Raw genomic sequence first — 72,089 nt, 5'->3', positions numbered from 1 at the left:
CAACGGAACGAACAAAAACCGCACGTTATAATCCATTTTGTCGATGAAGCCTTCTATTACAGCACCACATTTCTTTCCACATGTCTGAAACAAAATACCAGATAACAGCTCCTTAATTAGTTACAGACATGCATGTTTGATGAAACCAAACTTGGTTCCATCAAAATTAACCATATAAACAACATCATTTTTTGTTTTCCACAACTATTTTTTATGCCAAAAATTTTACATTAAAGAATTTCAGAGTAAACTTACATAGGCAAATGTGCTTAGAAACACAGATCTCTGGTACTTTGGAGAGCCATCTTGTTTCAACTCATTTTTTTTGATGTTGTTTTGCAGCTTCAAAATGTAGAACTCTATGATGTCTCCTGCGACGTCACCCTTTCTCATCAAATTATCCATCATCTTCCCCGATATATATAATTGAAGATTTAAATGCTCCCACGCCGTTGACCTGTTAATTTTATTTTTTTAAAAGCTAATCAATGATGGATAAAAAAAGGAGAAACAATGCATAACTTGGAATAAAATTTTGATGAAACCAGTCTTGGTTTCATCAGTTATTTCCCACTTACCTTTCATTGTTATTTCTGAAAAAAGTGGTCACGGGGGGTTTCTCTTTCCAGTTGAGTGTCTTCAAGATCTTCAAGTTATCAACTGGTTTCAACTTCACCCCTTGTTCTTTTTGCACCTCCTTCTTCTCCTTGCACTTACGAGCTGTAACCTTTCTTCTTTTTTTTCACACTGGTGTTGTAATCCTGCATTCTGATAGGTGGAACCAAATTCCTTCTGTCTTCCCTCATTCTTGTAACCATGTTACTCATCCTTTGTGCAGCACTGAGTTCTCCCTGTCCTTTCTCTTGACTGTCACGCTGCGACAGTCCTAAATCAAATCCAGGTTGTTCATTTTCTAACTCAAGTAAATCCTTCGCCATCTTTACAGCTGAGTAGTAGTATACGCTTCCAACATTTGGCTTTGACGACGAACAAACTTTCTTATTGTATTCGGATTCCATTTTCCTGATAACATCTTCATCAATTACAAATTGAGTTTCGTTTTCTTCTTGTTCAATAATTTGCTTCGACGAAGAAGCTTTCTTCATTTCAGATTCCACTCGCTCTGCCACCTTGATATCCTCAACGGTATTTGGAGTCAACTCAGTATCCTCTCCTTCTTGTTCATCATTGGTGACTGGCATCGATGAAGAAGCTTTGCTCATTTCAGATTCAACCTGCTCTGCCACCTTGATGTCCTCGATAGTATTCGGAGTCAACTCAGTACCATCTCCTTCTTGTTCTTCCTCGGTGACTGACTTCGATGAAGTAGCTTTCTCCATTTCAGATTCAACCCGCTCGGCCACCTTGATATCCTCGATAGTATTTGGAGTCAACTCAGTACCATCTCCTTCTTGTTCATCATCGGTGACTGTCTTCGACGAAGAAGATATGACCTGCTCTTGTTCAGATTCTTGTTGATCTATCATGTTAACATCCCTTGTTATCACCTGCAATATTAAGATACCTAAGTCATTTTATTTTTCATCTTCCCGTGTCAAAACCTAATGTTGTAAAAATCTAAAACTTCTGAAAGAATAAAAAGAACTGGCCAATTCATCAAACAAACATTAACTTGAAATGATGAAACCAAATCTGGTTCCATCAAAAGAATGATGCAACCAAATCCGGTTTCATCAAAAAAATGATGAAATGTATAAGAAAAATTGTAATCATATGCGAGTAATTCAATTGTTACTAAGAAAAATCAAATCTATCTTTGTACCAGTTGTTGTTCCCTGTCCTCGGCATCATATTTTTCCAGCAGTGATTCTTCTTCTTCAGAAAGAACATATGTAGCATTGGTCCTAAGCTTTTCAATCAATGCTCGCGCAAATTGGTATTTGGCTTTGAAGGAGTTAGCTTCACTGCTAGCACCAACATTTTCTTCAACTAGCACTTCAACCTGCACTTCATTTTCTTCATCTTGCACTTTAACCGGCACTTCATTTTCTTCATCTGGCACAACAATTTCCACTTCATCTACGGGATCAGCCAAGCGCATTTCTGATTCGTCATACTGAAGCAAGAATGATCCCTTTCGGTGACCAATATTTTCCTGCAATACACAAGAAAAATTGGTTTCAGCTAAAAAATTTGATGAATCCAAAACTGGTTTCATCAAAAAAGTAAATCTGAACAAGAAAATATTTACCAAAATTCGTTTAAAATAAAACAGATGACATACCAAGCATAGCATTTTTAATGGTAACAAGTAATGGTAACAACTCATAGCAATAATCTAATAAAACCCTCGAAGATTTCGAATATTGTCTAACAAAAATATCAAATAAAACCCTCGAAGTTATCTAAGAAACAAAAATTCAGCTAGAATTTTGATGAAACCAAAATTGGTTCCATCAGAAAAGTAAATCTTCTAAGTAAATATTTACCTTAGACCAAAGTTCTATTTTTTCTTCAAGATTCTCGAAGTTAGACAATACTTGTTGGTAGATGTTGCTAAGGTTCCATCTAGCAAACCTCGGATACTTGTCTAGCCCATCCTTTCTTTTTGCGATCTTTGTCATCTCTGCCAACCAATACTGCAAAAAAAAAACAACCAATATTCAAATTAATCATCAAAAACAAGTCGCTTATTAATCAACAACCAATATTAAAAAAAAATACTTAACTTATGAAAAAAAGAACAAATCTTTACTTACCAGAGGGTATATTACGCAACCAACAACATTTTCTAGGTCTGTTCTGTTTGTCATTATCGAATCAAGTACATAGTCATGGAAGACTTCCGGCCAGCACACCTTGTTCATATCAAACACCATATACAAGTACTTTGCTGCGAGAGTCTTCCTACATTTGTTAGGGACAAATACTGAAACCAACAGAAACATTACGAAAAACTTGACAAATTCATCCGCTCTGGTTTCATCCTTTGCGGCTTCCAGCATACGCTTTTCAATATCGGTTTTTTTCGTCTTTTTATTTCCACCAAAATAATAGCCACAAAGACGTTAACCTTTTTAACCAGATCTTCATCAATGTCGTCTGCTTCTACATAATTCACCATTTGGAAACCAAAATTCACAGCAAAATGTTCAGGAATTGTCCGCAAAGTCATTTTCCTTGATCTTGCTAATTTGAAACAATACGGGAGCTTACCATCAAGTCTGTTTTCAATTGTACTTAAAAACATTATTACTGCTTTTGTCTTTTTGATGAGCTCATCTTTGTTCATTACGCCATCATAGAACGGCTCAAAGAAACGCCAGAAAGGACATGATTTAAGAGCTTTCAAATGCAGTTGCTTGTTTTTTGTCAACGCCTTAATTTTCACTGCTAGCTCGCACAAATGATGCAATGAGAACCTGTATGGTTTCGTATCTCTTTTTTTACCTATTGTGAAACCAAAATTAAACCATAAGAGAATAATAAATAATAACGATGAAACCATAAGACATACACTTGTAATGATGAAACCATAAGCATAATTGAAACTGGTATGAAACCATAAGATTACGTAACATAGCGCCAATCTCCACAGTTTGAATTCAAATCAACAACCAATAACAACTCTAGAAGTAAACTAATAACTAAAAATGATGAAACCAATTTTGGGTTTCATCAAGAAATAGAAAATGAAATCTGGTTTCATCGCAAATCTGTTACATCATTCTTGCAAACCTAAACCTAACAAATGAAAAGTGATGAAACCAAAAATGGTTTCATCAAAAAGACCATATTATTATGATGTAACAGATTAACAATTGGTGGAACCAATTTACCAATTGGTTGTAAAATGATGAAACCCAGAATGGTTTCAAAAAAAGCAGATTATACTTTGGTTTCATCAAATAAACAACAAATGAAATATAGTTTCATCAAATAGAAAAAAAAAATATATGGTTGCATCAAATATACAAACAATTGAAATCTGTTTTCATTTGGTTACATCAAACAAACTGAAACCTAAACCTAAGAAACGATGTAACCAAATGAAAATAGAACCTAACCTAAGAAATGAAACCTAAAAGCAAACAGAAAACCAACCCAGAAATCAAATGAAACCCAATAATCTTTTGAATTCAAACTCGAAATCAACTTGAAAGCAAAATTGATTTCTTACCTTTAGGAGATGGTTTCGCTATTTTCTTTAGCTTTTCATCTTTCTTTTTCTCCTGTTGATTTTGTTTCTTCGCCATTTGGGGTTGAAAAATTAGGTTAGATTTTGTAGCAGTGGTTGAAGTACGCAACCATGGAATAAAAGGAAAAGGTAAAATCGAGAAGATGATGACGAATACAGATTGATTTTGAACGATTTTGGCTTAGGGATGAGCAGATCCGAGATTTCTGGGTTGGTTTTTGAAGGAGTTACAGAGGAGCGGAGGTTTTAAGAAATTTTGTCCGTTACGCAGGTTGTAATAAATTAGTGGGTCGTTTTTTTTCTCAGTTTCTTTTGGGTTGAATTAGGGGAGGGTAGTTTAGACAGTTTATGATATTTGTGATTTTTGTATCACTTTTGTTTGGATGGGTTTTTTGTGGATGGTTATAACCCTTTTGGGGTTATAACCCTCGGCCTGTTTAATTTTTATCTAATTAAATTAAATTAAAATTAACTAAATAAGGGTTGTTTAGTCATCACAAAATTATTTGAGATAAGGGGTTTTTGATATTACTTATGAGTGACCCGTTTTTATCCTATTAGGTGACGCCCCTCTAATGGAATGTGACCCTCCAACAATAGTCTTCTTATTTTTAGTTTAACGTAAGTATATTCGTTACAAAAACAAGATCTACAGGCATATTGCTCTGCAACTTGCAACAAAAATGACATCCAGTTGAAGTGGCCATTATGATCTAAACGATTCCCCCATGATGTTATTCAGATGAGTCTCTCACCTGAGGTAAACGTGATAGATAATGGGCCTCAACTCTATGAAATGGAATCCAAAAACCCGGATTTGCTCGTATATGCTAGAAGAGGAAAATCAAGAATGATTTTTTTAGGGACCATGGTTTTTTTTGAGATGGCCATGATTTTATTAGGCCACCTTCCCTATAGTGATAAGGGGTGTCCTAAAATGTTGAAATGACTAACCTATCCTTAATCTAATTTAATTTAAAACCAGCCTAATAACCACCTATATATATAATCACCATCTCCTCCCACCACCACCGCCCACCACTGCCGATTACCACCACCACCACCTCCGATTATCACCACCACCAACCACCGATTACCACCACCACCTCCTCCCACCACCACCACCACCGCCTATTTAAGAAATGTAACAACATCAATGCAATCACAATTAAGTTCCGTTACATAATAATTTTATCGAGTATAAAAGACGCCAGCCGCAACCTGATTCTGCCATGGGACCACTCCGGAGGTATTTTCCAACAAACCCTTCGCTTTAATTTGATTTTGATTGCTTCAATCGAATAGAAATCATCAAAATAGGGTTTTAATAGGAGTTAAGAGCCATGTTCGGTTAGGTCGATTTTTCCAAAAAATCCTAGTTTACTAACCGAACTTCTTGAAAATGAAGAACACGAAGAACAATTCGGTTCTATTGGATTTAAAACTAAGTCACCAAACTCTCTGTTCAGTTGTTTCGCAAAAATTTAAAATTACAAAGTAACCGAACTCCACCCTTAGAATCGAAAAAAAAACAAACCCAGTCTAATCGAATGTGTCGTTGTGGCCACTATGTTGAGTTCCAAAATAACCGAAATTAGCCAATAGAGTTCAGTTTTTTCGCAAAAAAATTTAAAACTGCAAAGTAACCGAACTTAGCCAATAGACGCTGGAACTTCACATTTTTTTTGTTTTTTAAGTTCGGTAACTTCACAATTTTATCGCAGAAACCGAACTCAGAGTTCGGTTGGTTAGCTGTTAGGTTCAAGTCTGTGAAAGAACCGAACTTTGTAAACTTATATACTCTTATATTACGTAAAGTTCGGTTAGATCAAAAGTGCATGCAGTTTGCGAACCAACCGAACTTTGTACGCCAAAGTTCGGTTAGTTGAGAACCAACCGAACCTAACGCTGTAACTCCTAGAAATTATTAGAGAGTTCGGTAACCTACGTGTTTGGAACAAGTAACCGAACTACACTTTCAGATGAGTTTGGTTACTTGTTCATCTCACGGGGCAACCGAACTACAACTTTAGATGAGTTCGGTTACTTGTTCTTCATATAAAGTAACCGAACTACAACTTCAGATGAGTTCGGTTACTTGTTCTTCATATAAAGTAACCGAACTGTTCAAAATCCAGTTTAAATCCGGATCATTTTGAAGATTAACAAATATTCTAGGAGAGGATGGATGAAGAATCAGATGAGTTTTCATCATTTGAATACTCAAACTTAGTGAATTGGAAAAAAAATAAATTATTTTCCATGTTTTTGTCCTTCATCTTCTCTAACTCTACTCTCTCGACAATTCTACTCAACTAATGATAAACCCATCTTTTAATTTAATCACTAATTATTTTTAACTAAATCATTCATTAATCATAACCTAAAATTAATTAAGAGGGTAGATTAGATATTAAATAAATAACTAGATATGGGGTGACCTAGAATTACTTCTAATGACTTTACCCAAAATAAAATCATGGTCCCAAAAAAAAAAACCATGGTCCCCAAAAAAACCGTTCAAAATCAACTCCCCATCTTCAATGTTAGGGCATCAGAAATTAACAGACACCACCATGTCCCCGATTCTTGCTATTCTGATGCTATGAATTTGGAGAACGTCAACATTGCGGACTCCACTGCAATAGAGGATGATCTTTCATCAATTTTAAGGAAGGCGTTTCTGTCTTTGGGAGCAACTGCAAAAGGTAGAGCTGATGGAATTATCAAAAAGATTGTAAGTTCTCACTCAACCATTTTCAATTTCATTTGAGCATACAAATGATAGAGAAGAACCTGTTCTGGGGTCTGTAGAAATTAGGGAGACTGAGGCTTGTAAGTTGGAGTCGAGAAAGGAAAAGAAAACAGAAAAAGAGCAAATTCGTATAGTTTGGAATGGTGAACAAGCAGATACTTCATTGGGTTGAAGTAGAAGAAAGCCATCTCAATGTGGGGAGAATTGTTCTAATGGATTGTAAGATGGTCTCCTGGAACATAAGAGGATGCAAAGCGAAAGGGAGAGCTGAAGTTATGAGAAGGTTAGTTAGGCAAGAGAAAATTTCATTTTTTACTTCAGGAAACACAAACAAATGCCATCTCTTCAAGTAGCATTAGATACTCTTGGGGTTCTGATTCTTTTAATTGGATTCACTATCCGGCTGAAGGAAGGTCAGGTGGTTTACTAACGGTGTGGGATGATTCTAGTCATGAGCTTATAGATGATCTGCAAGGTCCTTGTTCCATAACATTAATTCTGAAAACTAGAGCAAATGGGATTATGTGGATGTTAACAAATGTCTATGGTCCAGCAGAAAACGGAAAGAAAGAGCCTTTATGGGAAGAACTATGGGATACTAGATGCATATGGAATCTTCCTTGATTATCGGTGGAGACTTCAACTGTGTTCGCTTTGTCTTTGAAAGAAAAAAGCCAACAAATAAAGTAAAAGATAAAAATTAATTCAACAGATTCATAAACAAGGGGAACCTGGTCGACCTCCCTCTTATCGGAGGTAAATTCACTTGGACTAGCAAGAGGCGGCATCAGATCACGCTCCCATCGTTCTGCAATGCGGCCCTCAGAAAATTTCAAGAGCACCATTTAGAGTGGAGAAGTACTGGATGGAAGATGAATCCTTTTTCGACTTAATTTCTTATTGGTGGAACATGTTTACCTTCTCAGGCTCTGCAAGCTTCATTTTTGCAAAGAAACTTCAGAGTTTGAAAAATTGGAGCAAGGATAAATTTTTTGGCGTGGAATCTCGTTTGTCAGAGTTTGAGAGAGCTATAGAGATTTTAGATTCAAAAGAAGAAACTCAACAACTCTCTCAACAGGAATTCAGTGAAAGAATTTCCCTAATTGGTAAGCACAATGATGTTTCTCACCTTGTTCACCAAAAAATGGAATCTAGAGCCAAGATTAACTGGATAGAGAAGGGAGAAAGAAACACTTCGTACTTCCATGTTGTTGCTAATGGCAGGAAGAGAGCTAATTGGATTCACAGAATTGAGGTGGACGGTCGAGAGTTTGTTGCTCCGGCAGATATTCAAGAAGAAGCAATTTCTTCTCTGAGTTGTACACAGAAGACCAACAATGGAGACCAAAAGTGGATCATTTGATGTTCCCATCCATTTCATCAGAGGAAAAGCGGGTGCTGGAAGCTCTTATTTTGCAGGATGAAGTTTTAAGCGTTATCAACAAGCTTCCAGTCAACAAATCTCCTATTTTGCAGGAAAAGCGGGTGCTGGAAGCTCCTATTTTGCATGACTAACGAGTTTTTTAAGGCTACATGGAGGATAATTAGAGAAGATATTATGAGAGTAGTGAAAGAATTTCAGAATGTGGGTAGAATAGATTGGAGAATGAACTGCACCTTCATATGTTTAATTCCGAAGAAAGTTGGGGCATCATCTTTCAAAGACTTCGGACCCATTAGCTTGATTGGTGGGGTGTACAAGATCATTACAAAAATCTTGGCCAGCCGACTAAAGGTTGTAATTCCGAAACTGATATCTAATTGTCAAGGAGCTTTTGTTAAAGACAAACAGATTCTAGACAGTGTTCTAATTGCAAATGAACTCATTGATTCAAGATTGAAACAGAGGAGGGCTGGGTTTATTTGTAAGATAGATATCGAAAAGGCTTAGGATAGAGTCAATTGGGGTTGCTCGGATTACATGCTGGGAAGATTTGGAATTGGAGGGATTTGGAGAAGATGGATCAAGGGTTGTCTGAATTCAACTCACTTCTCAGTTCTTGTTAATGGTATCTCAACGGAAAAATTCAAAAGCTCTCACGGGCTGTGACAGGGAGACCCCTTATCTCCATTCTTATTTTTGTTGGTAGCTGAGATCTTGGCAAAGATGCTGGAAAAAGCGAAAGACGAGGGACTAATCTCAGGTTTTCAAGTTAGTTCCAATGGTGAGAGTATTACTCACTTACAATTTGCAGACGACACGTTATTATTTGTGGATGCGAGTTTGGAAGAGGTTCAACAATTGAAAATCATACTTCTATGCTTCGAAGCAATCACAGGGATGAAGGTCAATCTTTCTAAAAGTAGCCTTATGGTCATTAGCAAATATTGACAAGGAGTTAGGAAACCAAGCTGCAGAGATATTGTCTTGTGCCTTTGGGGAGCTTCCTTTCTCTTATCTAGGCTTGCCCCGGTGTTAAAGCTCGTCAAACTAAAATTTGGGATCCGATTTTGGAGAAACTTGAAAAGAGATTAGCACCGTGGAAGAAGAAATACATCTCAAGAGGAGGAAGACTGGTGCTCATCAAAAGTACTTTGGCAAGTATTCCAATTTATTTTTTGTCCTTGTTCTCCATTCCTGTCTCAGTTGCTAACAAAACTGCAAAGACGTATAGAAATTTTTTGTGGGGTGACACAACCGAAAAGAAAGTTATAAGCTTGTCGAACAAAACAAAATGGGGGATTAGGGATCAGGAAAGTGAAGAAGACTAATAAGTCACTTTTGGGGAAATGGGTGTGGAGATATAGGAGTGAAAAAATCATTTATGGAGAAGGCTTGTACATGATAAATATGGGGGTAATTCGGAAGTCTGGCTCCCAAAAGATGCCAAAACGGTTCAAGGTACAGGATTGTGGAAAGGAATCATGGAATTGAAGTCTTTAATTCAAGACAACTCGCACGTCACAGTCAATAATGGTAAGAGCAAAAGTTTTGGGGATGAAAGTTGGTGCACACAGATTCCATTGAAAGACGAATATCCTCAGCTTTGGAAGCTTAGTAGAGCAAAAGAAGTGACAATCAATCAATCTGTTTCGTGGGCAAATTCTACTTCTGCTTGGAACTTAAACTTCAAGCGACGCCTAAATGACTCGGAAGTACAGCAAGTTACTCAAATGTTGGAGGATATTGGCAGCCAGAATTAACAGAGGAACAAGAAGACAGCAGATCTTGGCTTCCCTTGTCTTCAGGTACATTCTCCTCTAAATTGTGCTACGAGATTCAGTTGGCGGACCAAGTCGATGATGTAACTGACTTCACCAATCCAAAATTAATACGGAATGAAGTTGTGCCAACAAAGGTTTCTTTTTTCTTATGGTCTACTCTTTGGAATTCCACTCCAACTATGGATAATTTAGCAAGAAGAGGAGTTCTGGTGGCCTCGCAACAGTGTGTTCTTTGTAGTATGGAGGATGAAATGATTCACCATGTCCCCATTCATTGTAAGTTCTCTACTGCAGTGTGGGGATATTTTCTGAAATTCTGTGGTATTCAGTTTGCTATGATCAACGGAAGGATGCATCAAGTCGTGGAAGAAAAGATTATCGAATGACTTGCATAACTTTATATGGAATTACCTCCCTTACGCAGTGTGGTGGGCGTTGTGGATGAAGAACCTTCCACAACATGGACCAGCCAGAATCCGAGATTGACATATCTGTTAAAGCCTTATTGTATCAATGGGGGCTCCCATCGCAAGTGTTTTAAGGGTCTATTTTTTGATGATTTAGTGGCTAGTTGGGATGGAAAAGTGTACGAGATATACAATTTGTAACTGTAGTCTTCTGGTTCTTTTGTAGTCCTCCTCTTCAGGGCTTTAAACCCCGAGGATTGTATTCCTTTGTGAGATCTATTTTAATCTTAGATCTAAAGGATTGATCCCGGGAGGAATGAAAAAGGAACAAAAGCACAATTGATACAAGGAAATACCAATCCATGTAAAACAACTAGTGACATTCTGGATTGGTATCCCAAAAAATTTAGTATCCCCTTTTTACAAGTCATATAGAACTGGAGGACAATGATGTCAAATCCCAGAAGGGTTTAGTAGTCGTACATTCGCTAAACGAAACATTGCAGGCGGGCCAGTCCGGTACGTATAGCGAAGAACTCAAGTGGCACGACAAGACAGTAGTCTCTGACACAAAACCAAGACTGCTGCTACACTAGTATGGGTCAAACCATTACATTTGGCAACAGAACTGGGTTTGGCTGGCAATTGACCTGAAAGGGGTACTCATCCGCTAAACTTAAGGCCGTAAGAGCATCCACAGTGGGCGAGGAAGACTAAAAATTTGGGTTGATTTTCTAACGCAGCGGGACGGAGTAAAGATCAAAACCCAGCCCACGATCAAAACCCAGACCATATTTAGTCGCGACTAAATCCCAAATCCTAATATAGTCGGGCGTAAATTTAAAATCCGTTTGTTGTCAGGCGTAAACTTAAATTGCGTTTGTTAACGGGCGTAAACCAAATTTACGTATGTTGGTGGGGCGGAATTTAAATTTACGTTTGTTGCGGGCGTAACATAAATTTACGCCTGATGAGACGGACAGCAGAATTCCGCGCGTTGCCAGGCGGACACCAAAATTCCGCCTCTCTGGGGCGGACACCAAAATTCCGTACAATGAGCTGTTGTTACTTTATCATTATTACCAGAGAAACCCACTGGTGAAGCATCATCTTCACCATCATCACTTCTACCGTTGAGTCATCTGACTAGTTATGTACCTGCTGCAACATGGAGCCAAAACGGCAGTAGTCCAGCTAGTAGTGGAGGGTCGGGCGGATCAGGTGGTGGTTCTGCTGCACTATCAACATCAACGTCATCATCATCAACAGATCGGACGGTTGTGATTCCACAGCCAGTAAGACCAGTAGGATCATGTGTAACTGTGAAGTGTATAACTGAAACATTCGGTGATCAAGAGATAGGGTTAGGGTTTTTAGGAAGAACTGACGAAGAAAAAAAGATTAATCTAGAGAAAGACGCGTGTCCTGGATTCATATCTGACAGTTTGAATAGAGTGAGATGGACCAACGAAGCGTACAGAAAACTAGTGAATCAAGATGGGTTCGGTTATGGCGGAGAACAGAGACCGGAAATGGTGTGGTTGGTAACGAAAGATAACGAATCTTTACCGTCGAGATGTGAAGGGTTTGTTTGTAGGGTTAGATTACAGTATACGTGTAAGAAGGAGAGGCACTCGTTGATTGTACCTTGTGATGTTTGGAAAATGAACGACAGTGGTGGTGGTTTTGCATGGAGGTTAGATGTTAAAGCTGCTTTGAGCTTAGGTCGTTAATGATGCTTCACATCTGGTAATAATGATAAAGTAACACCAGCTGCTTCACCAGATGATGCTTCAGCAGATGTCGGTCCGTACAATTCATCACGCGGACACCAGATGTACGCCCGTCTGATCTCACACGTGCTGTGTGACCGTGTTTAACTCGGGCGGAATTTATTTTTACGTTTCTTCGAGCGGTCATTTGAAATCCGACTGATCAACGGGCGGAATTTAAGATTCCGCCCCATACGAAACGTAATTTATATTTACGCTCGATAACAGACGTGATTTATATTTACGCCCGTTTGAAACGTAATTTATAATTCCGCGCAGAAATGAAACGTAACTAATACTTCCGCCCGTCTTCATGCGTAAAATTGTTTTACGCGCGACCAAATTTGGTCTTCTCCCCATAACGTCACAATACAGATTAAACTCATATTTAGTCTTTTTTTTTGGTCTTTGATCTTTGAGTTTAGTCGTACCATTGCGGTCGCTATAAGGGTCTTGAAGTCTCCTTTTATCTTTACTGCCACTTGTTTACATCCGCCCAAAGTTGCAAAAACAAAGACACAAATACTAACAAGGGACTTGTTTTCCATCCAGACTCACATTACCATATAAACCAACAGATCTGGCCTCTTTTTAAGAAGGCCTTATAATCTCCAGCAGTGAAAGCGTGAACCGCATTAGAAGAGTGAAGCATACGATACACTTGCCAAAACAAAAGAGTGCCAAAGATTTTCCTTACAGTAAGATATTCCTTTTGTTTTCGTTACTAACAAAGTGAAAAGAAGTTTTGGTTCATCTTAAGAAAAAGAAAAAGCTACAGTAGTTCTTCATCCAAAGAGACATAGGGTTTCACGAATCTCTTCTCCAAACGCAAAACAAAGAGTTGCTGTTCTTCAAGTTGTTGATGTTGCTGTATTTGGAAGAAACGACATCAATTGGTGGAAGAAGAACAGGAGCTGTACAAAGAAGGGAGTTAAGCGAAAAAGGTACACAAATATCTTAATCCCCATTTGCTATTATTAACATCTATAAACAAAGTTGGATTTTGATTTGAAAATATTTTAAAACTCTATTTCCGCTGCGTTTTTGATCGATTCCTAACAAAAACATGGCGAATAAAAATGACAAAAGACATAAAACAGGGAACATGTAAATCTGGACTTCGCACACGGAATTACGCTAGCCACAAACTTGTCAACCTATAAAACTAACTGTTTGCTACTTTACTAGAACTCGGAGCATCTAAAAAAGCATAGCAGATCGAATATATTCATCATTAAGGGCTCCTGCAATCATTGCGTGTTTCCTCGCTTGAACTTGCTGTAGGCGTTCCTCCACCATATCCTGGACACAACAAATTTCCTCAGTTAAAAAGCTTAGCGATCTACTGTTGAAATGATACTCTAGTCATACAGTCCATCTTCAAGGCTTACAATGATGCAAACTAGTTAACTACATTTGTTTTGAAATGAAGGATAGTGTTAGAAGTTTGATGTGCTAAAGCCAATATATAAAGCAAGAAGTTTTACCGGGGCAATAAATCTTCTAGCACAAATGATTCGTTTTCTTCAATATGGTGAGTTCTCATAATTGCTTGCTTCTCAACAGCAGGATTCCACCATGGATCCTAGTTTTATAAAATATATATCAGAAAAAGCACATATAACTTGAACAAAATTTTGAAACAACACATAAAACTGTTTCGGTGTCCATAACATTAGAAACACATTAGACGCGGCTGTCAAAGATAAACTGACACCTCCAGCTTTCAGGGATATTAGTAGCACCTGGCAAAATACAAAACACCAAATTAGACAAGCTGTGCATAAGAATCCTTAAAATCCAAAACTATAGTAAAACAATCCGGTGTAGGTGCAAATAAAAATTGCTGGTTAAGTTGTTGTTATCAGATGGATAGGTTATGAGTTCTTACTTTGTTATCAGCCTACAAATTGGGCAGGACCCTCCTGCCGAGGTCCTTCAGCTGGAAAAGAGGCACTCTCTGCCCATAGTCGTAGTAGAAGTTCAAGAATAGATGCATAATTGTGGAGAACTTTTCCTTGTGCAACGAAGTGATCAAACTGGATCTATTTTAACATAGCATTGATACATATTCAATTGCAACAAGATTTAACGGTATGAAAGGATAAAAAGAATAAGACCAGACACTTGTAGATAACTAAGCAGTTATGTTATTCTGTATCTTCGGATGCAATATTACCTTGGACCTCTTGAAGAGCGCAGTATAGAATTCAATCAGCCGGATGAAGTACAAGTATGGGTCTGAGATTTCAGAACATTAAAGATCATAAGAGAGAACATCATTATTAAAGTGCAAGAACCAAGAGTCAAGACCCAGGGGAAAAAGAGACCCTTGTGATTCATATCTCAACAGAGGTTGACACAATTGTCCCAAAAGAAACACAAGGTTGCCATGATAAAGAATTAAGCTACACAAAAACCAGCAATAGCAGCAAAGTAGTACCCAATTCAGATCCAAAATTGCAATGACGGATGAAACCAATAACAGGTTTGAGATGCCTCTTCATTTCTCTTGTGTTTTGTGAGGTGTTGTAATTGAATAATTGTTGTCCCAAGTGTTTTCTTAGACTTAGACAACAACACTTAAAAGTTAAAACCACAACAAAGTCTGATTTTAACTTAGCATACAACCAAGCATAGGCCAAACATGCAATTAGAGCTTCACAATTTGCAGAAGAAATATGCTCCATCAACACCAACTCGGTTCTTTCCTAGGATTCTTATGTTATGTCCCATGTCCAATTTGATGCAAATATAGGAAAACCGTAAACACATACGAAAATGAAATTCTTAATACAAATAAAATCTGTAACAGTTGAAAATGAAATCAAGGTTTAAGGCTTTAAGCTCTTACATGCCAAATAGATTGAAAATCCTAAGCCCGAGGGTTCCAAATTCAAACTTCCTTCCTAAAGAGCTAAGAAGAGATGGTGCTCTAAGATTCCCCAAGGCTTCCATGAAAGAACTTAGAAGGAAGACAGAGAAGCTTAGGATCCAAATATAGACTTCTAACAACCACTAACTCCATGAAAATCATAACAACACCTATAGACATAATCAACAAACGACTCCCTGTAGATATAGACACCACCATGTCCCCAACCTCAAGCTCGACGAACTAAATATAGACTTCTAACAACCACCAACTCCATGAAAATCATAACAACACCTATAGACATAATCAATAAACGACTACCTGTAGATAGACACCACCATTGCCCCAACCTCACCTGAACAAAGTCGAATGTAGCCATGTACATCAATACATAGCCAACCAATAAAAATAAGTTGAGAAATACGTAAGAACTTCTTAATTTAATCCTCCTCTCTCCCAAATGCTCTTCGGCTAAACCACGGACACCAACCATCAAAGCCGGAACTGAAAGTAAACATGCTGAAAGACAAGTAATAGCACCCGCTGCTAATGAGAAGACCTTTACAGAAAGGCCTGTACCTCCATCACATTTATCAGAATCCCCTAACACTTTTCCCCCGAACAACTCAAAAACTATGAATCCAACAGCTAGGCCAACTGCATATCCTGTAGTTACCTGCAATCCATTGAACGCTTCGACCCATTCTTCTGATGTTCATTCAGAAGATATTTGGTTTGCCTGCTCATCTTGTGCATTACCCTGAGTAGTCTGTGTTGTTGGCTCAGGTGTGTGTAGATCATCTCTTGTTCGGTTGTTGTTGTCATCAGTGTCATTAGTTCTTCTTTCATTTCTAGTTTCTGAGCTGTTGTTGTCATTGGTGTTATGGGTGGTCCTTCCTTCGTTTTGTTGACCATCTTCTCTAGTAATTTTTGTTGTTGCCTCAGTTCTGTTTACATCACCTTCTCCTGTTTGGTTGAAGCCATAGGTGTTATTAGTGGTTCTTCCTTGTTCAATTTCCGAGTTGTCATCACTGAGATCAGTAAAGTGTCCATCTCTAAAATCTGTGTTTTCAAACCTGCAACAATACCGGGAAAGCTAAGTGAGTCAATTTTTAGGACCCTAAATATGTTTTGGTATTTTAGTTGAGATTCAGAAAGTTAATTTCTTAAGGATCAAACCAGTAAGCAAAAGATAACTCCTACAGAAGTGATTATATAAGGGAAATATATTCATGTTTACAATAAACTTTCAATCAAGGTTGTTCTCAATGCAATGGTGCTGGGCTAAACAAGTAAGGTCATATTCAATAGAGTCGAAAGCTAAACCCCTAAAATCTAACCCCCAGCATTGCACATTATACAAAAAGATTACTGCTGGCTTTAGATCCACCTCCTAAAAACAGATTATATAAGTTCTTCTAATCTTTACCCCATTAACAGGTTCTAGTCAAGCAACAACCAAATTAATAAAGGCCACAACCTCATACAGATCTTCCTAGACAAAGCAACAAATGGGAAAACAACCAAATGGGTTGTAGAAGGATATTGCCATTGAAGTAAAGAAGAAACAGATATAGGAGACTTATTGAGTTTTCAAATGGTCGACTAAGAGTTGTGACAAGTTGCACCCAATTTTATGGTCTTACAGAGACACACCCATTCTCTGGCAGAATGCGCATTCGAAGGCCTAAAGCTGTCTCGTAGAACAAGCAACAAGTAGGACACTCATGCTCTAGGTACTGTAAGTCTTTTTTGTTAAGCAAATGGTTCATCAAAGTTTAAAATATTGACAGATTGTGGCCTCTCAAGGATTCTGAACCACCACAACAGACATGATTTCCCATAGCAAACCTTAATAAAGAGTAAATTCATCATAATAAAAACACGCCAAATGGCTACAAATAGAAAGGATTCCAAAGACTAGTAGAGGAATTCATAAAAGCAAAAACCATTAGAGACAAGAAAACAATGTTGTAACTACTAACGAAACACAAATTGTTATGATTTCTCCTAAACCAAATGACTTACTTGCAAGAAAACAACCCTGACCAAAATCTAAGACCTCGGATTTCTGGTAATGGCATTTATAAGCTCAGACCATTCATACCTTGTTTGAGATGATTCTCCAGGTTCCATAGGTTTCTCCACCGTTTCAATTGTAGTCCGTCCTGTGTTTTCACCTTCAAAACCGGTAGCACCAGCATTGTCCCGATCTCCTTTGATTTCTTCTTCAAAAAACTCATTCATCATCGGCCTGATATAGGTATCTTGTATGTCTATTCGGACATCATCGGCAACTGGATCATGCCAGTACCTAGAACATGAAACATTAAATCACATACCAATTCTAAATTGAACAGAAAGAAAAAACAACTTTTGTAATTTGAAAGAAAGAAAATTAAATCACCTTGCATATGATTCAGCAGGTTCTCCATATTGCTTTTCCAGATTGGTGGTACTGCTGTTAATGCTCTTCATACCTTCTTCATCATTTTTCTTTTCCATACTACAGCTGTCCATCTTCTTCAAACCTTCTTCATCATTTTTCTTTTCCATACTGCTGCTGTCCATCTTCTTCAAACCTCCTTCTTGATTTTCCATACAACTGCTATCAAACTTCTTCAAAACTACTTCTTCATCATGTTGATTTTCCGTACTACTGCTGTCAATCTTCTTCAAAACTCCTTCTTCTTCATGTTGATTTTCTATACTACTGCTGCCAATCTTCTTCAAAACTCCTTCTTCATGTTGATTTTCCATATTGCTGCTGTCAATCTTCCCCAAAACTTCTTCACCATATTGCTTTTCCATACTTGTGCATCTGTGAACAAAGTCTCTGTTTAGCGCTGATAATACCTTCTCTAAGAGAGTAAGAGGTATTTGATAGAAGGAAAGTTGTTGCAAGAACCTTAAAGATGTAGAGGGGTATTGGGGAGGATGAGCCTGTGTCTGTTTTTTTGATATGTTTCAGACACTTGAGATTTTGAATCAGCTTCAACTTAATTTTGTGTTGATTTACTCTCTCTATCATCTCTTTTATGTTAGTTAGGTAGGGGCATTATGTGTGTTAACATTGATCTGTGCTCTGTTTAATAATGCTCTGCATTTTAGTGCTCTCTGTCTGTATTTAGCTAATTAAAGTATTTATGTCAGTTTCACTACTGGTTCATTGAGCTTCTTATCTTGGTATATATTTTGAAAATAATAAACATTGCTCCGATTGTTTGGTGAGGTGTTTTGGAGTAAGTTTAACCTTTGTAAGGCCTGGCCAAACCTTTGTAAACCAATCCAAAATCTAATTTGGAAATGTGTAATGGAACGCGTTGTGCGACGTAAAACAGGCTTATAAATTCCATAATCTACATTGCGACTTTGCGACCTGACCATATATCAAAATGGTATCTCAATATTTGCCTGGTTGTTGAATTGTACTTTGCAACCCAAATTTACATTATGGCCAAATTGCAATTGGTCCAACTTAAATCAACTGGAAGACCTGGATTTGGACTGTGCCTCTGACAGGAACAAATGTTTGGTTCTTATTCATTTAATGAGAGTTATATTTCTTATTAACTCCTCTCTTTTTTCCTAGTTGATTTTCGTTTCCTATATGTTACTCTCAAACCATTTTTGTTCTTCTGTCCCACAAGGCTATTTAAAGTTCCTATGAAACACCCAAACGTCTCCAGTTCCATTTTTTCTGAGATGAGATTTCACAACTCTTGCCAGAACTTTTCAGCAGAATTTCATGTTGTTTCTGGTTAAAAAATCCTCGCGTTTTTAGGGGCCACCAGAAAGGATTTAGGGGCCATCAATTTATACCCAGCCAAAGACTCTAGTTAAGGGGTATCCTATATGATATTGAAGTTACATAAATGCCCTTCTGGTAAAACTGTATAAAAACCAAATCAAAAAAAATTCTACTCATTTCAACTCTTCTTCTTCCAGTTTCATATTATCTTCCGATTGTGGAAGAAAAAAACTTTCCCTCGTTCTTGTGTTCAATCGAAACATCGCCGCGAATCGTAAAATCAAAACATAAACGATTCGTTTATAAAACAATGGATACCGGAAATGAAACCCACAGACCTAGAACCAAAAATGTTGCTCGGGATATCGATCCAAATATTGGAATTTTAGCAAGAAATAAAGAAATTGTTGCTGCAAATGAAGAAGAACGCGAAGAACGCGAAGAAGAAGTACCCGGCAATGTAGTCGGTGGTGGCGATTCCGATAGTCAAACACTTCGTCAACTTCAAATGGCCCCAATTAGGTAAGAATCTATCATTTTTGGGGTTTATTTCGCTTTAATTCGACGAATCGAGAAAAAAAAATTCTAGGGTTTTCGGTTATTTATCCAGATTCGGGCGATATTCATGCTTATTTACTTCCGAATGTAGTCGTGTTCTTCATTTCTCAAGAACATCGACAGTATTCGGGAGAAATATTTGTTGGTTATCTGTCGAATATTGTTGGTCATATCTTCCTGGATACAACCTGGTAATAATCGGTAGTTTAATGAATTTTTTGGCACCCCACAGGATATGTGATGCATAACCCCTCTAGGGTGATGCGACAACACGGGTATATACAACATCAACCTGTGGAGAAAATGGGGGATTACTACAAATTGGAGTTGGAGTTGTGCTCTTCTAGTGGTGATAATCTCACGATTGTTCACACAGGCCCACCTACTGTTCTTGATAACTGGGATTAGAGGAATGACTTCATTATCGACATTAGTAGACGAACCACCCGAGGTGATAAAAATTCTCCAGACTATATGAGTTGGTATAACAAGGTATCACATCCTTTGGTTATCCGTGAAATCAAATCCAACACTACTGCGGCGGGTTCAAGTTATAATTGTATCATCAAAGACAAACCAGCTAGTTATGATAGACTGGTGCGTGTTCTTATATTTTTGTTCATTTTATATTATTCCTATAAATCTTAGGTAATTACCGTTTGATGTTATGTCATTACGTATAAAAAACAGGTGAATAGGTTCAAGCGTGTTTCCAAAATAACTGCATGCCTGAAGAGCGGAGATCCCATGCCAGCTGAGAAGATCAAAGAGGCTAGAGATATAGTTGATAATATGGATAACGAAGATTATGCTGTCCAGTTTGGGGAGAAAGTCACGAAGAGGCATCCGCCCAAGGTGGCAGTATCAAAGACGGGTAAAAGAACTCGAGCTTCATCGAGCGCTGAAGGTGCTCCAACTGAAGGTGCTCAAACCCGTGGTCGTGCAGGACTGTCCGGTCGTAAAGTAAAGAAGAGCAGATAAATGACAATGATTTGTGTTGTACATTCGGAAGTTTGGGTAACTAAGTTAGACAAGTTCAAATGACAATGATTTGTGTTGTACATTCGGAAGTTTGGGAAATTCCGATTATTTCAAGTTCAAAATTTGAAAAGTATCAATTTTTCCCAAATTCTGATTTTTGGGTCATCGTACATTCGGGACTTTACAAAAAAAAATTATCCTCCGAATATTACAAGTTCAAAACAAACCATGCCATGGCTCTAGGTGGTTCCAAGGGACAATATAGACGGTTAGACAACCATATTCGGAAGTTTGGGTAACTAAGTTAACTTCCAATTATTTCAAGTTCAAAATTTGAAAAGTATCAGTTTTTCCCAAATTCTGATTTTTGGGCCATCGTATATTCGGGACTTTACAAAAAAAAGTTATCCTCCGAATATTACAAGTTCAAAACAAACCATGCCATGGCTCTAGGTGGTTCCAAGGGCCAATATAGACGGTTAGACAACCCATATTCGGAAGTTTGGGTAACTAAGTTAACTTCCGATTATTTAAAGTTCAAAATTTGAAAAGTATTAGTTTTTCCCAAATTCTGATTTTTGGGCCATCGTACATTCGGGACTTTACAAAAAAAAAATTATCCTCCGAATATTACAAGTTCAAAACAAACCATGCCATGGCTCTAGGTGGTTCCAAGGGCCAATATAGACGGTTAGACAACCCATATTCGGAAGTTTGGGTAACTAAGTTAACTTCCGATTATTTCAAGTTCAAAATTTGAAAAGTATCAGTTTTTCCCAAATTCTGATTTTTGGGCCATCGTACATTCGGGACTTTACAAAAAAAAATATCCTCTGAATATAAATAACCGGGAGATAACTTTAATCGATAAACATCCGATTTTCAAGTTTTCGGAAATTTTATTTTGAGGCCACTGTTATATTCGGCAGTCAAATAATGTTAAACTATTACCGATTGTAAAGGATAAGAATACTGAGTTTTGAAATTTTTTGAGGAATTCGTTTTTGGGGTCATTCGGAGGTAAATAACTCTATATAACTACCGAATGTAGATTTTTTTGGAAAACCAGTTTGGGGTTTTTTTCTTATATTCGGCAGTAAACTACTATCTTGGAACTACCGAATATATATATTTGGTACTCAGTGTGTTATATTCGTAAGTTTATTCGAGAAATTATCTACCGAATCTGGGTAGTTCATGGCATTCAATGCATGCAATAATCGGTTTTTCTTGTTTACAAAAACACACAAACGCATGCAAATCGAGTATTTGAGTTTCTTAACACAATACCTGTGTTTTACATGCATCGTTAGCTTCAATATCAGGCGATTCTCCATTTTCTTCCATGAAAGGGTCGTCTAGGTTTTCCTCTCCACAAAAGTTTGGATCATTCAACATATATCCCAAATCGTCTTCGCCATGATTCTCACCTTCTTCTTCATATCCATCCATTTTTGTAGTGATAAAATGGGTTTTCCCTTTTTTCCTTCACCTTCTTCTCTATAACTCTAACAACTCAAAAATGAAAAAGAAATGGAAAAAATGAAACAGAAATCATTCTAATACTGCACCGACTACAATCGGAAGTCTGGGTAATATTTTGGCTTCCGATTGCAATCGGAGGACAAAAATGTTATCATATCCTCCGAATATATTAGGGTAATTTCGCCATTACGAATTACGCGAGATAAGGGCTGGCTATATTTTCCCTTTGGGTGACCTTTTTTATTTTATTCTTGGCCCCTAAATCCTTTTGAGTGGCCCCTAAAAACGCGAGGTAAAAAATATAATAACAATTGCATTACATGTATTCATTTTTAATTAATTGAAGATGAAAATGATTAATGCAAATCAATTTGTCATACGTATTAATCACCTGGTTGCAGAATCATGAGAGGAAGAGGGCCAAAAGGCTTAAAGCCTTTGATGAGAATCTCCATACCTGATTAAGGCTAATATGTAAACACTAGTCTAAACAAAGGATACTAGGTGGTCAATTCTTTTTTATTTTGATAAGACTAGGCAGGTAGTCTGTACTCTGTAGTCAACTTGGTCCCCTACAAAAGCCGGTATTAATCACCAACTACGAGGTAAAGCCTGAAACTATAGGTGGCTCTTTACTACTGAGTACCGACTCTTATGCAAGGATCATGCTTGCTTCCAGTGCTATGCAAGAGAATCATGCCTGCATTGGACATAACTAGGCCATTTTTATGTTTTATTTTTCCAGAAAAGTATGTGTACGAGTCCTAATCAAATGTTGTAAAATGAACATTAAGAGTTTGATTTGCTAATGCTAATGATGGATTATGTATATATAGGCTGGTCAGAGATGATGGACAAGCTATGTTGCGCGGACACACCAAGAAAGATGACGTAACCGTGTCGGATACGCGAACGGACACGACATTTCCCGACACACGATGGACACGCCACATCATGTGTCACGTAAAAATTGATAGTTGACACTTTGCGGATACCAATTGGACACTTCTGGACACGTCATAAGTGATTTATTTTGGTTTGGAAAATTAAAATAAACTAAACGTGACGCTTATTTATTCTTGTTTCAGTCAAATCCAAGCATTGTTCATGAAAATTGTTACCATTATTACATTATTATTAGCATTATATAAATAATAATCAAATATTTAAAAATGAGATTAATTATTTTGTTGTGTAGAATGTAGTAATATTTGATTTTGGTGATGTAAGTAATGAATTAACGTGTCCCGAAACCCATATTTTTGAGATTTGACGTGTCCCCGTAACCGTTTCGTGTCGTAATTATGCCTCGTGTCCGTGCAACATAGTGGACAAGGATATGACAGACAGACAAAGGTCCTACTGCTATATAAACCATAAACAGATACTTTGATAACACCTCTTTTATAATCAAGGCCTTTGTAAGAGAATTTGGACGAACCCCCGAAGAGCAGAAAAGTCTAACTTCCACCGGAATTTGTCAACACAATTTAATTTCTTTTCTTTTGTAGGTTAATAATGAACATTTTTTCAAAGCAGAATAATATATTCAAGTATGTCTGGGTCCGTATGAATCTGACTAGTTTTGCCGGATTTTTCTTTCCTGTTCTTCCTCCAAGGTACATCTTTTGACAAATGATCAAAATCATGAGAGGCCGCTTAGAGCAACTGTAGTGGTGCGACCAAAACCAAAGACCAAAGACTAAAAAAAAAGATCAAATTTGGGTTTAGTCCGTCGTGTGGCGTAGAGGGAGAAGAATAAATTTGGTCGCGCGTTGATATAAAGTTCGCCTGGACATCGAGCGTTGGTAAAGTTTACGCCTGGAATCAGGCGTTGGTAAAGATAACGCCTGAAATGGGGCGTTTGTAAAGATTACGCCTGAAATCAGGCGTTAATAAAGATTACGCTCGGGGGAATTCAAACAAAAATTAAAAAAAAAAAAAAAAATGGGGCGGAGGTATAAAGCCCGCCCCATGTGATGTATCTCAAATTAGATCATTTTGGTCCAAAGTATATCAACGCCTGGTAGAGGATCAAAGAATATCAACGCCCAACTAAAGGGCGTTAACTTTATGTACGTCCTATCCAGGCGGACATTATACCAACGCTCCATCCAGGTGTAAGGTATACCAACGCCCTGCATCAGGCGTTAACTTTACGAACGCGCGGCTACTAGCGGACATTATACCTACGTCCGTTGGGTAGGCGGACATTATATAAACGCCCGACTATATTTGGATTTGGTCTTGGTCCCCGACCAAATTTGGTCTGGATTTTAATCTTTGATCAAATTTTGATCGATGGTCCGTTCCACTGCGCCTATCCACTGGACACTATATTTGGGTTTAGTCGTCCATTGTGGACGCTCTTAAAACTTGGTTTGTCCCAAATTTATCTTTGTCTATCTTGACTAGTTTGAGGCCTTGAACAACTTTAGTTCTATACCATGTTCTTCTCCCAATTTATACAAATGGTTATGAGGTGTCTAATTTGAACAAAAAGGCCAATTTAGCCTCAAATTAACCCAAATCGTAAGTTCAAGAGTGAACTAGTCATTAAAGAAAATGTCTTCTAGCAGTAGGATTCAAATAATTCTTCTATGTCCTAAATCTAGCCAGGTTTTTAATCCACATTACTAAAAGGGTGGTTTTGTTCCAGTGTAGTTTGATCTTTGACTAGACACGTGGCACATACTGGTGCACGTCATCATGGGTCACAAGTACTACATCATTAACGTGTTGGAATACAGGTACTTTTTTGCGCTTGATTTCTCGGACGTCAGGAGTTGACGAAGGAGTATTGAATTTACTGCCCTATCTGTCTATCTATGTGCTTGTTACTTGCCAAAAATGACTTTGTTAGCTGTTTGAAGTTTTGAAATGGTGTGAATTTACCATCTTAGGGTGAAAAGTTATAACCAAACGAACCTAACAGGGGAATAACAATCATGTGAAGCAAGGGTCTTTTGAGAATAAGAAATTGTATGTTATCCGTTGCAACCTGCGCACTACAGGGAGAGGGAGGAGGGCCAAAGCCACTGGTCGTGCAGGTTGTTGTGATGTTACAAGTACATGTCATGTCATGGGATATGACTAGATGATGCATAATTAAAAGCCCTTTGACGCAGCAGCAGACCAAGCTCAAATTCAAAACGGTCAAATGGGCAAAGCATGCTATTGGATAACAACTCTGTTTTGAACATGACATACGAGGGTCCCAATCAAGGTAGTTAATTTCGAATTCCGGTTTATCTCGGTCCCGAGCGAGACACTGGTACAACGTTGTCTCGGGGAGATTCCGTTTTCAAATTTCGGTGTAATTTCGGTTCCAACTTTTATAATAAGAAGTGTTTGTTGCCAGGTTCAATTAATTCCAATCCTAGTTTGAGTCAGACTAGAAGATTGAGGGAGTATTGACCCACTTAAAAGAAACATAGTATTAGTAAATCTGGTTGTTCACCTTCCTCATCATCAACACCAAATGATAATTTTAGGTCAATAAATTCAAACACAACAACAAGCAATAATACTAGTGAGTGAATTAATCTGTTTAATTTTTGTACTTGAGATTAATCCACTCAATTTAAAAAAAAAAATTATATATATATATATTCCGACCGAAATTCCGACCGAAAAACGCGTTTCCGGACGAAATCTTCGCAAAAATTTCGGCCGGCCGAAATTAACAAAATCTAGTCTTCTTAGACCGAAATCCGGAATTTCGCCGAAATTTCGGCCGAGATGGCCGAAATCGACTACATAGGTCCCAATGTTTTTTGTTTTATTTATCGGTCAAGAGGAGAATTAATTGAAAAATAAAAATTCATTGAAAATAAGGTATTCAAGGGGTACCTTAACCCAATAACAACAACCGAAACAAAATATGGAAACCAATATGGAGTCGATCACCAAAAAACGAAATTTTTTTACAAGAGACACATACTCATGCTACTCCATGTCCTCTCAAATAGGAAGATAGAAATTTGAACCCATAAATAAACTACCGTATTAATCGTTAAACCTACCGTGTTAGTGTTTGATTCATTGAAAACAAGGATCTCAATGCTAGGAGCCATAAAAAGCGTACTTTTCTGAACCTAAATTAAACTGTGTAGTGCGTGTACTTGCAAGTGACTGTAAAAATTTTAAGTAGAAAGTGGACCCAAGCCAAAATTACACATTGGAAACTTTGGTGGTTGTCCATTCCATGCTTCCCTGACCTCCGGTATAAAACCCTTCAACACCTTGATAATTTCAGTGAGCTACATAAGAAACTAAAAATAAAATACATCTGTTGTATTTTATAGCTAAACACTGAAATAATTATTGAGAATACCACCTCTTCAAATTTAATACCAACTGCATGCATATATACACTAGACGGCATAACTTTTTTTTTTTTGATAGAAAACCGGCATAACATGAAAATACAGACATAGTAAACTAACCGGAAGAAGGAGAGAAATCGGAATGTAAATGTTTTTCTCACATTTCTGTTACTGTTACATTTAAAGAGACCGGAAGGGGTTTATATAGATACTACCACCATCCGACACGTTCTTAGCTCAGGTGGCTTTGCATATAAAATTGTACGGAGTCTGGACCATGCATGAGGACACATAGGTTGTAGTGGGTCCCACATTAAGTGTGGTCATACACAGATGATCCTAAGTCCCGGAAAAAAAATTTGAACCCGTAGTGCGAGTTCAAAAAAGAATTCGCAGCATTACAACCCTTGGATGATGCACACATCAGACCCAAGACTTAACCACAGTTGTATATGTTGAATTTAAAAATATATGACGTATCTTTTACTTTTTTCTAATGCTAACATTAACACGACTGATAAGTACGTATCCCAACAGTTTCAACCAAATTTGGATTGTATCAAAATGGAAAATCTACCATGCCTCGTACCATCGATACCTAATTTCTACCATCCACAACTTCAGTCTAACGAGGTTTATACCTGAATGGAACTTATTCTCCAATTCCAACTCCGACTCCAACTAAATAAGTTTATGCTTTTATCTATGCGTGGTTAATGATTGTTTGGCATATATAGCTAGGAACCAACTATGATGGAGGTGAAGCAACCTATCGTGTAATCAGAATTCATCAGTTTGATACCAAATACTAATACTAGTAATCTATGTGATCACTTGATGAGCCACTCTTTTGTTGGTTGACATAAACCATAGTAGTTTTTCATCATTGTAGGTCTCACGATAGTCAAAAAAAACTTTTATGCAGTTTTGTCCCATCTCTGTTCTTGAGACTTATTACTACTTAATGATCAAAAACCTATCACTAGTTGTTGTGATGAGCACTAAGAGATTAAAGTGTTAAGCGTACTTACTTTTTTCTAATTTTTGATTGATATTTAATTGAGTTATCAGTGGTCACCCATTCATATGCATATGTGAGATGATTTTGTCTCTGTTTTTTCTTTCGATCGTGTTTTGATGATCGGTATGATTTCATCTCTGTTAATACAAAATACTCCAGTTAATAAAAATACGACGTATTTTTTAGAAACCCAAATACATAACTGTGGTTAAGTCATGATGTCATATCTGCATCATCCAACGGCTGTGATACTGCGACTTTCTTTTTGCACTCGCACCGCGGATTCAAAAAAATTTCCCCGAGTCCCTGACCATCATCGAATTTTCCTCTATCTTTGATCCTTTTTCCCAAATATATATGCAAGATGATACAAAAGCTGACGATGTGCCAGGTGAGCCGCGTTTGATGTGCGACGTAAAACAACACAAAAGTCTATAACTTGGACAACTAACATAGTCCAGATATAGGATAATTGATCCAAACCTTTGATCATTCTTATTTTCACCCCACTACCAATCCCAATGCTAGAATCATTCCCCTTTTCAGCGTTATGATTGTGACACATATTGTCCAAATTTTGGACTAGCCCCTGTTGGACTAGCTGTAGCAAGGTCGACAAACAACCCCGTAAATTCACAAAATCAGACTTTACAACTTGACCTACCTAGTAGTAGAAGATATCTCCCCCATAACGCTGGAGGAGCAGGATTTCAAGAGAGAGAAGGGCCAAAAAAACCTTTTTTTTCCATTGCACCATTATACTTGATCACATACTAGTTAGCACCATTATATTTAATCCAACACTAGTTAAGAAAAAATAATAAGCACCCAACCATTATATGATATTAATCCAACACTAGTTAAGAAAAGATAATAAACACGCAACCATTATATTTTAATGGAAAACGAATATTCCTAGAACCCAAAAATTGAATACAAATCCTAACTTTTGCTTTCAACGAATTCATAATCAAGAACTTCTAATATATTGAGGGGCAAATCTAATATATTGAGGAGCAAATTGGTGTTTGGGTCCTAATTTATAATGTAAATTATGAGACCAATTGTGAGATACTAACAATTGATATCAGCAGTAGCAAGGATTTAATACAATCATATCTCTAAATAATCGAAGTCTTCAGTTTATCGCTTATGAGCAAGTTTCTCATTCCACAGGAAGGAAGAACGATTTTTCAAGGATAACCAAAGTCAGTTTACCCCTAATTTAGGCTCAAAATTGTAACATTAGTGGGAAAATGGGGTAGCCAAGGGTAGGCAAGTGCCTACCCTTTCCTTGGATGCCTCTTCCCCTGGCCCATAACATGGCAAACAACGGGTTCTGAAGGCGTAAAACTTCCCTTCGCTCAATATTTGTGTGGTTATTGAATTGTAATTTGCAACCAAAACTTGCATGGCTAAAGATTTGCCCGACGACCCAAAAATTGCTCCGGCTATCAGTATTTTGTTTGATGGTTTAAAAATTATGAAGCAAATTTGATACAGAAATTTTGATGTGACCGAAAATGTATCTCATGTCTCGATGCCCATCAAGGATGGAAGAGTACCAGTATGCAGAGTAACATTAACAATTTTGCGTGGTATGTGGTGGAGCTTGCCAAATGAGCCATGTATCAACCTTAACTTTGATTTGATGCATCATTTTATCAAGAAACTATGCAGGACTGGGGATGGCTGAATTTGCCTGATGATGCTAGTACATATCGTGAAACTAAATGATGCACAACTAAAGCCTTAAATGTAGAACCAGGCCCTGCTTTGGAGCCTAGCAACCTGGGCTCCAGCCGAGGGTAGCAAAAAAAAAAGTAAAACTATCTTGAAGACCAAATTTTGTTTTTTAATTTTTGTTGTAATTGTGGGCTAACATTAAACATCACTAAGCCTAAGATAAGGAGAAAATATAGTGTAGTCTTACATAGGATTTTTTGTGTCTTTTCAATTCAATTAATTCACGTTTTTTTTTAAGATTGGGTTAAAGCCCAAAGATTATATTGAAGTTTAAACATCAAAGAAGTCTATTATCTACAAGCCCATGTGTTGTATGCCGAAAATGGTAAAATGGGATAGGTTGATGAGATACGAGTTCCAACCCTAAACAAACGTACTGCACCAGGAGTACTTTAGATTCGAGAGATCAATCTGTACAATTCCGACTTAAACCAAGAAATGGTCGTTCTAGTCTTGCTTCGGTCACAAAGGAATGGAAATGGTTGGTCTTAGGGAGGGAAGCATAGGAAGTGTTGAGATAAGAGTAGTAGACTCTGTGATAGGTGAAGGTATATGAGCGTATCAGAAGGTATAACTTGTTTGAAGATTGTAAGCATTGTATTCAGTGTATTGTAGATACTTGCGCTAATGGTTCTGATTGCCTGTTCAGAAATAGATAAAAAAAATCTATCTATGTGTAATCATGCTTGTACATCCTGATCTCGTAGGAAGTGGAAGTTGTGAAGGAGTGAGAAGATGGAGATCGTGTGAAACTGTGTCCCTATGATGGAGGGGAGACTATGCGGTAGCATACTCACCACTCCTTCACTTGTCAACTTTCTGTATTTCCTGACACTTCCTCACAATGGGTGCATTGCACACCGCATTGCCGTAGACCGCCAGACCAATTCCCTGATAAACATCCCTCCATTCGCGACATTATTGACGTCTCGAGTCAAAATATGAAAGAAGTCGACTTGCACGACTAGCTTTACCTGCATGACCGCCTATTTACAAGTTGTGTCCTGGAATGTGGTTATCTAACACCTCTTCTTGCCACCATGACATGTGAAGAGTGGTCATGTGAAGTGTAAAAGAGGATGTGTGGTCATCCAAACAACTAAGTACGTGTTGTTGGTCGTGTATGTAAGACCTTCATGTTTCGACCAATCACATGCGAGCTATGATGTAGGTAGGTCTTGAGTGGCAAGTCAAGTCTCATATAACTTGCCAGGAGAAGTACTCAAAAAACCAGGACGTGATGCTCATTAAATAGCTTGTGTTATTCATCTAAATGAATCAAATACATATAAAGTATGGTTCATAATGAATGGTTTGGATCAGTCGTAGATCCTTTAATAATTACTACCTCCATCTTTTATTAACAGTCTTAATTGACAAATTCAAAATATTAAGGAAATACTACGAAATGTCATGTCTAACCCTTGACTAGCCCCATTTAATGTTATGTTATTACCAAAACTAAAATAAATATATTAAAAAGAATTTAAATTTGATAGTATTATTATTTTAGTAAATATTTCAAGAAAATAAAAACAGAAATTAAGTAAGTATAAAAAAAGACAGAGTATCTTCTAATGTTTTAAAACATTTGGAAACAGTAACAACACAACATAAACCAAGTCTAAAGATTAAAGACTTAAAAAGCTTGAACCAGTGAGTAAATCTTAAAAAATAAAGGCCTAAAGCAAGATAACTAAATAAGAATTGGAAAAGCAAAAAAAAAAACACAGCTTGAACTGAATCGGCATTTAGCAATACATAAAAATCAGTTGTTCCTCAAATTGCAGTATACCCAAAGCTCAATTTCTTCTGATATACAGTTATCAAAAAAAGAAATTTAATTTAATTTTCCGTGGATTTCGTGTTCATCGGGAAACCATTATTTTTTCAAGAGTTTCAAACGTATTGAATACCAACACCATTTAGAATTTGGGGCCCCAATATTTTGGGGGCCCTAGGCCGTTGCCTAGCTGGCCTATAGCCAGCGACGGCCCTGCCTGGAATGGCATTTGGCCTTGCAGTGGTGGAATTTGTTCTAGCCAACCTCCTGCACAGGTTCAACTAGGAATTTCCTGGTGGTGTTATTAGCGAGGGACTAGATATGACTGATGGTCTGGGCATCACTGTTAACAGGAAGACACCTCTTCGTGTAGTTCCAATATTGGTACACTCAGTTACTTCTTGATTATCCAAATGTATATGCATAGATCCATACTTTTCTCTTGCATTTTATTGGCAAAACCAAGAACATATTATACTTTTCATCTAGTATGTGTAATAAAAAAACATTGCAACACCAGAGAACTAACCTTACTGGTGAAATGCAAAAACAACTTATTATGCACCGGCTTCATGATATTTAGACTGCATCCTCAATTCCTCATTTGCATTCCTCAACCTCAAGAACTGATCCCAACCATTACCTGTTCTTGAAAGTGCCAAGTTATCATATGAGACTGCCATCTCCGAAACCTGGTCGATCACCACATTGACTCTCTACACAATCGCTATAACATTTCAAGCTCCTACCAGTTAAATAATCTAGGAATTACCAATAGGTACTATTATAGTGATACTAGTTAGTGGCAGGTCCACCCACTAAATCCCAGTAACTAGTGGTCCATAATAAAAAGAAAACATAAAAATGGACCCAATTTTTTAATCCTAGGTCCTGTACACGTGCGGGGCAAATCATGTGAAATTTTCAAATACCTAAACTACCCTTCCAATCCTACATATATTTAAGCAGCCTATTTCAAAGTTTCTAAAAAAAACCAGCGAATTCACATCCGGTTTCTGCTCTATTTCTTCTTCTCGCTTTTGGACTAGGGTTTTTGAAGATTTCTTTAGTGATTTTAACAGGTATGTTGCTTAATCTTTTCTATTTTCTTCTTTCTGCTACAGTTTCATGGAGGTTGGTTGTGTTCTGTTTGTTTTTTATGAATCTTGTTCGTATTTATTAAGTTATTTGGTTAGATTGTTAAGTTTTTAGCTTATTTTAGCTTTCGATTTGATTATCTTTCTGTTTTCTTTTCAAAATCAGGTTTGTTTTCACTTTCAGATCGTATTATCCAGCAGTACATATATGACATACTCATTGTTTCTGCTACAGTTTTTGAATCATGTTTAAGATTTGAATTTTGGATCATGGAGATTGGTTGTGTTCTGTTTGTTTTTTATGAATCTTGTTCGTATTTATTCAGTTATTTGGTTAGATTGTTAAGTTTTTAGCTTATTTTAGCTTTCGATTTGATTATCTTTCTTTTCTTTTTTCAAAATCAGTTTTGTTCTCACTTTCAGATCGTATTATCCAGCAGTACATATATGACATACTCATTGTTTCTGCTACAGTTTTTGAATCATGTTTAAGATTTGAATTTTGGATCATGGAGATTGGTTGTGTTCTGTTTGTTTTTTTATGAATCTTGTTCGTATTTATTCAGTTATTTGGTTAGATTGTTAAGTTTTTAGCTTATTTTAGCTTTCGATTTGATTATCTTTCTGTTTTCTTTTCAAAATCAGGTTTGTTTTCACTTTCAGATCGTATTATCCAGCAGTACATATATGACATACTCATTGTTTCTGCTACAGTTTTTGAATCATGTTTAAGATTTGAATTTTGTATCATGGAGATTGGTTGTGTTCTGTTTGTTTTTTATGAATCTTGTTCGTATTTATTCAGTTATTTGGTTAGATTGTTAAGTTTTTAGCTTATTTTAGCTTTCGATTTGATTATCTTTCTGTTCTTTTTTCAAAATCAGTTTTGTTCTCACTTTCAGATCGTATTATCCAGCAGTACATATATGACATACTCATTGTTTCTGCTACAGTTTTTGAATCATGTTTAAGATTTGAATTTTGGATCATGGAGATTGGTTGTGTTCTGTTTGTTTTTATGAATCTTGTTCGTATTTATTCAGTTATTTGGTTAGATTGTTAAGTTTTTAGCTTATTTTAGCTTTCGATTTGATTATCTTTCTGTTTTCTTTTCAAAATCAGGTTTGTTTTCACTTTCAGATCGTATTATCCAGCAGTACATATATGACATACTCATTGTTTCTGCCACAGTTTTTGAATCATGTTTAAGATTTGAATTTTGGATCATCGAGATTGGTTGTGTTCTGTTTGTTTTTTATGAATTGTTCGTATTTATTCAGTTATTTGGTTAGATTGTTAAGTTTTTAGCTTATTTTAGCTTTCGATTTGATTATCTTTCTGTTTTTTTTCAAAATCAGTTTGTTCTCACTTTGAGATCGTATTATCCAGCAGTACATATATGACATACTCATTGTTTCTGCTACAGTTTTTGAATCATGTTTAAGATTTGAATTTTGGATCATGGAGATTGGTTGTGTTCTGTTTGTTTTTATGAATCTTGTTCGTATTTATTCAGTTATTTGGTTAGATTGTTAAGTTTTTAGCTTATTTTAGCTTTCGATTTGATTATCTTTCTTTTTTCTTTTCAAAATCAGGTTTGTTTTCACTTTCAGATCGTATTATCCAGTAGTACATATATGACATACTCATTGTTTATGCTCTTAGATTCCGTTTCTTGCATAGATCTCTCACTTTTTTTAGTTTGACCCATCAGTACATATGTGAAATACTGTATTTTAATACTGTTACATCTTTGTCACATTTGCAGGTTCAAAACATGTCTGATGCAGAGTGTTCCAATCCAAATACCTAATGCTATGCATACATTTATTATAAACATCATCATTTTGCTCACCTGGTTACTTTTAAGTCTAGTATTGATGACCTGAAATTTCTTATTTGTGAAAACTGGAGAACCTTGAACCCTTCTGAGATTATCATCACTTATGTTGAGAATGGTGTCAAAGTGCCTGTGATTGCTGACTTTCAACTTCATGGTCTCGCTGCCTTGCATTTTTCAAAGAAATCGGCGTTCTTTGAGCTGCATGTGGATTTTCTTTCTGCTGGTGGATGTAGTTCCTCTACATTCAGCGACGTCGACAACAATTCAGAACTGATTAGGGAAGATAGAGATAGTTATGAAACTGATGGAAAAGAAATTGTTAAACCTCTTCTGTCTGATGGGTGGGAGAATGTTTTTGATGATCCTAACAAGCTTTTTCGTGGTGGTGTTGATGTTGTTCGGTTGGCCTGTCAAAAGTATTGTTTGAAGACTGGGTATCGCGTAACAAAGGTGAAGAATGATCGTGAAAGATTCACAATGAAATGCAGTAAAGTCCCATGCACTTGGTTGATCCATGCAGTTGCTACTGATTCTACTTGCGATGTTTTTAGGATAAAAAAGTATGTTGGGAGGCACACTTGTGGAGCTGGTGTGAAGTTGAGAAGTCCTAAAGTATCGAAGAAGCCGGTACACAACCTTATTCATGATCGTGTGATGCACAACCCACTTATCAAGCCTCGCGAAATTGAAGATTATATAAAAGTTGGTGCTGGTGTTAATATCAAATATCACCATGCATATCATGGTTTGGAACGGTCACACCATGAAATTTTTGGGAATGATGTAAAGTCTTACTCTGATATGGTTTGGTGGGTGAATTCATTGAAAGAAACAAATCCTGGCTCTTATGAGGATTTTCAGTTTAACGATGCAACTCAGACATTTGAAAGGTTATTCATTGCAATAGGCGCTTGTATTGAAGGTTATAGACTTTGTCGACCAATGATTTTTGTTGATGCAACTTTTCTGACCGGGAGATTTAGAGGTACCCTTATGGCTGCTACTTGTCTGAATGGGAATCAAGGCAAGTGCTCTTTGTTACGTTTTAATTGTTATCGTTTACAAGTTATTCACTGCTTTTAGTTATTGTGTCTAACACACACTAATTCATATATGTAAGCATAAGACCTTTTTTTGAGTACAATATGTCTATTATGTACTGGAAATTCTTAGTCTATTTTCCAGTACATAATATATGTTACGTCTATGAATATAGCAACATATTTAGTGACAGTATATAGCATATGTATTGTTTGTTTTTTGCAGGTTTTTATCCGCTAGCCTTTGCATTGGTCCCAGGAGAGGATGTTGACAATTGGGATTGGTTTATGTGCAATCTTAGCAACATTGTTGATGACCGTCCTATCACCTTTATGTCTGATCGTCATGAAGGATTGTTGAGGGCTATTCCTAAACACTTTCCTACTTCCCATCATGGCTATTGGTACTACCACTTGCAAGAAAACTTACCAATCAGGAAATCGGACGAGAAGTACAAAGAAGTTATGGCTTGTTTCAAAAAAGCAACTTATGCTCTCACACCAGCAAGATATGAAGAAGCACTAATGGAAATGGAGTTAATGGGAAGGCCTGGGGTTGCTGAGTATTGCCGCAATATGCCTAGGGAACATTGGTCCAGCGCGTTCTTCACTGGCTGTAAATTTGGTCAGACTACATCAAGCGTTGCTGAGTCCTTCATTAATTGGATTCGGAAAGACAAGGTTGCCTGCCTGCGCCCTCGTTGACATGATTAGGTTTGTGTGTGTGTGTTTTTTGTTGGTGTTTTCTTTGTTTTTGGTTCATGTTTTTTTTTGTTCAAAATTTATTACAGGTGTTCTTTTTGTTCCATTCATAGGTTACGCGTTATGGAGTTGATGAATGAACGTCGCGAAATGAGTCTTTTGATGGACCCAGAGAAGCTCACTCCTACCTGCTAGGCGTTACTTAAAGAACATATTCAAATTGGTCGAGTTTGGAATGTTACTCAGTCATCTGCGTATGAGTATGAGATTCATTCGCCTAGGTTAGCTTTATCCCATAAAACAACTTTTACTGTACTATAGCATACATGTAGGAGTGAATCATATGTTTTGTTTTTTTTTGTATTTGTTTGCAGTGCTGCATATATGTACTGCTTTTAAGTTATTTGTGCTGAAAAGCTTTTTACGCATCTGCAGGTCTCACACTGTTGATCTGCTGAACAAGACTTACACCTGCCAAAGATGGCGTGTTTATGGTTTTCCATGCTCTCATGCTACATCAGCTATATCTGCCAAGGGTGATCGATACGTAGATTATATCGAAGACTACTTCAAAGTTACAAATTTTCAGAAGTTGTATTCAATTGCTATCAGACCAATCCCCAACTACAACAGGCCAGAGCAGTATCTGCCAGAGGATACTATTTTTCCACCCCATCCACGAGTTCCACCAGGTAGGCCAAAGGGAAATCGTATCAAGAATGCATGGGAGAAAGCTAGGAAGTCCGTCCGTTGTTCCAACTGTAAGAAGAAAACTCACCACAACAAGACAACGTGCACTGTCATTCCTTCATACCCATGAGTTTAAGATTTTCAGTTCTCCCTTATTAGTTCCATTGGTCACAATGCAGATTCTGTTTTGCGCATCATTTTAAACACTTTTGTTCGCTTTTTTTAGAGTGCTGAAATTATGTATTGTTTGATATCTTTCTGGGACAAGGTACTTTGTGCTCATTTAAGACTCTTTTAATGGTACTTTGTACTGCATTATCCACTTTCAATATTATTGGTTTTTCAAGTTGATTTCCAAGTTTGTTCAAGAATTTCTGAGCACAACTATTATGTACTTTGTGTTCAATTAAGACACACCAAACAAAGAGACCAGCTCTGAGATTCATGTTCTCTCCCATCATGATTAACAAATTTAGAGAGTCACTTTAATTGACTCTAATAGCTGGTCTATGTTACATAAGACACACCAAAACACTTCATACTATGGACTTTTACCATCCAACATGTCAACATTTTTATAAAGCCAAACAACTGTACATAGATTAAACACAAACACCATAGTTTCGAGAACAATTGTTATCAAAATAAATAAGAATAATTACTAAACTTTGATATTGTCTAAAACAAACTAGCAAACTCTGAATATGTTCTCTATGATAACTTCTACTATGCATTCCTAATTCATATAAGCACTGTCTTAAAAACCTTTTGGAGCATGAATATTCCAACTCTCCTCAGGAGGAGATGTTGCTGAGAGTATTTTGCATGCTAAAGATATCCTCTTCTTATGTATTTTGTCCTTTAGTTCTTCTGGGTATCCCAAGCTCATTCGCACTCCATCAATTACTTCCTCCTTTGCAACTTTCTTCATGATGTGCATGATATATATTGCACAATATGGATAGTCTCCCTGTTGAGGTGTTGGGTAACTAATCATCTTTACTCTGCTTACAAGTGGAAGGCGCAGGCTCGACAAGCGTTCATTAATTGCTAACAAGCAGTATTCTGCCATAAGATTAGCATTATCGAGACACTCGTTTTTGGATACAGCTTCCCAAGTGTTGTAGTGGAAGAATTCGCCTTTCTCGCATTCATACACAAGAAACGTCCAATGCACGTTTTGGTGTGACATTGGAATAATAATCTTCCTGGTTCCTTGGTGGACCCGGGAAAGCGTATAAAATTGAAATGAAATGAAAACGGGCCTACAGTAATACCGCAAGTGCACGGTCGTCAATTGTAGCTCGTGCAAGTACGGGTCGATCCACAGAGATTGGGAGTTTTTGGAGTTTCTAGCTATTTGGGCTCTAAATTGCTATTGGGCTTCTAATTGTGCTTTGGGCTTAGTGGGTTTTTGTAAAAATGAAATGGTTTTGGGCTCAGTGGGCTTTTGGTCTTTTGATGTGAACTGGGCCTTGGGATCAAACCTGGGCTTTTAGCCTTTGGTTTCAATGAACTGAACTTGGGCTCAGTGTTGAAGTGAGCTTTGGGCTCAGTTGGCTTGTATGAGGATCTGGGCTTGACAGTGACAGGCCTTAGCTTGGAAAGTGAACTGTGAGCTGGGCTTGATAGAGCTATCAGTTTGGTTTTTGAATGAGTCCACAGTGAACTGGACTGGGCTCTTAATGATCAATGCACTTAGGCCACAGTGAGCTTCAATGGACAAATGGGGAGCAAAACAGAGAAACTAGAAGAGCAAAAGATATCAAAAGAAAGAGAATAAAAGAGAACACAGACAGAGATGAGGAACAGGGAAGAATAGGGAACAATAACTAAGAGATTAACAATGGCAGTGCAACAAACTAACAATGATCATGGGAAAGAAGCAAACATCAGTGGCAAAAGGATGCAAATTTACAATGGCAAAAGCAAACAGCACAAAGTATTATGAGAAGGTGACAGAACAATGAAACTAAACAAAGAACAATGGAACCAAGGCCTAAGCCAAGGGCAGGGGTGTGAAGAAGTAACAAAACAGTTAAGTTGCAAGTGACTGTGAAAACAGAATGTGGGTTAAGCTAAGGCTTTGAATCCACCCTTGTGTCCTAGCCAAACAATGTGATCCTAGGTTGAGTTGAAAATCCTATGCATACATCTAGAATGGGAGGAAAACTAATTTGCTCACTAGTTTGCCCCTAGCATTGACTGTCTTTTGACAGAACAATCAATCACAGGCACTATGAGCATCAATCTCTTCCATTGATCAATCAACACACTGCACTAAGGCTCTAACCTAGCATTCCACTATCTAACAGTCCACTAAAGCTTCATCTGAGCCTCAGCAGTGAACTCAGAACATGAGAAAACAGATGGAACAACACATGATTAACAGGAACAACACAACATTTAAACTACTAAACAGTGAATGAAAATTGCAACAGAAGAACCCTAAAATTAACAGTGAAATTAACAAAGAACAAACATGAACAGAAATTGAAGAACCCTAAAATTAACAGTGAAAATTAAAAGTAAAATTAAACAGTGATTAACCCAAATTTGGGGGTATCTCGGCTAACCAAGAACACCCTTTAACATCCTACATCAGTTCCTATTTATAGTTTACAACAAAATACAAAATTTCACCAAAACCCTAAATTTGCAAACCCTAACTTTTGGGGAAAATCAAATTCGACATACCCATGTGTAAATTGGCTTCGACCCATGCCCTGTTGATGTTCTACTGCTCCTCCTCTAGCTCTTGTTGTGCTGTTGGCCTAGCCCTAGACGTCTGTGAACCCTAGCTTCTCTCACTGTCGAGTTTGTAGCATCAGGACTCGATGCTACAGACGAGAAAGGAAGAGACAAGGGTGGTGATTGAATCCTGAGTTTGTCGGGGGAAGGTGGTAGTGGTGGTGTTCGAGGTGGAGATGGAAGAGTGGTGGAGGTGATGGAGTTGCAGAGCAGCTCTCTGTTGTTTGGGAAGAAGAGAGGAAGAACCCGATGGAGAAGAAGGGTCCGTTTGGTTGGGTAATAGGGTTCGGTGACTAGGGTGTGAAGCAGGGATAGAGAACTTTGATGAACATCGAGTAAAGAGCGTTGGATGATCCCATATAGATTGAATCGAACGGCTACGATGGAGAGGTATGTGGCGACCGTTGGATTATGAGATACAACAAAATTGACGACACCAGATGGAGTTAGGTGTTGTAGTGTTAAGCGGAAATATCGAGGTTTGATGCGCAGGCAAAGAAGCGACCGTAGGATCTAAATGTGATCTAATCTGAAGGCTTGGAATTTAGGTACTATGGTGTTTTGCAGGGACTTCAGATTTTGATGAACGATGAAGAAGCGACCATTGGATGATGAGATGGATCCGATCTAACGGCTGAGAATGGAGGCGGGTATGGATATAGAAAATGGGTTTGGGTAAGGGTTTTGGGCCTTGGGTATGCCCAGCCCATATCTTCTTTAAGAACAATTCTTCCTTCTTGAGCCCATTCCTAGCTTTTTGGACGTGCGCTCCATTCTTTGCGTCTTCCTTGCGTAATTTCTTCCGGCTTTTCACTACTTTTCTGCTCTTTTCCGCTCTGCTATTCATCCAAACTTTATTTATTACCTAAAAATGCAAAATTAAGTAAGAAAAATATTTATTCTTGAAAACAATGAAAATACAGAATATGGGATAAAATGTAGAATTACTGCACAAAAGATGAGTTAAATGCCAACAAAAAGGGATAAATATATACATTATTTGGCACTCATCAAATACCCCCAAACCTGAATTTTACTTGTCCTCAAGTAAAACAAAACTAAGGAAATCCTAACTATACCACTGTCGCTGGTCTCTCGAATGCATTTAGCGTATGCACTAAGCCTTTTAAACCACTAAGTGTCCCTAGTGGACGAGTTGAAGTCTCGTGAAGGTTTGCTTAGAACGTACCTACAAAGTTCTAGGTCAAAATATAAGCTCAGATTCCATCAAATGTGACATGTGCAAGTCAGTTAAGCTCACAGCAAAATGGAGATGTCAATCTAGCTATCAAGGCACAATCCTAGCACTGATAACAAAAAAGACATGTGATAAGAGTGTAAAGTGTATCTACACATGTGTAAAGAAAGATGAGTTATGACTACTAATCACCAAGAGATAGTTTCTCAGGCTAAGAACAAGGTCGAAATCTAGCTAGCTGTCCGGACTTTACGAGAATGTGTGAATGAGTTGGAGGTATTTCACAATTACTCGCGTTGTACATCAATGGCATACACCCTTCCTTGCTTATTACAATGAAACAAAAAGATGACTCTTTACATGACTCTTATTTACATTGACTACTCTCTTTTATTTTTGGAACAAGAGGATGGAATTGATAAATACTTGATTTTTTTGTATTTTTCTGTTTTTTTTTTTTGAATATATACATCGTTTTTTTTTTTTTTTTTTTTTTTTTTTTTTTTTTTTGATAAGGAAACACTTTTGATACATATACAAAAGGAAACAAAAGATTACATGACTTTGCAAGAGGTAGCCCTTTTTGATGCACCCAGTTAAATTCGATGGTTGTCTTTCTTAATGTAACCTCCACCTTCTATCCCAACCAACCAAAGAACAAGCTAGTCAAGTTTCGTTCAGTATTCTAAAGTGATTGGCAATCGTGACTTCCTATCAAACACCTTGAAGATCGAGGCCATACATGTATTGGTAGATCGTGCGCGTGCAAATTTCTTATCACTATGTGAATTGTGCTAGAATCAGGGTGCCTAAATATCTAGACTAAGACTCCTAATAATTACATATTTGCACAAGAGTCAACATTTCAAGGTAAATGAGCTCCATTTTTATGTTTTTTTCAATTTTTTATTTTTTATTTTGATTTTTCATTTTTTCAAAAAGAAGGAGTTCTTGTTTTCAATTATGGCATATTATCAAAGTATCTACTTTTCACCCCCAAACCTAAACTAAACATTGTCCTCAATGTTTCAAAATATGAACAAAATTATAATACAACATATGAAGAGGATCATGTTGAGTAGAGAAAAAGGAAAGAGAATACCCGATTTCGGCGAAAGCAATATTAGAACTCCGTTATTCAAGGCAAGAATCCAACATATGTCAGCCGAGATCATATTGGATTAGCAAAATATATACAAAAGGAACAAAAGGTTTTTAAGAAATTTTATCTACTGGATTATATACAAAAATTCACCATACACTAACAATCTAAAGAGTTGAGGATCAACCCAAAAGACAAAGTGTAGAGGTTTCAACAGCTTCACACAATAATAATATGATAGGCATGCAAGTGAAGCTGTGAAAAAAATGAGCTACCCCCAAACCTGGATTTTACAGAAGATATAATTTTGAAAACAAAATCGCGCAGTTTCGGGGGTTCATCATGCACAAGGTCTAGCTCGAAATGAACTGTGCTAGGGACGGGCAAACATGCTAATTCCAACTGTGGTTCCTCAAATGTATTATACTTAGAAGCAAAATAGTCCAAGAGGACTTGGGAAGCACACAGTTCCAAACCTAGATTAGGGACTCTCAGAAAAGTCGGTTTGACAATATGGGTACAAACCAAATCTAGGTTGGGTGGAAGGCCATCAGATTGTGACTTATGTAGGACGATAGGCACATCATTAAATCACATCAACATCTCCTAAGTCTTCTACAAGTGTCATAACATGCTCACAATCATAAACAAATCGGCAAGATCACAATCAGAGTCATCAACATCATCAACAGATTCATTCTCATGCATCGGCAAATCAGGAGAAATATCACAATGTGACCTAGGTAGAGAATCAGACACATCAAATTATTTTCATGCATATTAGTGTCTACAGAAGATTCAACTATTCCTATGTCATGCTCATCTTCACAGAATAATTGTACGAATCCCATGTCAATATCAAAATCATATGAATTACAATGAGTATTAGAAAGAACAACATGCATGAAGGTCGAGGGCGAGAATCCATATGTTTTTGAACCAACAGGTTCCACAATATTTTCATGTTATTCTCAACATATAATCATCATAATCATCATCATGGTAGCATGCATATTGGTCCTCATTAACAGTTGTGGTGTCATTAGTCAACTCATGTTCCTCTAGATTAGGTTCATATTCAATATCATACACATGAGAAGGACTAGACAGCTATTCCAAAGTTCAATCATACCACCAATCATGTGACAGTGTCTCAGTTTCCCTAATGGATCCCAGTGACGGGTTTTCTCTGCAATCTCAGCTAAAAATTTCCATGCATCATCCACAGTTTTATCAAGAATTCACCATTACACATACACCACCCATGGCTCGAGATTTAAAGTCTAGTCCCTCATAGAGGATAGCGACAAGTCTCCACTTCTCAAATCCATGGTGTGGACATTCGCTCAACAAATCATTAAAACGTTCAAAATAGTCAAAAACAGTTTCCTCATCCAACTGGACAAAACAATTGATATTTTGACGAATAGCGATGGTCCTATGATGTGGAAAAAATCTTTGGAAAAATTGATTAGTGAGTTGTTCCCAAGTGGTGATTGATTGTGGTCTCAAACCGTAAAACCATGTTTTGGCCCTTTCCTTTAGAGAAAATGTAAACAAACGCAATTTCAGAGTCTTCGGACATATGATCAGGTTGCATAGTCCGACAAATTTGTTCAAACTCTCTTACATGAGTATAGGGGTTCTCAGAATCGAACCCTCGAAATAAAGGAAGTATTTGTATCATGCTTGCATTTATTTTAAAAGGGTTATTGGTTTGAGGTAATACAATACATGATAATGGAATTTTTATTGTCGGATACATGTATTCATGGAGAGCACGAGGTTGGCCCATACTGAAAAGACACAAAGCCCACTATTTGGTTTTAATGGGTTTGGATTTTTGGGAAAAATATTTGGTTTTAATGGGTTTGGATTTTTGGGAAAATTTTGGTTTTTGAAATAAGGAGCAAATTTTTGGTTTTTTTTTTTTTTTTTTTTTTTAACAGAAAATAAAATTTGGTTTTTGAATGGGAGCAAGCCCACTGTTTGGTTTTGTGTTTGCTTTGGCTCAGCTGGTTTGAACACGTTTGGTGAAACTGAGTCCAAAATCTCGGCCTAGAATTTGGGTACTCGGCCCACTAACGAGTTAACCTAGCGTGATCGGTTACAAGCTCAGCTGGGTTTAAAAACCCAGAATACAAAATACCAGTCCAAATTAAACAAGCTCACAAAAATTAAATACAAGCCCACAAATTAAACAAACAAGCCCACAGAAATTAATTACAAACCCAACAGAAAATAAAAAGCCCAAAAATTGGCTTTAATATTACAAGCCCACAATTAAAAATTGGAAGCCCACAATTCGGGTTCTCTTAAATGGGTTACCTTTTAAGCACAGCCCAGCTGCTCTGATATTGTTGCAAAAACCCAGTTGGGCTTTGGTTCTTTTCCTTGGTGGCGTCCCAGCAGAGGAAAAACTGGTTCAGAACAGCAGGACCAACAACAAATGAAGTGAAGCAGATGCAGATGCAAATGCTATGTAGTGAAATGCAAAAATAGCTAATAAAACTACAAGAAAAACACAGCACCAATCCCCGGCAGCGGCGCCAAAAACTTGGTGGACCCGAGAAAGCGTATAAAATTGAAGTGAAATGAAAACGGGCCTACAGTAATACCGCAAGTGCACGGTCGTCAGTTGTAGCTCGTGCAAGTACGGGTCGATCCACAGAGATTGGGAGTTTTTGGAGTTTCTAGCTATTTGGGATCTAAATTGCTATTGGGCTTCTAATTGTGCTTTGGGCTTAGTGGGTTTTTGTAACAATGAAATGGTTTTGGGCTCAGTGGGCTTTTGGTCTTTTGATGTGAACTGGGCCTTGGGATCAAACCTGGGCTTTTAGCCTTTGGTTTCAATGAACTGAACTTGGGCTCAGTGTTGAAGTGAGCTTTGGGCTCAGTTGGCTTGTATGAGGATCTGGGCTTGACAGTGACAGGCCTTAGCTTGGAAAGTGAACTGTGAGCTGGGCTTGATAGAGCTATCAGTTTGGTTTTTGAATGAGTCCACAGTGAACTGGACTGGGCTCTTAATGATCAATGCACTTAGACCACAGTGAGCTTCAATGGACAAATGGGGAGCAAAACAGAGAAACTAGAAGAGCAAAAGATAGCAAAAGAAAGAGAATAAAAGAGAACACAGACAGAGATGAGGAACAGGGAAGAATAGGGAACAATAACTAAGAGATTAACAATGGCAGTGCAACAAACTAACAATGATCATGGGAAAGAAGCAAACATCAGTGGCAAAAGGATGCAAATTTACAATGGCAAAAGCAAACAGCACAAAGTATTATGAGAAGGTGACAGAACAATGAAACTAAACAAAGAACAATGGAACCAAGGCCTAAGCCAAGGGCAGGGGTGTGAAGAAGTAACAAAACAGTTAAGTTGCAAGTGACTGTGAAAACAGAATGTGGGTTAAGCTAAGGCTTTGAATCCACCCTTGTGTCCTAGCCAAACAATGTGATCCTAGGTTGAGTTGAAAATCCTATGCATACATCTAGAATGGGAGGAAAACTAATTTGCTCACTAGTTTGCCCCTAGCATTGACTGTCTTTTGACAGAACAATCAATCACAGGCACTATGAGCATCAATCTCTTCCCATTGCTCAATCAACACACTGCACTAAGGCTCTAACCTAGCATTCCACTATCTAACAGTCCACTAAAGCTTCATCTGAGCCTCAGCAGTGAACTCAGAACATGAGAAAACAGATGGAACAACACATGATTAACAGGAACAACACAACATTTAAACTACTAAACAGTGAATGAAAATTGCAACAGAAGAACCCTAAAAATTAACAGTGAAATTAACAAAGAACAAACATGAACAGAAATTGAAGAACCCTAAAAATTAACAGTGAAAATTAAAAGTAAAATTAAACAGTGATTAACCCAAATTTGGGGGTATCTCGGCTAACCAAGAACACCCTTTAACATCCTACATCAGTTCCTATTTATAGTTTACAACAAAATACAAAATTTCACCAAAACCCTAAATTTGCAAACCCTAACTTTTGGGGAAAATCAAATTCGACATACCCATGTGTAAATTGGCTTCGACCCATGCCCTGTTGATGTTCTACTGCTCCTCCTCTAGCTCTTGTTGCGCTGTTGGCCTAGCCCTAGACGTCTGTGAACCCTAGCTTCTCTCACTGTCGAGTTTGTAGCATCAGGACTCGATGCTACAGACGAGAAAGGAAGAGACAAGGGTGGTGATTGAATCCTGAGTTTGTCGGGGGAAGGTGGTAATGGTGGTGTTCGAGGTGGAGATGGAAGAGATGGTGGAGGTGATGGAGTTGCAGAGAAGCTCTCTGTTGTTTGGGAAGAAGAGAGGAAGAACCCGATGGAGAAGAAGGGTCCGTTTGGTTGGGTAATAGGGTTCGGTGACTAGGGTGTGAAGCAGGGATAGAGAACTTTGATGAACATCGAGTAAAGAGCGTTGGATGATCCCATATAGATTGAATCGAACGGCTACGATGGAGAGGTATGTGGCGACCGTTGGATTATGAGATACAACAAAATTGACGACACCAGATGGAGTTAGGTGTTGTAGTGTTAAGCGGAAATATCGAGGTTTGATGCGCAGGCAAAGAAGCGACCGTAGGATCTAAATGTGATCTAATCTGAAGGCTTGGAATTTAGGTACTATGGTGTTTTGCAGGGACTTCGGATTTTGATGAACGATGAAGAAGCGACCATTGGATGATGAGATGGATCCGATCTAACGGCTGAGAATGGAGGCGGGTATGGATATAGAAAATGGGTTTGGGTAAGGGTTTTGGGCCTTGGGTATGCCCAGCCCATATCTTCTTTAAGAACAATTCTTCCTTCTTGAGCCCATTCCTAGCTTTTTGGACGTGCGCTCCATTCTTTGCGTCTTCCTTGCGTAATTTCTTCCGGCTTTTCACTACTTTTCTGCTCTTTTCCGCTCTGCTATTCATCCAAACTTTATTTATTACCTAAAAATGCAAAATTAAGTAAGAAAAATATTTATTCTTGAAAACAATGAAAATACAGAATATGGGATAAAATGTAGAATTACTGCACAAAAGATGAGTTAAATGCCAACAAAAAGGGATAAATATATACATTATTTGGCACTCATCATTCCTTCCTCCATATTCCTGATGGGTAAGAAGACAGCAGTGTTTGCTGCTACTTGATGTACTGGGTCACTTAAATAAAACTGAAAAAGAATTAAATTTATCAGTGTAGTAAATATGTACTGAAAATTATAGTGTAAAACACATATATGAAAGAATAATATTTGTTACAACATCAAAAAAAAATTGTTTTGTTTTAGTTTCGCAGATATGCTATGCCCTTTACAAAGACATGATGCATGTTGTTTATCAAGATAAATTGGAAAACATACCCAGCCTGTTGGATCAATGTGGAGTACTGGAATGTACTTTCTTTGTCCATTCACTGGTTGCTCATTATGATATGCTTTTTTCAGTTGGTATTGCCAGTAATTTATAAGATCTCCCTCTAAAGCCCTGTTATATAGCAGATCTTCAAATGTCTCTGCAGATAATATGTGATGACCAATCACAGCAGGAGCTTTCCAAGCACTGTTGCTGCAAATTCAAATAATCCAAATCAATTATAAGTTTGATTCTAAACGAAGTACATAAAGTTTTGTTAAAATGAAAGGGACCTATCCAAGAGAGACTCACATTGAGGTAGCTTTGTCAAAAAAAGGAGAGAGAAGCGCTCTTTGTTGTGAACTCAAATCCTTATAGAACGGAGATTTTCTTAGGCTCAACAACTTGCGTGCATTCTTCACTTTTGTAGTAAGTTCTTGCAGATTTGGATCACCTTTAGCTTTTCTCTTTCTCACATTCTCGCTATCCTTTTTCTGAACTTTCTCTGTTGGACAATCTTTTTCAACTGGGTTTTCAGTTCTGGACTTTGTTTTTCTCCTTTTATGTCCCGGCAGTCCTTTGCCACTAGCAAACTCAGGATCAACTCTTTTCTACGGTTGGCTCTGAGTTACTGGCTTCTGAGGGGTGTATGTGATTTTTGGAGTAAGTTTCTTCTCCTTGGCTGAGATAGTCGGCTTTTTCTTCTCCTTGTCCATGACTGACGTAGTCGACTTCGCTATTGGTTTGACTTCATTACTCTTTGTAGCCAGCCTATCTTCGAGTCTCTTGGCAAGTGTTACGTCATCTTCCTCTGATGTTTGACTAACTCCAGGTTCGTTATCCTTCAATATACCATAAACGTAAAAAAAAAAAATGAGAGACTGAAAAAGCAAAAAAAAAAATGAACAGAATAGAACATATGTATTCTTGGATTCTTTTCAGTACAGAAGTTATGTACTTTTAGTTTCACTGAGTACATAACATATGTACTGCTGGTTTTTCCCATGTTATTGAACATATGTAACATAAGTGGTCCATTAAGTATTGATAAATTTGTTACTTTTCACTTTTTTGGTAATTATAATTACCTTCTGTAGCTCAGAAAGAAGTTGGAGAGTCTCAGCATATGCTTTAGCTTTTTCGGCGCTCATATTCTTCTTCAGTCGAGCTTCCTCTGCCTTTTCAGCATCTAAAACTGGATACTTCTGTTTGAGAATCGGCAGCATTAGTACATATGCTAAAAGCATCATTAAAAACAAAACATAAATTCATTAAACAGAAGTAGATTTAGGTACTTACAAGACTCTCTAATTGTTTAGTAGGCTGTTGCTTTCTGTCATTCTTCATTTTCTTCTTCCTTTCTACTTCATTGAATGGAATGGGATCCCAAGGTTTCCTTATTCCCTGCATTTGAAACAAATCAGACTACGAACTATTTGACCAAAAATTGATATACGTATTGCTGGTTATATGTATCAGAAGGATATATGTACATGTTCATACTTCTTGTTCAGGTTGCTGAAGATCAGCTTTCAAACGAGTTTTTCAGCTGCAGCTAAAACAATTGCAGAGGCTTCATTAAGTGTAGGTGCATTATCGATTTGAGCTTGCTCATCCGAGGGATCCGTTTGAGCTTGATCTGATGCTCCTCTAGCAGCTGGAGCTTCATTATGCGCAGGCGCAGCTGCAAGATGGATTTGAGGTGGATCAGGTGCACCTAGATCAATTGCAGGCTGCTACACCTCTTCTCCATTTTGATCACTTGGTCCTAAACCCAAGTCAAAAGTTGGTCTTGAAACTTGTGATGGAGGATCCAGATCTTTAGTATAAAATTTGTCGAAGATTTGAGAAGATTCCATTTTTTCCAAGCTTGGTAAACTACCAGTCGACGGGTACTCCAGACTAAGAATTCCTAAGGATGGATAAGGATCTCCCATAATTTCAGCTTGTAGATATTTTGAGTACTCATCGGTATAAATACCCTTCCCATGGATGGCCAGGTCAATCAGTTTCTCCATCGGCACGGTATGCAGTTCTTTGAGACTCGGCAGCTCACAAACCAAAGGCATAAACTGCATATTCGGCAACATTTCTTCAAGCGATGCACCCTATATAAATGCAATGCCAAACCGTATTATTTTATAGGATGACAAAGTATAAAATTGAACTAACTAGTGTAACGTTCAATTCGCTCACCTGTCTATCTCTAAGAGAACCAATTTCCACTTCAATATTACCCAGAACTTGTGTCGCTGCTGTTTGTTGGAGTTCAGCCTTTTCAGTCTGTTATTCAACATAAGGTGATATGTTTTTAATCAGTATTGCAGATATGTACTTGTATGTTTTTTCAGTATAGTAGATATGTACTGACAAGTTTTAGTTTTTTACAAACTAAACTAATACTAGAAAGAATATAACTTACCTGTGATGGTTCTGGCATGCTCTTTTCCTCTTGCAGCTCTTTCACCTTTCGCTCCAAATCAGATCTAGCCCAAATTTTAAACTGTGAAACTTCAATATCGAACTGTGTGAGATTTTCTTCAGAGCCCCCCATAACATGCATTGTTGGAGTAGCATTTCCCTGTTCATTCGAATTTTCTTAGGTATCATCTGGAATTTCCTGTTCAGCCTTTGTTACCAAGGGAGTAGTTGCTGATGGAACGGTGTCATCCAAATCATCATGCCCTTCTTCAGAGCTACTGCTAGATTCTTCTTCTCCCGAGTTTGGTTGTGGAGGTGAGTAAGCTCTGTGATATATATCATTCAAAGGCTCTTCTAGGATACTCATATCAATGGGGAGGCCGTCCTCTTTCCTTCTCTGTAACTCACACCATTTTTCTGCAATTGTCAGCCTCAAATCTTCATTCTTTACTTCCAAATCCTCGAACTTTTCTTGCCAATCTACTGTCAATGGCACGTCTTCAACTGGAAGCCTTTGAGCAATTTCATTCAACATTTCTTGTTCATACATAGTATATTCATCCTTAAATTCTTTAGAGAACTGGAAAAGTACATATAACACACACATATAACCAGTTTTTGTATCAGTATAACATATATGTACTCAAATAAATAGTGCATATGACACACACACAATCATTTTGATCAATCAGAAAACTGCTTTTCTGATAGTGTCCTACCTAAAACAAATCATTTAAGTATAATTATTTATGAAAACACAAATAATTAGACTTAAATTCATCAACTTTAATCAGTTTTTTAGATATGTACTGATGCATCATTGTTTCCTAAACCAAAACTACAAGAAGCATAATGAAATAAAACTTATCCTAGTAATATGTATTGTTTTTCTTAGGGACTTACTGTGTATTGCGAAGCCTCCATATCCTTTAGAAACTCAACAGATATTTCTTTGATGTTCCACCTTGCCGCTCTTGGAAGGTATCGATCATCTGGTAACGTCACTGGTTTCACCAAGTGAGTATGCTCCGCATACAACAACTATGACAAAAATAACATCAATAGAATCAAATACAGAAACTTAAATGACAGTAGAGTAAATATGTACTTGGAAAATAAAAGCTTGTACTAGATGATCGATACCAACAAATAGACGACACAACCAGTGATGTCCTCGGGAGTGTTGTAGTTCTGATTGATTTTCTTCTCTAAGAAACTATGTATCAGGTCAGGCCAAGATACATTCTTTGACTTCTCAAGATCATCAACTAAACCAAAGTACTTTTCTTTGAGTTTATGAGCATCTTTTGTTGTAAAAAACAAAGTAATACACATAAACATGCATAATACCTTAACCATATCTTCAATTGTTTGTTCAGTTTCTACTCTTGGTATCCTGTACTCCATATCTGTATCATCTTCACTATCGGGTACTTGTTCATCATTGTCATCATCACTGTCTTCGCCATCTTCAGATTTAGAATTCTTGATTCCAGTACGCTTGAGCAGTTTCAAAATGGCATCTTGTAGCATTGGTCTTGTAACCGTGTTTCTATCACCAAAGTGTCTAATGTAGAATGGTTTCTGCCTCCATCCACCACCTCCCGTCAAAAAGGTGTCATCAGTTCTTCTTCCTGCCATTCTTGGCATTCCAAACATTACACCCATTTTTTCTGGTGTCGACGTGATAATGTGTGTTTTACCTCTTCTAACAAACTCAAATGTGAGCTCATTATTGACTCGACCCCTTTTGTAACACTTCAAGTACTTTTTCACTGCACCTTCCAACTTTTCCCAATGACTTTCTGAGTACTTAGTGTGCCAGAACATCAAAAACATCTGTCCATAAGAAGATTCGGCTATCTTTTCCAATGTGGCTTCACTCAAAGTATATTTACTCACCTTCATTCTGGCAACCAGGCTATGTAATGCTGTGAAACCAGACCTATACAACTTCCTAACAGATTTTGGCACAACCTTACCTGCAAAATTTAATTGGTTTTATTTCAGTATAACATTTATGGACTACACATTCATCATCTCAGAAACACAATCAATCACTATTGGCCCTATGTACTTCATATCCAAAGATTATTATCACATAAACAAAGAAACATATGAATTTAGAGTACATAAACACTACAATGTTTCAGTTTTTTAGTTATGTACTGCCAATTATGTGCCAGAAACAATGTTACCCATTCTCTACTGGACTTATGTACTGCCAAAAAACAACCTAATTAAGAAAAAACCTCAGTATTTGATATATGTACTGGTGGCTCTATGTATCAGAAATAAAATGAAACACATTGCATATCACTTTTGATTCTTATTCTACAGTTTCATAGTTATGTACTGCCAATTCTAAGTACTAGAGACACAAAGTAGAAGTTGCATGTAAACTCTGATAGGTTTTCATAAATTTTTAATCAGTACTTCAAATATGTACTGGTGGATCTATGTCCCAGAAACACAAAAAATATACCGAAAGTGTTAGAAATAGTACCTTTTTTCTGAATTGGTGCGTTGTTACTCGGTTTTCTTCGTTTTCTTTTTAGTACATCTGGAGATTCATCGTCCGATGAACTTTTTGAAGTTTTTTCTTCGATTTCGGTGTTTCAACCTTTTTACTCTTTTTCCTCTTTGATTTTCGTCTTGAAATTCCTGATTCTTCTTCTGATGACCTAAGAGCAGTACTATCATCTCTTATTATTTCTTCTTCTCTGATTGTTCTTTTGATTTTTCTTGTAACCATTATTAGGTTTTTAGATTTTTCTCTGATCAGACGTTGTTTTCAAAGGGAAATCGTATGATTGAGAATGAACTTTGAGATCTGTTTTGTTAGAATATGGATATCTCAAAATGATTGAGATTCTCTTTGAATTTTCTCTGTTAAGATTTCAGTTTCTCTGTGTAACGTTATAAACATTAATGATTTTTCTGACCGTTTCAGCGGTTTTGTACATGAATAGATAGTGGGTACTATTATAGTGGGTGCATTCTTCACACGTGGTAACTACTAGGGTAAGCTCGTCATTTTGCTCTTTTCAAAATATTATGGACCTAGTGATAAGTCTAAAACTCGATTGGACCCTACTATAACAAAATAGATGGGCTTAGGACCAAACAACAAATTTTCCTTGAATAATATGCAAAGATTCGAAAACTTGTCTCACCTTCAAAGATAGTCATAATAGCACATTCAAAGGGTAAAAGGGGAAAATAAAACGGACTAGTGTGTGCGGTTATAACTGCGGCTTTCGGAAAGAGCTAAACCCCTCTTAATTCTTCCTCCTCCTAGCTCTCTCCTTCTCAGCACCGCCTACCTCCACCGTCTCAAAACCTTCACTTATTGATTCCAAATTTTCTTCTCCTCCAATCTCTATCTTCTCAGTTCTCAGTCAGTAGGAGTATCGTAATCTCGATTTTAAAGTGAAATGTAAGTGTGATTGATTCCATCTCAGTTAAATGATTTTGGTTTTTTCTTAGATAAATTTTCTTTTTCTGTGTGGTTTTTGATTTTAGCAATTGTTTGATTTATTAGGTCACGTGTATGTGTGAAGAATTTACCAAAATATGTTGCTGAAGATAATCTCAGAGATTTCTTCTCTCAGAAAGGGGAAGTAACTGATGCTAAACTCATGAGAACTAGGTAAATCAAAACCTTCCTTCTTCTTACATCTTTTGAATGAATGAATTAATTAACTATTTCGTCTCTTTTGAATTTTGAATGAATGAGAACTAGGGGAAGTAACTATTTTGTATTATTATTGTTATCAGAGATGGTAAGAGTAGACAATTCGCTTTTATTGGGTTTCGAACGGAGCAACAAGCTGAAGAAGCTCTTAAGTACTTCAACAATTCTTATATGGATACATCTAGAATTACATGTGAGGTGAGGTGCATTTTAAGAACTGTTGATATATATTAAACGCATAAGAGGGAGAGATTAAGTTTACTGTTCATTAGCTGTTGTTCTTATAGAAAATGTCATATTGATTGTATCCAGATTGCTCATAAAGTTGGGGATGCAAATATTCCACGTCCATGGAGTCGGCATTCCGTTACAAAAAAAGAAGAGACAGTAGATGAAAGTAAAAAAACTGGTGGTGCTGCTGCTAAAAGCTCAAGCAATAAAGGAGAATTGAAGAAAAATAAAAAGGACATGGAGGTCGATGACCCTCAACTTCGAGAGTTTCTTGAAGTTATGCAACCACGGAGTAAGACGAAGTTGTGGGGGAATGATACATTAGGAAGTACTCTTGCTGTTGCTGACCAAATTGGCAAAGATGCTGTTGAAAGAACTCGTCCTGACAAGGTTGACAAGAAACGGAAGGATCCATCAAAGGTAAAATTAGATAAGCATGCTGAAAAAGAAAATGGGCCATCTGATGATTCAGCAAAGAAAGAGACGCTTGTTCTACCTAAAACTGAGGATCTTTCTGATATGGATTATTTCAAGAGTAAAGTGAAAAAGGATTGGTCGGATTCTGATTCTGATTCTGGTTCAGAGAGTGAAGATGGTCCAAATAGTGAAGCCGAAGCTGGTAGGGAAGTGTACGCAGAAGAACCCTCTGATGACTATACTGGAGAGGCCTCTCAAGAAAAGATAGAAGAGGAAGAAGGTCCTCCTGGAGGATCTGATGGTGAGATGGTTGAGCCTGAGGACCCATCGTCAGTCTTAGATGATGCTAAAAAACAGATTCTTGAGACAGGGCGTCTCTTTGTTCGCAATCTTCCATACACTGCGAGGTATGTTGACCTTTCATTCAGGCTTCTTCAATTTCTATCTACCTGTTGGGTGTCTAATATATGTTCTTTTTTCTTTTTGAATGAATTTTTGTGGAATAGTGAGGAAGATCTGACGGAGATTTTTAGCAAATTTGGTGATATTTCAGAGGTCCATCTTGTTGTTGATAGAGATACCAAACGATCAAAAGGAATTGCATATGTTCTCTATACACTTCCAGAATTCGCAGTTAGGTACTGTATTTTGGACTCAATTAAACATCTTTCTATTGGTTATTGTTTTAGTTGTGCTATCTTTTTAGTTTGGGAATGCGTAAATTGTATAATCTAAGAAAGTAGATGCCAAATATTCATGTTGTGCCTAGTTTACACTGAGTTAGCTCTATCATAAAGGTCTAACCGTACCTTGGTATTTGGTAACCATACCTGTGTACTTGGTGAATCATTTCCAATGATTTTTGCACGAAGATGCAACCACTTTGTTTGCTCATAGTTGCTAATCATACTACTGTAGTGCTCGTCACTGGGGATTTGCAGATCGTGAATTCTTTGAATGTGGTTCTACGCATTTTCTTCTTCAGTTTCTTATCAATCTGACTTGTCGTTTCAGGGCATTTGAAGAGTTAGACAATTCAATTTTCCAGGGCAGGTTATTGCATATTCTACCAGCAAAACAGCAAAACACTTCTATGAAACAAGAGTAAGCATCTGAACTAAATTGGTTTTTTACTGGTTGATCTTTTTTTGTTTGTCTGTCTATTTGTCTTTCGTTTTTTTTTTTCCTTTCACTTTTTCCATTATGTAGTGAGTTTGTTATACTTGTTTTTCAGCTCTAATGCTGGTGGCCAAGCTTCAAAAACTTTTAAGCAACAAAAGGACGACCAAAGAAAAGCAACTGAAGCCGGTGGAGATACACGAGCATGGAACACTTTATTCATGCGCCCTGATACAGTATGTAAACTAGCTAAACAATCCTTATCCTCCATCAGATTCATTTACGTGATTGAAAGTGTCCTTCTGCACCATTCAGTCTGAAATAATAACAGGATAACCAATTACATATCTCTTGCATAACTACCTTGCTCTTAGATAACTCTTGTCAGAAAAACCTACCTGATGCGATATGTATGAGAGCCGATGGTTACAATTACATAATTTAGGGGAAAACGTTTTTTCTATGAAGTTTGTGTTGTTACTGAAGTTAATTTTCCTTGTCACAAGAATCAGGGTTCAGTTGTTATTTTCTCATTGTGTATTGCTACTTCGGCTTCTAGATTTCAGTAACTTATTTCTCTTCCATATCAAACAGGTTGTGGAGAACATTGCTAGGAAATATGGAGTGAGTAAAAGTGATTTTCTTGACCGGGAAGCAGATGATTTAGCTGTTCGCATTGCTTTGGGAGAGACACACGTCATTGCTGATACAAAAAAAGGTTTAGTAAATGCTGGTATCAACGTTTCTGCTTTAGAGGAATTTGCCTCTCGAAAGACCGATGGAAGCAAAAGAAGCAATCATGTTCTACTCGTGAAGAATTTGCCATATGGCTCTTCTGAGGGAGATCTGACGAAGATGTTTGGCAAATTTGGAAGCTTGGATAAAATTGTTCTTCCTCAAACCAAAACATTGGCCTTGGTATGCACTCATCATATCAACCATTCCATATAATGATAACTTGGATCTGAACGTGCCTGAATTTTTGATACTAACCCTTACTCATTTAATGATATTATTTTCTTATCTTGGTTGAAATATAGAGTGTCTATTCGAGGGTTTTAATTTGTGAAATACTTTGAATCTGCCTTCCGTGCTGGATTTCAAATCTTTCACAAATTTCAAACTGTCAAATTCTTTAACCAAGAATATTGTGTATCTGTATCATTTGTATTTGATCTACTAATTGTGTTCTTAGCTTAGGGATAGTAATTGATATGTACTAAAACATTTATGTTCTTATGAGTGGTGTAAATATCTGCATCATGGTTTGGAACACTGACTCCCAAACAAATATCGTTTAGCTAGATGTGAAATTAATTAGTATTAGATGCGTAGTGTATTGTGTTTTTAATCCTGAGTGCTTGTAACTTAATATCAACAGATGGAATGCATTACTTGTATTGTATGTGGAATATTATTACTTAGTGGAGAATTGTGTAAAGCAGATTCTTAACCTCATTTGCTTTTATTAATGCCTTCACATGATTTTGCAGGTTGTTTTCCTTGAAGCAAATGAAGCACGTGCAGCTTTCAAAGGCCTAGCGTACAAGCGTTACAAGTAAGTTCATCCGTATTCTTAAGTGTTCTCTAAAATGAAGTCTTAAAGAATTTGGAATCTCTATGGAAGAAAAAGAATTAGCTAGCTGTTGACTACTAATAACTGAGTATCTGGAAATTTTATATTTCTCTGCCTTTTCAACAGTGATATAGTCAGAATTTGACTTTCACATGCTTGTAGTTACTGTTCCCGTGGTTTGGCAAATTCATCTGTCATGTGAATACCCTACAGCTACCCTCACTATAGAACTTCATTACGACCAATTTTTAATAGAATATTCTCTAGTTACATTATTTGCTGATTATAGACTTCTCTGTCAATATATAATGTTAGAGATGCCCCATTGTATTTGGAATGGGCTCCTGCCAATACCCTCTCTCCAAGTTCAACATCGGAGGCTGATGCTCAGAAGTATGGTGTCGTTGGTGAAAACGATGTGAAGAGAGCTATTATCGAACAAGGGGTTGAAGCAATATCTGGAGTTGAGGTTGATCCTGATAGAGTTGAGGTTTGTTGTTTCTTATGATTGATTAATTACTTACACTTTCAAGTTACTGTTGTGAGGACTGCATTCCCAGAGCTCATGTTATATTTCGTAGATTGTACTAATCTACCAATAAAGAGGACAGTGTCTCACGATAGATTTGTAGAATTCTTATGCTATCTTTAGGTGACAGTTTCTCATAATATCCTATCTGACTTTTTAACAACTTCCCTAAGTGGATATTTTGGTACAAGAGTTAATTGCATTTCGTGTGGCTTTAACGGTCCATAAGGCTAACTGCCACAAATTCTCTACATAACAAAAATGCAATTTAATATCATGTTATAGATCGTCAGTGTTACTATTTAGACTTCTGTTTACGTTTCACTAGTCCTATTAAGTTTTTAATGATGGATGCTTTTTAAACTAATTTATGAACTTACTTGACCTTTTTAACTCCCTGATATATTTGAGTGGTGACATCTTTTTGTTTGCTTTGTGCAGTCACGGTCTCTATTTGTCAAAAATTTGAATTTTATAACATCTGATGAGAGTTTGAAAAAGCATTTTACTGAAAAGATTAAGGAGGGAAGAATTCAAAGTGCCAAGGTAATGCTTACTTTTCTAAGCAACCAATTGTCTATATGTAGTGCCTTTGTTGTGTATTTGCGCACTTACATGCTCTTGCCCATTTGCAGGTTAAGAAGCACTTGAAAAATGGAAAGAATGTCTCCATGGGTTTTGGTTTCATCGAATTGGATTCTGTTGAAACAGCAACAAAAGTGTGCAAAGATTTACAGGTAAAAAAACTCTCACAAGCAAATAGTAATCTAGGTGCAGACTTTTAATCAATTATGTAGCTGATAATCATTTGTTTCTTGTTATTACGGTTAGTGAATAAGTAATATAATTATTTGTCTGCATTTCCAGGGAACAATTTTGGATGGCCATGCACTAATTTTGCAACACTGCCATGCCAAATCGGATGAGCAAGTTGCAAGAAGAGTTGATAAAGACAAGAGTTCTACCAAGTTAATTGTAAGAAATGTTGCATTTGAGGCAACAGAGAAAGATCTGAGACAGCTGTTCAGTCCTTTCGGCCAGGTGATTGAACTTTTATCAGCATGCATAATTTTTAGAAATGTTTGGGACATCATGTTGCATTAGGACATCATGTTTCTAATTTCTTCCTGATATGTATTTGATTATTTTGCAGGTAAAAAGTTTAAGGTTACCGATGAAGTTAGGGAACCACAGAGGTTTTGCGTTTGTTGAGTTTGTAACAAAGCAGGAAGCTCAGAATGCTCTCCAACAGCTTTCAAGTGTCCATTTGTATGGTCGGCATCTGGTAAGACCTTGTTTTATTAAAGTTTCTCTAGAACCTAAAAATAATTCTGTTCTGGTTTTCTATGGTATGACTTTATTTTTTATAGCAATTTTCTGTGAACTCGTATTTGTTGGTCAAGCTTTTGGAACTCACCCGGTTGGTTAATACTAGGATTGGTTCATGTTCTTTTCTTGAAGCATCATGAACAGCAAATGTAGAAAGCAGTATGATGGCCATAGCGTACCTCAATATTCTTAAGCATCTATCTACCGATATTGAGTACATAGCTGGAACTGATTATAATGATATAAATTTCAACTATAGTTGGTTGATTCTGTTATATCACACGTGGGGCCAAAAACAGGAAAAATAGGCTCCTGGTTGAGTTTCATTGTAGGCAAGTGGTCCTAGTTCTCTGTGTGTGTGTCTGTCAATTTACAGAAGGATCATCACTTGTTAACTTTCAGGTATTGGAACGAGCAAAGGAAGGAGAGACCTTGGAAGACTTGCGAGCTAGAACTGCTGCTCAGTTCACTGATGAGCAAAATGGATACCAAAATCCAACAAAGCTAGCGAAGAAGAGAAAACATATGGACATTCTTGACAAATCTGATGTTATGTTTGAAAAGATTGCCCGCTAATGCTTAGCTGTTGTGTTAAAGAATTTGCCATTCTTTTTTTTCTTTTTTTTTTTGAAAATGCAAATAGTGCTGTTTGATTGAAAAAAATACCTACAAAAAAGAGAGAAAGAACGATTAGAATTACACAAAGTTTCCAACTATTTCACACCAATGTAGTCAATTTCGGATTTCGATCCGTCTCGGTTGGGACCGAGACATCGGGACAACTTTATCTCAGATTTTCATGAGAAATCTCGGAATAACTACCGAAATTTCAATTTCGAATTTCCTATAATATGTATATCAAACATTTTTCATAAATACCACCAATTTTTAAGAAAAAAACAAGTTTTCGATTAAAATAGTAGAAAACCCATCCATACAAATTTCAAAAACTTTAAGTTAATTCCGGCGGAGTCAACCGAAAATAAACAAAAAAATCCAACCGAAAATAAACAAAAAAATCCAACTAGTTCCAGCCAAATTCCATCTCGGCAAAATCACACACTTTGCTACCTTGAGTATTGAAACCGGAACTTTTGGTGGAATCTCGGTCGAAATTAACTACATTGTTCCACACATTCATCTGGATATTGTATAACGACATTCTTATGCAACAGTATGAGGGGAGTCAATACCAAATGCTCCCCAAGGGGGAGTGCAAGGGTGTGTACTTGCATCCCTGCGCAGCGGGCTCCAAAGCCTATTTTAAGCCCAATTTGAATTTTTTTTTCTTTATATAAGCCTATTTTTAGAAACCTATTTTGAGGCATACTCATTTTTTTTTGAGGCATACTCATTCATTATATTATCTAGGGTGGGTTTATAAGGGGTGTCTAAAGATAGTGTAATTATCTATATATCCCTAAATAATTTCAATTTGTCATAGTTCCCTTATCCTCAAAAACCTAAAATTAAAAATCAAAATAAACTTTAAACTTAAACATCTAGGACTCCAATTCAATAAAGAAATTAATCAAACAAAGGAAACACGAATCGAAGTGAGCGATGTTGGAATGCGAAATCCAAATCTCAATTGCTCTTAGATGTATTTTAGAATGTATGTGTAACAAACCCATCTTGTTTTTGATTGATTTTATTTTATTTGATCGGTAGAATATGATTTCAAAGATAAATTTAGGGTTTTCAGAAGATCAGTTCGGCTGATCTTGCAGTATCAATTTTGAGCCGAACTTAGTGTATGATTTAGAGAAACACTATGTTCGGCTAATGCGACTTTACAATATTTTCAGCCGAACCTCAATTTTCCAGCCAAACCTCAATTTTTCAAGTCGAACCTAGTGGATGATTCAGTTTCTGAGTGAAGTTCGGCTGATAACTTTTGAGCCTCTGTTTTTTTGAAATTATACCTAGGTTCGGCTGATAACTTGTCAGCAGATCTAGGTTTTAAAAATTCAATTTTTTGGCAGATTCAACTTAGAAAAGGAAATTAAACGTCGATAGAAGTTTACCTCTGATTTGAATCACAAATTTTGGTCACTTCTAATCACTAAAATCTCAAAAGTCAAAACCCAAGCTTTTTTACTTCACTTCTTCTTCTTCCTCTCAAAAATCTCAACTCTCTCACATAAATTTGATTTTTCTACTAATTCACCACTAATAATTTAATGTTTAATCAATCCTTAAAATTCATAATTAATCAATTCTAATCATAATCATTTACACTAATTATATAAGGGTAGTTATGTCATTATCAAAAATGGTGGATGTTGTTTTTTATTTAGTGACCCTATTTTAGCATTATCTAGTATGCCTCAAAAAAACCTAGTATGCCTCAAAATAGGTTTCTATTTTTATTTATTTGCACCTCTTAAAAACTTTTCAGCACCCCATAGCAAATTTTTTCAACCCTGTTCCATAATTCTTGAGTCCATCCCTGATTATACCTAGCAAGTAATAGTTGTTGGAGAACGCAAAGTCATTTCAACATCATTTTGGATCTCAAAGTTAACTCTCTTACAAACTTTGGAGTCGGACTTTAACCACACTTTACATTATGAGTCAAGTCCTCGTAGTTACAATCTCTTGGGTTCTTTCACTCGAGCTAAGATATTTCTAGCAAATAGTATGAACTATGAAGGAACCATTTGCCATGCTGTAGTTTGTCATCGCCCGTGACTTGCTTTGAGAAGGACAAATCGGAAATTCGGCCGAGGAAGAAGAAAATGAGTCGATTATACACAATAACATCATAAATATCCTAGACGTCAAAGATTACGGCATGATTTTCAACCAATAGGAAATGAGATAATAGTTAGAAATAGGTCCTACTAAAACTCGGATTTTGTATGTTCACGCGACTTTGACTAGTTTTTAATCGTTTAATCGCAAGAGGATTTTTTTTTTTTTGATGAAAAGGCAATTAGACTTAATCAAATAATAGAGTACAAGAGATTTATGAGTTCATTTTTGACAAAAACATTGGAAATAACGCTAGATTTTAAAACACAAGAAGAGATATGACTGTTTGAATAGTTTATATCAAATAAAAAAAAAATTCTAAGTGTTAATATTTGACGTAAGGATATATACGTAGGAAATAATTGTATCTAGTGATGTTTCATGATAGTGACAGTCACAATGATGATAGAGGTAAAATAACGATTAAGGAAATAATTATTTTCTTTTTTGCGGATGAAAAACAAATGGTAAAAGCAATAGTTTTGGTGTATAAATATCGTTGTATATCTCCGTACGAACTCACCATTCTCAAAACTAATCAAACAAACAAAAAAAGAAAAGTCTCTTGCTTTTTTAAAATTTTCTCTCTACATTGCTTATTTTCTATCTTTTTCTCCAAAGAGAATGAAGATGTCTGCATTGTTCACAATTTTCTTGATGCTAGGATTACTTGCATCTTCGTCAATAGCCCAAACCGAAATGCATTGGTATAAAGATCGTACGTTGTTTGTTGAATATTTAACAGGTGAGATCGGTTTGTGGAAGCTTAATGAACCCCATGGTGAACCTATTGTGTCAAATAACGGTGTAGTGTGATTTCACATCTTTAGGAACGGTCACGGATTATCTATCTTTATTTGATCACTCTTTTCAATGGAGAAAAAGTGATTTCGATGCTATGGCAGCTTTCATATACAAATATGATTGTCTGGTAAACTTCTGTGGTGAGCTTCTTCCCATAACTTTTCCTCGTGATAGATTCAACAATTACCTGCCTCAAATGAGCAAACCAATAAGGTTCACGGCTCGTGCTGTACTAAACATGTCCTACTATGGTTTATCTGCTTCGTCGACTCCAAATAATGAGGTTACATACATAGGCAGGGATTCTATTCCTGCGTAACCTGCAAAATTGGCAGATGGCGAGGAGAACGTGCCACTCTCGGTGGAAAAACTTTATCGATCTTCTCAGAAAAACGCATAAAGAGAATAAAGAGATTGGCTTTGCTCCTCATGTTTGTTTTGGGTTCGTGTGTTGCTATCGTTTTATATTTATCTGTGTTTAGTATGATCGTTAGTTGGTCTATGTTTTGTTATTGCTTTGGGTTCGTCTGTTGCTCTTCATTTTATATTCATGTGTGGTTAATAAGTATGATCGCCAGCTGGCTTTTGTTTTGTTAGTACAAAATAATGTATGCCGAATCTAATGATCTCATAATAAGTTGTATGAGTTTGAAAACCCCCGATGAATAAAATGTATCGTATTGTGTTTGTAAGTCGAGATTGAGTAATAACGTATGGTATAGTGGATTCAAATCCCATGACTATCTATTAATGCCATTGGAAAAAATAATTGCAAATATTTTTTTATTTTTTTTTACTTTGATCGATAAAGAAAAGATTGAAATGATCAAAAAAAAAATGTGAACTTAAAGGTGGCTAAAAGGATGATTGGAATGATCAATTTTTTACTAAAATCACACAAGTATTGTACGTAGAATTTAGCGGGGCAAACAAGAAAAAAATCTCCCTACAAGTATGTTGCAGATGAAAAGAAAATGCTCAAACCCTCCGTAAAGATAAGAAAGTTGCAAAAAGTAAAGATAAGAAAGTTGCAAAAAAATATAAAATCTGATAGGGACGAGTAACTGTCTTTGTATTTTATTTTTAGGATAAAAAGGAGAGAAATTTGTCTCGGCTAACTGAGCCGAACAAAAATATGTAGTTATATCGCCACGTCATGAAAATTATGGGCCATCAGATTATCTTCATCCAATGGATTATGAGATTTGTCAAAGAACCCTTTGTTAAAAGATCCCAATCCAAAAGTAAAGTAGCTGGTTTTTAAATTCTCCACGCCAGTTGGTCTAACAAAATAAATAGATAATTGAATTCCCCCTAACTATTTTATTTTCTCTTCTATATTATTTTCCAACCGCATAACCCACAAACTAGAACATTGCGCGAGGAAAAATGCAGTTGAGAAACTTCATTTAACACTTGCAACATGTCAATTACTATATACACTAACGCCAACAACCAGCAACTTGATTAAACAATAGTGTAAGAGCTGGCATGATGCAAGACATTCCTTGGTGAGGTAAGCATGAGCTTCAGGTACCCCGTCACCAAGACATGCATAAGAGATGAATACAAGTAAGGTTAGGCAAGTTCATCAGGAACCACAAGTGGTGGGTTAACTTGACGGGTATGCACGAGTTAAAATGGCTTAAACAGCTTATTCAATCCCACAAAATAAAGAGCATAAATTCATTGTGAAGATCAATAATATGCTCATAGACGTTATGATCGTCAGGAAATGGAAAAAACTAAAATTATTTAAGCTAACTTTCCGGTCGTACATCTTCACTATCAACTAGCTCTTCTCTTAGAACAAGCAAGGGCACAGACGAGGAAATTGCATATCCATTATAGGTTCACCTTGCCCCACCTTCGTATGAACTCACCAAAATTTCAATGACAGTTGGTTCATTCTGTTTTATATGCCAAATGTCGGGCCAAAAACAGGAAAAATAGGCTCCTGGTTCAGTTTCATTCTAGGTAAGTGGTCCTAGTTCTGCGTGTGTGCGCGCACGTAACTGTGTTTATTTACGAAGGGATCCTCACCGCGTTAACTTTCAGGAGAGTCTGGAGAGACCTTGGAAAACCTGCGAGCTAGAACTGCTGCTCAGTTCACTGATGACCAAAATGGATACCAAAACCCAACAAAGCTAACGAAGAAGAGAAAACGTATGGACATTCTTGACAAATCTGATGTTATGTTTGAAAAGGTCGCCCCGCTAATGCTTAGCCGTTGTGTTAAAGAATTTGCCATTTTATTTTCATTTTTGAAAATGCAACTCGATTCTTGATATATAATGATGCTGATCTTTGTAATAGTGCTGTTTGTTTGAGAAAAAAAATTCTTACAAATGAAAAAGGAAAGATTATAGTGGACTTCGGAGTTTCCTTGGAAACTATTCCACACATTCATTAACGGCAGTCATATGCAGCGGTATGAGGGGAGTCGGAGTCAATAGCAATTGCTCCCGGAGTCGATTATATCTAGCAAGTTGTTGGCGAACACGAAGCCATTACAGCATTTGTTTGGATTTTAAAGTTAACTTTCTAAGAAACTTCGGAGTCGGACTTTAATCTACACTTTCCCTTATGGGTCAAGTCATCGGAGCTTATCTTACTATCTTTCACACTCAAGCTAAGATATCTCTAGCAAATAGCAGGAAGGAACCACTTATCATACTGTAGTCGCCCGCGACATACTTTGAGAAGGACAAGTCGAAAATTGGGACCATGAAGAAGAAAAATGAGTCGATTATACACACTAACATCAAAGAAATCATAGAAGTGAAGAATTACGGCATGATTAAAATGATTACTATTATAAATTCAACCAATAACAAATGATAAAGAATTAGAAATGGGTCCCACTAAAACTCAGGTTTTGTATGTTTGCTTTGACTAGTTTCTGATCGTTTTTTCGCAAGAGGAGATAGGACTGCTGCATGGGGATATACGTAGAACTCAATATTACATACGCGGATAGGTGTATATAGTAATAGTAACGCTTCATGATAGTGATGGTCACAATTAGAGCTGGTAAACGGGCGGGCCGGGCTGGTTTGTTACGGATTACACGGGTTCGGGTTAACACGGGTCAAAACCCGCGGGTTGATATTCTTCACGGGTGGTTATTTCTTTAACCCGCACCCGTAACGGGTTAAACCCGCGGGTTCACGGGTTAACCCGTTTATGGTGAGTCAACTCACCAGAAACCGATTTGACAGAGTTTCCTCTGATTTATGAATCAATCCAATCAACAGATTCAACATTCACATACTCACATTGACAGTTTCAGCCTGTCACACGCCAAAATTTACAATCTAATGCCGATAGAATGAAGAACAAACAAATAATGGCAATCACAAAAACTTTGTATCATTTAAATTACAAAAAATTTCAAAAGATAGAAAGACATCACTACTATCTGCTAATCCCAGCACAAAATACAGTGTGCTATTTGAAGAAAAGGTAAAACCCGTGAAAAGGAAGATAAAAAAGACCTTTTCTTAAGCAAATAAAACAAGCAAAAAGACGTATGGATTAGCATATGTAGTTTAATCTCTTAATACTGATATTGTCTTTGTCCTAAACAAAATAATTTCCACCAAGAAGTTCATTCAGAGCATATTAATTTATTCAACTACTATGTGGATACTGCGTCTTATGAAGGTGTAGGTATTAGGATTCTGATCCTTTACCCAGTCTGGCAGTTCAAATTCGACTGGACTTCCAATTTCTTCGGTAAGCTTGTCAAATATGTGCCCAAAATTGTGGTGCTCAAAACTCTGTTTCAAATTAAGATTTAAGAATAAATAAAGAGCTAAGAAATTCACAGAAGAACCCAGTGCGTCAAATTAGTATACTGACCTTTGTCATAACAGGCATGTTGCAATCAGAACAAGCGTACTCAACCACAGTCCACGAGAATGATCTATAGATGTCTAGTAACATTTACCTAAACAGACCAAAAGGCCAATCCACCGGCAGTTAGTTTCACATACTGCAAAATGCAAACTACAGGGACGAGAAACTGATATCAACCTTTCACTCACACATTGTATCAGATAAACACACCCATTGTTATTCACTATAGTTTCTCACAAGTTTCCTACTAAATACGAGGAGTGCATATGCGTGCGAGCAAAGAACCATAAGTTACAAATTATATGTAATATGAACATCTGATACGAACTACACCAAAAGGCTTTTGGTGAGGGTTTCTCCTTGAGTAACCATTCAATGAATTACAGAACAAATCCAAAGCTATCACAATCTCAAAACCCTTTGCCCCTTATCACCCTGTAGTGAAGTATGCACAGAAAATCCTACCATTACTACATTCATTCTCTCTAGTCTTCTCTATTTCTAGGGTTTTACTGGTTTGAACATTCATTCAAGCAATTTATCTACAGAACATTCTCAATAAGTACTTCCTCAATACAAACAGAAGCATCACTTTCAACATGAATTACCAACTAATTTGAATAAAAAGAATACTGTGGATTCAACACAACAACATAAAACCCTAGTTTCTTCTTCTTCATAGTCAACAGAAAGATCATCACAGAAACAAGAAACCCAGAAAACGAATTAAAAAGAAAACTTCACCTGCGAAATAAACTCCAAGAACCAGAAGATTATAACTTGTTTATGGAAAGAAACTTCTTCTTCTTTGAATTGAATAAAAGACACCACCAGATTCACACTTAAGCAAAATTGATGAACAGTACACCGGTTGAGATCTCTCTGTATAAGTACTGAAAACTTAATCTGAATCAAAGGGTTATCGTGATTTTTGAATTTAATTCATCATCAGATCTCAGATCACGCTTTTACAAATCGAAATCTCTGATTTCTCTTGATTCAAACTTGACAGCCGCAGCAGCTGCTCATCTCTCACTTGCACTGCAAAAAAAATAAATAAACATCAACAATATATCAAATCTGCAACCCTGTAGTATAAGGAAATAAAAAGGATAATAATTGATATGAGAAGGAACGGAGAATGAAGGAGATAACAAACCCTGAGAGAGATAAAGACCTAGCTTCCAGAGAATCGTGCCAAATGATTCATTGTTTATCCGAGATTCAATTCACAACTGAAGAACGCAGAAGAAGGGAAGGAGGCAAGGAGCAGAAGAAGAAAAGAGAGAGATAAAAAAGAAAGATATCTCTTCATTTAGTTCTAGGGTTTCGCCTTTTATACCTTAATCGTGTGGATGTGATTAATCCTAGATAATCCGACGGACATGATTATATAAAAATTACTAATTAGTAATTGTGGACGGGTTTACGGGTTGTACCCGCGGTTTCACGGTCCGGGACGGGTTAACCCGTTTATTCACAAGCCGTCATTTCTCTAACCCGAACCCGGCTTGTTTAGAAACCAGCCGAGCCGGGTTCGGGTTTTTACGGGCCGGGCACGGGTTAACCCGCGGGTTTCAGCTTGTTTGCCAGCTCTAGTCACAATGGTGAAAAAGTATAAATAAAGATTAAAACGAAATCAAATGGTAAAAAGAGTAGGTTTTCGTGTATAAATACCATTGTGTATCTTTATACGAAATCACCATTCTCAAAACTCATCAAACAAATAAAAAGAAAACCCTTTCTCTCTAAAAATTTCTCTATACATTACTCATTTTCTATCTTTCTCTCCAAAGAGAATGAAAATGTCCGCATTTTTCCCGATTCTTTTGATGCTAGGATTACTTGCATCTTCATCAACAGCCCAAAACGAAACGCCTTGGTATAAGGATCGGACGTTGTTTATTGACTATTTAAGAGGTGTGATCGATTTGTGGCAGCTTAATGAACCTCATGGTGAACCTATTGTGTCACCTACTGTGTCAAATAAGGGTGATTTCACATATTTAGGGGTGGTCACAGATTATCTATCTTTAGTTGATCACTCTTTTCAATGGAAAAAGAGTGACTTCGATGCTATGGCAACTTACATATAGAAATATGATTGCTTCGTAAACTTTTGTGGTAAGCTTCTTCCCATAACTTTTTCTCGTGATAGATTCAATAATTATCTACCTCAAATGGATAAACCAGTAAGTATCACCGCGCGTGAGGTACTAAACATGTCCAATTATGGTTTATCTGTTTCGCCGATTCCAAATCGTGCATAACCTGTAAAGTTGACATATGATGAGGAGACCGTGCCACTCTTGAAGGTAGGCTGAAAAAGAGAAGAAAAAATAGGAAAAACTTTATCGATCTTCTCGGAAAGACAAAAAAAAGATTGGTGATATCGTATAAGTTCCTCCTGTTTGCTTTGGGTTCTTGTGTTGCTCTTCCTTTTATGTTCACGTGTGTTTAGTATGATCGTCGGTTGTCTGTTATTTTGTTATTGTTTTGGGTTCGTGTGTTGCTCTTGTTTTATATTCATGTGTGTTTACTATGATCGTCAGTTGGCCTTTGTTTTGTTAGTACAAAATAATGTATGCCAAATCTAATGATCTCATAATAAGTTTTATTGGTTTGAAATCCTTCAATAGAATAAATGTGTTTGTAATTCGTGAATTAATTATAACGGGTGAATAGAATAATGCGTTCTTTTTTTCTTGATCGATAACGAAAAGATTAGAATGATCAAAAAAAAAAATGTGAACTTAAAGGTCTCTATGCATAATTGGAATGATCAATTTCTTTTTATTAATTGCAAATTTGCAACCGTCCATCTCATAAGTATGATCAGGGACGGGCCTGATAATGGGCTAACCCGGACTATAGTCTGTCCCTATTTTTGAACCAAAACTTTTAGGTGTGGGAAAAATTGTTAAAATTAGTATTTAGCCCTCCTTATATTTATGATTAGCCATTATGGTTTTAGCCTAAATAATTTTTAGCCCGTGATTTTAGTTCAAAACATGATTTTTCACCTCATCCATTTTTTTTCTTCTTATTTCCTTTCCATAAACCACAGATTTGTTTATCCAATCACCTTTTGTTGTTAGTTTTGCTCATTTTCATATTTTACTTGTCTATATATATAGCATTTTGTGTGAATATCCTAGTTAACCACTACTTATGCAATTTGTTCCAAAAAATATTTGCCACAGCCTTCGGCCGCATCGCCAACCGATGATATTCCAACCCCATCTTAAATTTCTGGATCCATCCCTCATTGTATGAATGTTTTCTATGGAACCAACTCGCTCAAAAAATGTGAACTTAAAGGTCGTTTAATGCTTAAGCGAGTGCTTTTAACAGACCTCTATATAGTATAAACTGTTCTACCACAAATAGTGAGACACTTGGATTTAATTTGACTTAGACAAAACAGCGAACCCCTTCCTAAAATCAATTTTAGGACCCTCGGTAAAGATAAAAGGGGGAAGCGCAACTGTCTTTTTTTTTTATACTAAAGGATGGATTTATTGATTAACTGTTGTAAAGAACATAGTCTTCCTCGATACATTTACTGATATCAGGAGGAAAATTGGAAACATAACTGAAACTAAGTGCTTCAAGTCTAGCTTTTTTAGCTAGAGCATGAGCAACACTGTTACCTATCCTATTAACTAATTTGCAGAACCGGAAATTATTACTGAAAAATTTGTTTTTGATTGCAGAAATTAAATGTTAATTAAACCAGCGCACTTGAGATTCTCCATTGTTGATAGAGTTCACCATATTTGCACAATCCATCTCAAAAATTACTTTATCAAAACCACACTCCACCATCTACTCCACTGCCATGACTAGAGCTTTGTATTCAAAGTGCTCAGCTCCCACATATGGATCTACTTCTTCTTCCAAGTGAAATCCTTTAGCTCCTACTGCATTTCCTGCATGATTACGCACAATTAGTCCAACACTACCTTTCTTTGTTTCAATCATGTATGAAGCATCAATATTTATTTTAACATATCCTTCTTCTAGAGGTATCCACTCCTTGATGAATATGCTACATTGCCTGTTAACATTTGCAGAAGTAACAGCAGAACTACATTGCTAAATTAAATGATGTATTCTAATGAGAGTACTGTTCTTGTTAAGAATAACATCCTGAAAAATCAAATTGCACATGTCCTTCCAGATATACCAGACAATACACATTAGCTTAATCACATATGTATCATCATTATAGCCATTATGGAAATCTTCACCTGTAACAAACCAAGAAATTATCCAATCCTGGAAAGAATTGAATTGGCGAGTAATAGTACTAATATCAACATTTAAGCCATTCCAGATGGCTGTAGCATAGTCACATTCCAGCAGCAGATGATTAATGGTTTTAGAATGATGGTTACCCAGTTTACAATGAGGTTCTATTTCAGAGCAATAACTTGCGAGTTTATTTCTTACTGTAACAATATTTTTTAAGCACTTCCAGATAAAGAGTTGGACTCTGTGAGGCACTTTACAATGCCACAATTGTTTCCAAACAACCTTAGGAATGTTGTCTCCAGCAATTGAACTATTAACAGAATTAGAACATAGAATATTGTAAGCACTTTTAACAGTAAATTTAGCCTTCCTATCAGGCTTCCAAATCAGATAGTCTTTTCCAGTAGAGGGGATGAGCATATTTAGGATAGCACTAGAGGTTTCATGATTAAAAATAGAACAGATAAGCTTTTCATTCCAAATTCTAGTACCAAGTAAAAAAAAGATCACACACAAAGGTGTATGAAACCAGACTAGATAGACCCACAATTGGGACAGGTGGACTATTGAATTCAATAATCCAATTATCAAGCCAAATATTAATTTTAGTGCCACACTGAACTATCCACATAGAGTATTGTTGCACAACTTGAATACCAGCATAAATACCTTTCCAAAGCCAAGAAGAATCATCCTTTAACTTATAAAGATGGAGTAAACTACCATTTTTACCATATTTTGCTCTAACAATTTGCATACAAAGAGAATTCTCATCATTACAAGCTTTCCAGGCCAACTTAGCTAACATAGCACTGTTGAATTGCTCGAGGTTTCTAAATCCTAGTCCCCCTAAAGCTTTAGGGATACTTAGCTTATTCCACCCTATCAAACATAGACCTCTATTACTATTATAGCCCCACCATAAATGAGTTTGGATAGACTCCATTTGATCAATCATAGTCTTAGGAATTCTAAAGCAACCCATCTGATAAGTAGGTAAAGCATTTAAAACATGTCTAACCATGACAGTTCTAACATAATGATTCATAGTTTTTCCTTTCCAAGTTTTAAGTCTAGAGCCAAAAGATTGAATCAAAGGCCTAAAAGATTTTTTCTTGTCTCTCCCTATCAACAAAGTAACACCCAGATAAGTATTACTGTCCTTTATTTCAGTCATTTCAAGTTCTCTAGCAAGAATTTCTCTAGAGCTAGGACTAAGGTTATGACTAAAGTAAATACTAGACTTGTCTAAGTTGAGCACTTGTCCAGAAACACTGCCAAAATAGTCAAGAGTATTCATTATGCCAGCAATATTATGCATGTCAACTTTCACAAAAATGAGAATATCATCAGCAAACATTAGGTGGGTAATACCTGGAACATTTCTAGCAGCTTTAACTCCCGTAATTTGATGATTAGTTTCAGCATTTAATAACAATCTAGACAAGAATTCCATACCAATAATGAAAAGATAAGGTGATAAGGGGTCACCTTGTCTGATGCCTCTAGAAGGATTAAAACCATGAGTAGGAGAGCCATTTAAGAGCACAAAAATATGAGTAGTAGAGATGCATTGATTAATGAAACCACAAAATTTATCATCAAAACCAAAACTCCTAAGAACTCCTAGCAAAAAAGGCGATTCTATTTTGTCAAAGGCTTTAGAAAGATCAAGCTTTAAAGCCATAGTGCCACTTTGGCCTTCTTTGTGCTTCATAGTGTGAATCATCGCATGAGCTACAATTATGTTGTCATGAATATCTCTACCTGGAACAAAAGCAGCTTGATATGGGGAGATCAAATGTTTTAAATGAGGTTTAATTCTATCAGCAATTATCTTAGAGATAACCTTATAAATAATGTTACATAAGCCTATAAGTCTAAAGTCTACAGGTTTAGTAGCATTATCAGTTTTAGGGATCAAATTAAGAAAAGTTTTATTGAAAGCAGTTGGCATAAAACCAGTTTCAAAAAAACCTTGGACAGCTTTAGTAACATCATGACCTATTATATCCCAATTGTATTTATAAAAACCATACTGGAAGCCATCAGGGCCAGGAGATCCCCAATCATTTATGTTCTTAATAGTTTGAAAATTTTCATCACTAGAAGGTATTCTGTTGAGCTGAGAATTATCCTGAGCAGTAATGACAGTAGGGATGATGTCAAAGGTGATATCAGTAAAACTAGGATTAGAATTTTTACTTACCTTCTCAAAATGGTTAACAAGCATACTAGCCATGTCCTCATCCTGGTTGTACCAAATTCCATTATTGTCACAAAAGCATTCAATATTTTTCCTGAACATTCTTCTATTAGCCAAAGTATGGAAGTATTTGGTATTTTGATCAATTTCAGTGGTAAAAGTATCTCCAGATTTTTGTTTATAAAAATCAGCCTTAATGTTAAACCAATCATCTAGCTTTCTGGTGAGAGTAACAATGTTTTCATGCTGAGAGATAGGGTTTGGATCATTCTGAGAGTAACAATATTTCTATCAATATCTCCAAACT

General features: G+C 36.8%; 5 protein-coding genes, 1 long non-coding RNA gene and 1 other non-coding gene across 7 annotated transcripts; 5 read left to right on the top strand and 2 right to left on the bottom strand.

Moving 5' to 3' along the window:
* The first annotated feature begins 8,421 nt into the window (after positions 1-8,421).
* Positions 8,422-9,626, top strand: LOC113294452. The gene is made up of 3 exons (XM_026542844.1): positions 8,422-8,779; positions 9,005-9,201; positions 9,318-9,626. The coding sequence occupies exons 1-3, from the start codon at positions 8,422-8,424 to the stop codon at positions 9,624-9,626; spliced, it is 864 nt and encodes a 287-aa protein (XP_026398629.1).
* Positions 9,627-10,258: 632 nt separating this feature from the next.
* On the top strand, positions 10,259-12,219 carry LOC113294451. The gene is made up of 2 exons (XM_026542843.1): positions 10,259-10,400; positions 11,573-12,219. Exons 1-2 carry the CDS (start codon positions 10,259-10,261, stop codon positions 12,217-12,219), a joined length of 789 nt encoding a protein of 262 aa, XP_026398628.1.
* A 4,835-nt stretch (positions 12,220-17,054) lies between these two features.
* Positions 17,055-18,477, bottom strand: LOC113300631. Its single transcript, XM_026549835.1, has 2 exons — positions 17,541-18,477; positions 17,055-17,447 (listed from the first exon to the last, which is right to left on the bottom strand). The coding sequence occupies exons 1-2, from the start codon at positions 17,942-17,944 to the stop codon at positions 17,189-17,191; spliced, it is 663 nt and encodes a 220-aa protein (XP_026405620.1). The 5' UTR covers positions 17,945-18,477; the 3' UTR covers positions 17,055-17,188.
* Positions 18,478-29,481: 11,004 nt separating this feature from the next.
* Positions 29,482-35,471, top strand: LOC113294450. The gene is made up of 3 exons (XM_026542842.1): positions 29,482-29,551; positions 33,851-34,750; positions 34,993-35,471. Exons 1-3 carry the CDS (start codon positions 29,482-29,484, stop codon positions 35,469-35,471), a joined length of 1,449 nt encoding a protein of 482 aa, XP_026398627.1.
* A 7,062-nt stretch (positions 35,472-42,533) lies between these two features.
* LOC113300814 lies at positions 42,534-42,637 on the top strand. The gene has a single exon (XR_003335928.1). It is a non-coding gene; the product is annotated as a small nucleolar RNA R71 (small nucleolar RNA).
* Positions 42,638-48,589: 5,952 nt separating this feature from the next.
* On the bottom strand, positions 48,590-49,136 carry LOC113296835. The gene is made up of 3 exons (XR_003333166.1): positions 49,001-49,136; positions 48,775-48,861; positions 48,590-48,686 (listed from the first exon to the last, which is right to left on the bottom strand). It is a non-coding gene; the product is annotated as an uncharacterized LOC113296835 (long non-coding RNA).
* A 3,157-nt stretch (positions 49,137-52,293) lies between these two features.
* On the top strand, positions 52,294-58,712 carry LOC113296834 (multiple RNA-binding domain-containing protein 1-like). Its single transcript, XM_026545191.1, has 15 exons — positions 52,294-52,438; positions 52,544-52,651; positions 52,780-52,894; positions 53,009-53,751; positions 53,851-53,982; positions 54,359-54,448; positions 54,579-54,699; positions 55,058-55,381; positions 55,957-56,021; positions 56,355-56,529; positions 57,010-57,114; positions 57,204-57,305; positions 57,436-57,609; positions 57,722-57,853; positions 58,300-58,712. Coding segments are annotated over exons 1-15 (2,562 nt in total). The 5' UTR covers positions 52,294-52,436; the 3' UTR covers positions 58,474-58,712.
* The last annotated feature ends 13,377 nt before the right edge of the window (positions 58,713-72,089 follow it).

Source organism: Papaver somniferum, chromosome 7 (genome assembly GCF_003573695.1).
Source record: "Papaver somniferum cultivar HN1 chromosome 7, ASM357369v1, whole genome shotgun sequence".
Lineage (NCBI taxonomy): Eukaryota > Viridiplantae > Streptophyta > Magnoliopsida > Ranunculales > Papaveraceae > Papaver > Papaver somniferum.
This window is presented reverse-complemented; position numbering and strand designations above follow the sequence as displayed.

Bases quoted from the DNA above. Each gene is read 5' to 3' on its own strand.
- LOC113300631 (XM_026549835.1), bottom strand. From the start codon at position 17,944: ATGGAAAAGCAATATGGTGAAGAAGTTTTGGGGAAGATTGACAGCAGC. The intron at 17,448-17,540 runs GTGATTTAATTT...TTCATGTTCTAG, and splicing joins CCTGCTGAATCATATGCAAG to GTACTGGCATGATCCAGTTG.
- LOC113294450 (XM_026542842.1), top strand. From the start codon at position 29,482: ATGGTTGGTCTTAGGGAGGGAAGCATAGGAAGTGTTGAGATAAGAGTA. The intron at 29,552-33,850 runs GTATATGAGCGT...ATGGTGTCAAAG, and splicing joins AGACTCTGTGATAGGTGAAG to TGCCTGTGATTGCTGACTTT. The intron at 34,751-34,992 runs GCAAGTGCTCTT...TGTTTTTTGCAG, and splicing joins TTGTCTGAATGGGAATCAAG to GTTTTTATCCGCTAGCCTTT.
- LOC113294452 (XM_026542844.1), top strand. From the start codon at position 8,422: ATGACTAACGAGTTTTTTAAGGCTACATGGAGGATAATTAGAGAAGAT. The intron at 8,780-9,004 runs GTAAGATAGATA...TTTTGTTGGTAG, and splicing joins GAGGAGGGCTGGGTTTATTT to CTGAGATCTTGGCAAAGATG. The intron at 9,202-9,317 runs GTCAATCTTTCT...TCTCTTATCTAG, and splicing joins AAGCAATCACAGGGATGAAG to GCTTGCCCCGGTGTTAAAGC.
- LOC113294451 (XM_026542843.1), top strand. From the start codon at position 10,259: ATGGATAATTTAGCAAGAAGAGGAGTTCTGGTGGCCTCGCAACAGTGT. The intron at 10,401-11,572 runs GTATTCAGTTTG...CATTATTACCAG, and splicing joins ATATTTTCTGAAATTCTGTG to AGAAACCCACTGGTGAAGCA.
- LOC113296834 (XM_026545191.1), top strand. The intron at 52,652-52,779 runs GTAAATCAAAAC...TATTGTTATCAG, and splicing joins GCTAAACTCATGAGAACTAG to AGATGGTAAGAGTAGACAAT. The intron at 57,306-57,435 runs GTAAAAAAACTC...CTGCATTTCCAG, and splicing joins AAGTGTGCAAAGATTTACAG to GGAACAATTTTGGATGGCCA.